The sequence below is a fragment of the Rattus rattus genome, chromosome 18 (assembly GCF_011064425.1).
Source record: "Rattus rattus isolate New Zealand chromosome 18, Rrattus_CSIRO_v1, whole genome shotgun sequence".
In the NCBI taxonomy this organism is placed as follows: Eukaryota; Metazoa; Chordata; class Mammalia; order Rodentia; family Muridae; genus Rattus; species Rattus rattus.
The window spans coordinates 39,401,574-39,467,945 of record NC_046171.1 but is presented as its reverse complement, the minus strand read 5'-3'; the positions used below and the strand labels follow the sequence as shown (position 1 = coordinate 39,467,945).

The window sequence follows — 66,372 nt, the reverse complement described above, 5'->3', positions numbered from 1 at the left end:
CTGTAGATAACAACAGATTGGAGAGGAAAATCGGTGAGTCCTTGAACTCAAGGAACCTTGACAGACAAAATACAAGATACTAACTCAGTCAGATCCTGACTTTACCCAAACACACTTCCCTGGTATAGAGAAAGAAGCCTTTGACCAATGCCAGTATGAGGTTCAGACCATACTGTTGTACCTAGATGAACCCAGAACCAGCAGCTTTCGGCCCAAGGCATTGCCTGGGAGTTGGCAAAGGCCAGTCAGGTACCCGAGGCCAGCTGCCACTCCGGTGAAGCTGGCACCCAGGCCTGTAGCCAGCCGTTTCCAAAGCGGTCCTTTGATAACACTGATTCATCTCCCTAGCTAGAGCCTGGGGCCGATTGAGCATCGGCCAAATACTGTGGGTAACAAAGACGAGGGAAAGTAATCCAAACACAGGTTTTATTACACAATCCAGGGAGTGAGAGAAGTGTGTTTACTCTGTAAGCTAGCACACCTGCTCAGGCCCCGGAGGCTCATTTCCATCAGTTGCCATGGCAAACCCACTATACTTCAGGGCCGCGTGGCTTTGTTTCCTTTTGAAATCTGGTCCTTGTCCTACCTTCTCTAACAACTCCAGCACAATGGCATGGGAGCCGGCAACAGCATAATTGATTTCTCTGTCTCTCTATCAACGGTTCACCGGCCTGAGTCTGCCTTCCCCTTTGAACTCCTTGCTAGCCACGAAGGCATGCTTCGAAAGCTGTCCTCATTAACATTCCAGGTCTCTCTTCCCTGTCAGCAACAACAAAGCCCGCATCAATGGCCTCCTTCCTCCCTGCTTTACCGAGTGGCTCAGTTCCACGTTTTGCTGCTGATCCAGGTGCCCAGGCAAACAACTCTGGGCTAAGAAGCATGCAGGAGAGAGTAAAAATAGAACAGCGGCTTGGACGCACACCAGAGCAGCTACTTCATCTCCACGCGCTTTGCACACTAAGCCTAATGGGATCCATCAGGCAGGAGTCCTCTCTCACTCCTCTCCTCCCTCTCCCTCCTCCCTCCCCCTCCTCCCTCCACAGCTGCCTTCTTCTATCAGCACCTTTCCAGTGAAGGGAGCAAAGGGAGGTCAGGCCTGGGACAAGAAAGATGTGCCCTAGTGGTTTCAGCTTACAAGCCCTGAGAGATCCGGGAGCTGTGATCATGCCTTCCTCACAAGACTTTCTAGAAAAGGGTGAGCAGACCCGACCTTGTTACCTCTGCCCAGCCACACCAGCCCATGCTGCTCCTCAGCACTTCCTAAACCATAAACGTGACCTAGGGCCACACCCAGACGTCCCCTGAGAAGGCAAAAACGAAAGTCAGCCACACTGAGCATTCCTTCCACAGGTCCCACCTGCTTGGCTTGACGCTAAGAACCTGTGAGCAGGCAGATACACAGACACCCTGGAGGGGCGCTGAGGCGGCTCGCCGCTCACCATGTGCTCCGAGTCCAAAACCACTTTTCAAGGAAACAAAAAGGAAGAGTATTAGGAAGTTAGGAACGTTGGCTGCAGGTCTTCCAGAATGCTAACTACACCGATTGGATTCTTCTGTGCCGTTTTATGCCTCGTGTTGGTCTGTACGGTTCCTGCAGCCAGCCCCGCCCCCACACCCTCCCAAGGGCAGTTACCCAGGCATTTCTCATTTCTCCATATTTCTCCATATTTCTCCAAGTAGCACTTTTGTAGCATCAGAAAAATGCAAGAAGCATTTTTAAAAATTACTGATTTTTTTGAGAGCGCACGCGCACGCGCACGCGCACGCGCAGACGCACACGCACAGCTTTCAAAGACAATGATATAATTGCAGATTTTTGTCTTCAAGCCTCAGGAAGGTTTTGAGGAATTTGAAGTTGGCCTGGGGTTCACGTCAAACCACCGCAGACTAAATATGCCAAGGCGTGTCACGAGAGCCACCTCCATATCATCACAGTAATAATTAATCCCTAAAGAGACTCTCCCAGCACAAGTTGTGACATGATCATTTACTCTCGCAGCCGCAGGAGGATGGAGGTCATCTTCCCTCAGTCCTCCCATGCTCAGGAGGCTGTGTTTACCCCAGGGAGGAACTCTGTCACTGTAGATAAGAATACCAGTAAACCCCCAGAAGGTTCCATGGGCTTGCCCGCCTTGAAGCTAGATCACTGGCCAGAGCCCTGGAGTGAACTTGGACAAATCTTTGATTCCTGCATAAAACCAAGCCCAGGGTCCCTTTCAGAATGAAAATCCCACAACAGAAATGTTACTGTAAAGCGTCATTATTCTGCTGCTTCTGTCTTCTTGTCCGTTGTTGGATTGTCCCACACAGAGCTATCTGTTCCGTTTCCGGAAATTCTCAAAGCACAAAATTCTCTGGCAAGAGGTGTGTCTTCTTTGTAGTATTTTCCCACAGTGTAATCTACCTTCTCATTTCATCTGCTATTAGGAGAGGGACTTCCAGACCCTTCTAGGCACATTAAAGAGAAACAGACAGATCCTGCAGTTTAAAAGACTCTCCCTGGGTCATTTCAGCGGTCACAGGACTTGGCAACCCATCTGGCAAAAATGGCGGCATAGTGCTTGATGAAGTGGCAGGGGTTAGGGAAAATGCTCTTGGCAAAACATCCCAAAACAAGGGTGGAAAGTTCAAACCGGAGAACTTGCAGCCCCTGTTGAGATGACTCAGAAAAACTCGGGTCTTTCACGGGGGTGATTTGTTTAAGAGAAAGGAAGAGAAGATAACCACAGCAACGATTCTTCTGATCTGAGCTGAGGAAAACACAGCCCAATACTGTGATTGCAGCCCGATGCTGAGACAACTTTGAACCCTATAGAAGTTAAAGTGGACAGGCAAGTGTTTTGAAGACAGTCACTGAAATTAAAATTAGCCACTAAATGCCAGAAAATAATCTGAGTCTATACCAGTACACCTGACCCAAATCAGTTTATTATGACTAACGTCAGGGGTTACAAGGTTATTTTCACTGTGTCAGTGATATCCAATTTCTACCCTCAAAATATCTACAAATAGATACACAAGGACCAGGGTAATTTTTAAATAAACCAGGTGTTAATCTGAGGATCAGTGCTCTAAAATAATTCCTTTGCTGGTAGTGGTCATCAGATTTCATAGACACTTCAGAGCCAAGCTGTCAGCTCTAGGTGACTATGAGCGTGCGCACACACACACACACACACACACACACACACACACACACACACTCAGATACACTGTGGGTGTTGTTTGGTTTACATTTTTTTGTTTCACACCAACTGCTACCAACCCTTTAAGGACTGTTTGTGGCACAGGAGAGACCTTTTTCTTAGTCCCCTGGGGATGGAAAGAATAGAAGGAACTAGTTGCTGAATGCTCTGGAAAACTCTCTCGAGGGGGTTGGGGTGGGGCGCTGATAACATTTCATTCTAAATCTTTGCAAACTGGGAACCTTTCAAAGAAATAATTGCTGGGCTACTTCTGCAGATGTGGAATCCCCTATAATAGCCTCACCTCGACCAAAACAATAATGAAAAGAGGACAAGACTTGAAGTTTGAAATGCTTTCCCAGAATTCAGAGTTGGAGAAACAAGAAAATCCCACTAGGTCTCAAGTGCCTCAAAAGTAATTATTATTTCCATAAAGTCATGCAAACAAGCACTTAACTTACGCTAGCTTTTTCCTGTTTAAAAGCATCCAGTCAATGTAGATGTTGCTCGATGTAGATGTTGGTCATAAAGTGAATCGAACTGCGTTCTTTTTAACTCACTAGCAACTTTTCTTGTTGTAGTTGAAAGTATTTGTCTTTCTCTACAGTGACATTTGAGGGATGACTACCTCAGAGCAAAGTTGAAACTTGTTTACTAAGTCAGGCAGAGAAAGGAAGCAAGTATCTTTTTATTGACCTATTGGGCTGTAAGGCCATTTTTTCCCTGTGCAATAGTTTATTTAGATCACACACACACACACACACAAACACAAACACACTCACACACACACACACACACACACACACACACACACACACGTTTTCTAAATGTCTGTGTGCTGTTTGTTGGAGATCGAATAAGCCCAAATTATTGATTTGAGGGTACTGTTTAGGACATTTTTAAAAGAAGGAAATATCTCATGAGGCAGTGTACAGAAGACTGGGGGTATGCCTCAGTGTTAGAGCACCCAGGGCCCTAGATTCAGTCTCCAGTACTGGGGCTGGGGAGGAGCAAGTTTTGTCAGATGCATTGGTGCACACTTATAAACCCAACATTCCGGTGCAGAGGCAGCAGGATTACAAATTACACGCCGGCCTGGGCTAAGCAGTTATAGGCAGCCTGAGCTGCACGGAAAGACTTCTCCAAATAAGTCCGTTAAAACCATTGAGGTATATTTTTTGCTATTGTGAATCAGTATGAATCAGTTGGTTTTTTGCTTTTTAAAAACTGGTTAAGTTTAAACTTAAGAACGAGGATATATGGTGGTCGGGGGATTTAGCTCAGTGGTAGAGCACTTGCCTAGCAAGCGCAAGGCCCCGGGTTCGGTCCTCAGCTCCGGGGGAAAAAAAAAACCAAAAAATGAGAATATATCCAGGTGTGGTGGTTTGAACAATAATGACTCCAAATTCATATATTTTTTGGTCCGTTTGTTTCTCAGCTGGTGGACTGTTCAGGAAGGATTAGGAGGAGGTGTGATCTTATTGGAGGAGGTGTGTCACTGCAGGTGGGCTTTGAAGTTTCAAAAGCCAATGCCAGGCTGTCCCCCTCCCTCTCCCTGTCTCCCTCCCTGTCCCCCCTTCCTCTCCCTCTCCCCCCTCCTCCCTCTGCCTCCATCTTTCGGATAAGATATAAGCTCGAAGCTACTACACCAGCACCATGCCTGCCTATCTGTTGCCACGCTCCAGGTCACAATAACCGTGGACTCTGAAACTGTAAGCCAGCCCCCATTAAATGCTTCCTTTTAAACACAGCCTTGGTCATGGTGTCTGCTCACAGTAATGAAATAGTAACCAAGACACTGGTTTGCTGGTATGCACCTGCAATCCCAGCACTGCAAGGCAGGAGGATCGCCATGGGTTCAAGGCCATCTTACTCTATGCATTGAATTCCGGGCCATCCAGAGCTTCATAGTAAGACTCCATCTCCAAAAAAAACAAAAACAGAACGGAACAAAACAGAAGTAAAAAGTAAAATTACATTTATGCCCTGGGAGATGCGATTATAAAAAAAAAATAAACACCCCATTACTTCTCTAAAGAGAATTTAGAGGTTAAGGCCCACATTCCAGACCTTCCAGGTTCATTAGAAATACCCTGCTCCATATGATTTTATAAGTCTTCCAAGTCCCAGAAAAGCAAGAAGACTTGCTTAGTCACAGGGGTACTCAGGAGTGGGACAAAGAAAACTAGACCATAACTCTGGCCTGGATGACACAGCCCCTGTTACTTCATGCATATACTTTATTTTTACATAAATGGCCAGACCTTTTTCTCTTCATGAGGTCTTGTATCCTGGACTTCTACATGCTAAGCAAATGTTCTACCACTGAGCTACACTCCCCACGCAATTACAGTTTTACAATTAACATTGTTTCATTAAAAGCCTCAACGCAAAGAAAGCCTTTCACATTAAAAGGAGACATAACTTTCTAGTTTTGATTCTTCAGTTCAGAACTCTGTCACATTTACCTAATACTATATCTGAGCAGTTTTGTTGATGTCCGGGAGCTGCCCGTTCCAGTATAAAATAATATGCCCACCTCCACTAAGACAAACACATTCTTACAAAGAATAATCACTTTATTAATTGAGCACGATTCAGACTGGTCTAAGGACACAGAGCATCTGGCCAACTCATAAGAGTAGCTGAAGTGATGAGAGTTTTTGTGGCCATAGGCCCGGGCAGTCATCACCTGCAGCATCCACTCCCAGAAGCACTGGAGGCCGGGCGAGGACACCTCAGACTCAGGAGGCCGGGAACTCTGTAGAAGAGGTGTTCCAGGCCTGAGTGCCACCAACCAGCTCGGCTGGACGAATGCTGTGAGAACAGGCTGGCATCACAAGGGTACCACCTGAAGGGTGGGCAGAGGGCCTCGGGGAGGAGCCACGTACTCCTCCTCTCGGAGCAGCCGCAGAAGGATGTTTTTCTTATTCTTGGGCCAGCTGTACACATGAGTGTTCTGCAGCCAGGTCGGCACGTGCTCCTGTGGAAGAGAGGGCAGGAACAAAGGTCACGGGACGGAGAGGAGCCCGGATTCGAGGTCCGGGCCTCAGTTCCCAACAGCTCTGGCTCGCCCTCCGTAGGTGTTCCCGCCGCCGCCGAGCTGTCTTGGGAGCTGCTGTTTTGCTTTTGGAGGGTTTAACGCGTGCGCTCGAAGCTCTTTTGGCTTCGGGTGCAGGCTGTGCATCTCATTATGGAAACCACATGTGTGCAGCGTTTTCTGTCAGTCTCCTGGGCTACCTGCCCTTTGCATGTCAATGTGCTTTTCACCACCTCACATGAAAGGGGTAGGACTGAGGTCACACTGAATGATGCGAATTCCCCTGTGGCTTTGGGGGAAGGATGCCAGCGCTCTGGGCTTAATCTAATTCGTGATTCTTTCACTCCGACCTCAGCTCTGGCCTGAAGAGGAAGGAGCAGAAGGGAGCTCAGAGCTGTGAGGCTGGGGTTCCACGGGCTAATTTCCGTCACCCCCAGGACAGCCCTCAGGACCGTCTGTCCATGTGGAGCACACATTCTGGTGAGGAGAGACCACGATCAGCTCAGCATCGACACAGAAATGAAATGTGAAATGCGCCATCAGAGGAGTTTGCAGTGCCTAGGAAGGTGCGTCAGAAAAGCCACAGAGTGATGGAAGATGGACGTGTGTTCAAAAGCAAGAACGTCAGTGGCCAGAGCAGAGCAGGCAGATGAAGAGGGCCAGAATTCTAGGGGCTGCGTCACACGAGGCCTGGAGGGCACTGTAAGGCCTTTGGTTTGCATTTTGAGATGAGCTGCCTTGAGGATGGTAGCCTGAGTTGAGAGCCAGCACTCATGCTGAGTGCAGAAGATAAGCAATTCAAAGGTCACACTGTCTTGAGGAGTCAAGATCTCACACGGAGGCAAAGTCAGCATAAACTGTTTCCTAGACCATCGTATAGCAAGTAGCCAGCATGTCCCAAGCTCTGGCCATAAGGAGACTGACTGTCAAGTGGAATTTTAAAACAATAGCATATATATATATATATATATATATATATATATATAGCATTATGTATGCATTCCATGCATACACACACACACACACACACACACACAAACACACAGACATATGCATGAGCCAATGACTCTAACCAATTAGTCCCAGTGCCCCTAACATGTACCATTGAATCACGTACTGTAATTAACCAAAGCGCTCAGGAAAGTCACAATGCTTTACATAGGCCTGAGGGGAAAGAAAACCCCACAGCTGGAGAGGTTGCAAGGGTTCAAGGATTAGCAAGAGTTCCCCAGGCTAGCAGGTTGGGAAAGGGCATTTTAAGGAGAGGGAGTAAGGGGCAAAGACCCTAGACAGAGAACACGAGTGAGGTTTGCTGACATGGCCCGGTTATGACCAAAGCTTGGGGCCTCAGGTGATACGACGGGAGAAGGAGAAAGTGGACACAGTGCTGTTCCAAAGAGCCGCATGTGTCGAGCTAAGGAAGTCAGTGGGAAGTCACAGAATTTTGAAACTAGAGAGATAGAGTTGGAGTTCTTGGATGGCGAAGCAGAAGGTGGCTAGAATAGAGTCCAGAGGAGGGGGAGACCGGGTGGGGGCGGGATTTGCCGGTCAATAGCTGCATTTAGCCCCTGGATGAGCAAGGGCCAGCAAGGATGAGGGGTCCCTTCATGTGCCCTGTGCATTGTTCAACCTTATGTGTCCCGTCCACACAGACTGGTGTCTTAGTGAGGGGTTCCGTTGCTATGAAGAGACACCATGACCAAAGCGACTCATAAAGACAAACATCTAATGGGGGCTGGCTCGCGGTTTCACAGACTCAGTCCAGATCACCACAGCAGGACGCATGCAGCCTGCAGGCAGACACGGTGCTGGAGAAGGCGCTGAGAGTTCCGCACCTCGATTTGAAAGCATCCAGGAGAGACTCTTGCAGGCATCCAGGAGGAGGGTCTCAAAAGCCCATCCCCACAGTGACAGGCTTTCTCCCACAAGGCCACACCTAATATTGTCACTCCCATGAGCCTAGCATGCTCAAGCCACAGATCTCTTGTGCGGAGCAGAGGTCCCAGTGCAGTCCTAATATCTAGGAGTCCTCCAGAATGAGGCTGCACCCAAGCTGAATGCTCTGGTCTGAGTCTCAGGCTGTTTCCTTAGCGTCTGTCTTCCCTTGGCCAGGCCTGGAATGTTCTCTGATGGCTTGGCTTGTATTCTCTAGAGCTGTCTAGAGCTGGGACTATGACGAGAACCCTCATGCGAACCCCAGCAAGGTTCACCTAGAGAGCTGTGCGGATTCAGTGCCCGCACTCCACAGGTGCGAGGGTTGAACTGTGTGCAGCAAAGTATTTATGTGGAGCAGAAAGCAGTGTCCATACTTTGGCTCTAATGTGGGATAAGAAGCTTTAGAGGATAAACACCCTCATGTTCTTGGGCCTTTGCATACTTGGTCCCCAGTGGGTGATTCCAGTTGGTGTTTGGAGCGGCCTAGGAGGTACGGGCCTGCTGAAGGAAATACTTACTTGAAGCAGGCTTTGGGGTTGCAGAAGCCACACCCTGTCTGCTTTCTGTTTGTCATCGGGATGTGAGCCCTCAGCTCAGTTTCCAGCTCTGGATGCCACAGGTGCCTGCTCACACACTTCCCTGGGCAATCACAAGCCCCAAACGAGCCCTTCCCCCACCTCACCGCCTCGCCGCCTCGCCCGGGGTGTTCTAGCACAGCGACAGAAAAGTAACTGTGCACAAACCATTCCTTCCTGTACACAGAGAGACCAGGACAGCCATGGTCCTACCCCATAACACTTCAGACCGCTCGGAGCCCAGGGGACATAAACGTGTCCATCTTTCTGGTAACACTGAGGGTTGTCAAGGCGCTGACAAGATTCTTAACGTAAAATCCCAGGTAGTCATCGAACCAGATTTGAAAACAGAGAGAATCCTTGAGGACTGACTGTTTGCTTACCTTCTTGGCATTTGGGAAGAGCACAGGGATGAACCTGAAATTCATGCTTCCCTGATTTATAAACTCGATCTGCATCTAAAACCAAACAAACAGGAAGACTTAATCCAGGATCAAGGATGAGCTGATGTGGCAGCAACACTACCAGTCCGCATGGCAACTTTACTCTGGGCTGCTTGCTTGAGAGCCATGTTACTTATAATTTAAGCTTTCTCCGTGACACACTGTGCTACTTTCCTTGTATGGGCCACTACGATGGCCATCATTGGCTATCAACCTGATGACACCTAGAATTAACTAAAAACTAAAACTGGGTGGGCACACCAGTGAGGGATTTTTGCTCAGTTCAACCATTCAAAGGAGGAAGATCCACTTCTAATCCGGATCTTTCTGAAATGCGGAACCCACCTCTAATGTGGGCCACACCTCGGGCTGGAAGCCTTTGTGGAGGGAAGAAGGAAGCATCTCTCAGCCTGCTTGTTCTCGCTCTCTCTAGCACATCCATCCCTTCACCAGATTAGAGCCGACTTCTTCAGGATTCCAGTACACACTGAAGACCAGAGGAGAAATCTGGCTTCGTGGACTGAATAACCTTGCATTGGTAGACAGCCACTGTTGGCCTGTACGTAAGCCTTTAAGTCATTCTAATAAACTCCCTTTCTCTCACACATACTCTCTCCAAATATATGTGGAGATGTACATGTATGTACATATGTATGTATGTTTGCATTCATGCATGCATGTATATGTGTGTGTGTGTATGCATGCATGTATGTATGGTGAGAGTTTTATCCTTCTACAAAACCCTGAGTAATATGGCCACTTACTGAAGACCTATTAAAAGTCACTTTCTGGAGACCAGAAAGGTGGCATAGCAACTGTTTGCTTGCTGCCATGCCTGACCACCTAAGTTCTATCCTTGGAGCCCATATGATAGAAAGAGAGAAGTGACTCCTTCAAGTTCTTCTCTAATCTCTACTCTGTTTAGTGACAAATGCATTTGCACGTATAAATGTGTGTGCACACACACACAGAGTATACACACACACACACACACACACACACACACACACACACACATATATATATATATATATATATATACATATATAGTTTGTTTTGAGTCAGGATCTCACGTGTAGCCTAGTAGCCTAGACTAGCCTGGAATTGACTGCATAGCCCAGGTTGGGTTTGAACTGACAGCAGCCCTCCTTTGTCAGCCTCTTGAGTGCTGATCTGGGTGGGGCTGGGTCACCTCAGTTCATAAGATCAAGCTCTATGTCTCTCTGCCAATTCTTTAGTTTATGACTTTATATTATTTGTTTCCAATGGCCAGGTATGAGAGCACTCATAATATGGAAACGCGTAAAGGCTAAAGCCTAAGATTGTTTGTTTGTTTAGCAGGGCACTGATACGATGTGGACAGTCCTCCCAAAGCTGTGGATGTAGTGAGCAGGCAGGAAGGAGAATCGCTAACCCAGAGGACAGCACGAAGAGTGTGATGCTCAAGATAGGGGCTGTCTTGGGGTTGGGGATTTAGCTCAGTGGTAGAGCGCTTGCCTAGCAAGCACAAGGCCCTGAGTTCGGGTCCCCAGCTCGGAAAAAAAAAAAAAAAAAAAAAAAAAAAAAAAAAGATAGGGGCTGTCTCTTCTGCTTCGGGGAGACTGGAGGACAGTAACAGGAGAGGGACCCATGGGCATGAAGAAAGTTCTGGATGGGTAGACAAAAGTCGGGGGAAGGGGAGTGCAGAGGGTGTGAGAGCCTGGAGATGAGGATGTGTGTTAGTCTGACTGCAGTCACCTTGCTATCCACTTCTGGGGCACAGATGGGCTTGACAGAGAGGACTGGAGGTCAGCCATGAGGAGCTTACTCTGTTAGGCCTGTGGTTCCCTCACCAAATCAATCAGGCTTCGAACTCTGCTCACCCGAGAGGATTTACCTATAAGAACTCTAACGAAATCAGAACTTCCAATACTGAGAGAGCTAAAGTTTTCCAGATGCCAAGGCCAGCAGAGTTTTCAGCCATCTGATGCCAAGGATGAGAACAAAGAATTCTGTACCAGGAGCAATCTTCATCCTCCTACTGACTTTTAGAACAGAACCTTTTGTCGTGCATGAAGACAAAAACCAGAAGTGAACGTGGAGGCCCGACAACCCCACTCTCACAGATTCACACAATGCAGATCTGCCACCAGGGTCTTCTCAGGGCCAGCTCCCTTCCAAACAGAAGACAACAGCAAAAGCGTACGCCATATATGCAACTCAAGTAGCAGCCATGCCAACGCAAAGTAAGCACCTGCAGGCAGGGGCGTGGGGATCTGCTGAGTTAAAGCAGAGAGGCGGACTTCACTCAGCTTCAAGGGCAGTGTGGCCCACTTGGTTTGTCCAATGGCCCCCACTCTGTCAAGGACTAGCCCTTAGCAGTATGTTTTTATTGTCTCCCCTACTTTCTTTCAGATACTGGCTTTCTAAAGACATCATTGGATTTGTGTAGTAATCACTCACTGGTGCGTGGAGGAGGCCAGGAAGTCAGCCTGGGAATAGGGAGATACTGATGGCACATCCAGTCCCTCCTGTGATGAGGAAAAGCCAAAGACATTAGGGCCAAGGAGCCAAATTTGGGGACCACATGGCTATAGCTGGCACAGTCATTGGGTTGAACTGTGTGTAGTGCTGGCTGGCTTCTCCATATACCAGCACAACTAAACAGGTTTGTCCAGGAACTGGTAGGGACCTGGCGTCCTTCCCAAGTACCAGCTGCTGGTTCCCGAGACTGGCAAGTTCTTAAGATGTAGACAGAACGTCGGTGTTCTGGGAATGTGCAGACACGATACAGACAGCTAGAGGACAGAAGCATCCAGTCAGCCACGACCTTCATGGATCAGTTTATTTCTAGGAATGCTGTTTCTCAGACTCCACAGGCTGGCACTGGGTAAGGCTGGACAGGAGGCAGGCTTAGCCCCTGACCCTGGGCCAGACCCTTAACCTTACCACCTCACCTCAGCTTCCACTCTATGTTGTAACTCAAACAAGTGGCCCACGCGTGGTGGAAGAGGTGACAGAGATCTTAAAGACTCAGGTGGTGAGCGCTGCTTACATTCTGCTTTGACCCTCTACTCACAGGACGGACGGACGGCATCCGACTTTGCTCTCTGGGAGAAAGGTGGCCTGAGGCTTTCTGACTGCTTCCTGCCTTGTGCTGCCGACGTAGTCCTTGCAGTGAGAGAGACATCATGCCTCATCCTCACACAAGCCGAGAACTGAAGTCCGGCTTGAGTTCAAGTCCAGTGATTTCCCTACTCCTTCTCAGGTGTCAGGGCCTTTGGTAAGCAAACAGGCCAGAGAAACCAGCTCTAGTTTGAGAGGTTAGAGGCCACTCCTGCCCTCAGGTATATAGATTCCACAGACAGTTTGAAAGTCACTTCCTAGTTAAAATAGAAATGGTCTCCAAAGTATCTTTTAACCTACAAAGGACAAGATGACAAGTAGGCCATAAAGCAGCTAATTCTGAAGCTGAGTCATATTTTCCCCGAGCCGCTGAGCAACTTCCAAATTCTCCCATGGTTTGAGTTAAGAAGGCCCCACGGCACAGATTTGGCAGTAGAATGTTCCCTGCCTATCACAAACGAACAACAGTCTCTCTGGTTAAGTATTTTCTGTGTGCTGAGTGCCTGGACTATTAGTTCACTTATGTTCATAGCACTGTGTGTGTGAGTGTGTGTGTGTGTATGTGTATGTGTGTATATGTGTGTGTACATGTGTGTATGTGTGTGTGAGTTGTTTGTGTATGTGTGTATGTGTGTGTGAGTGTATGTGTGCCTGTGTGTATATGTGTGTGTATGTGTGTGTATATGTGTGTGTCTGTGCCTGTGTGTGTCTGTGTGTGAGTGTGTGTGTATATGTGTGTGTGTCTGTGTGTATATGTGTGTGTATGTGTGTTATGTGTGTCTGTGTGTGTGTCTGTGTGTGTATGTGTGTGTGTATATGTGTGTGTCTGTATGTGTGTATGTGTGTGTGTGTGTCTGTGTCTGTGTCTCTGTCTATCTGTGTGTGTGTGTGTCTGTGTCTGTATGTGTGTGTGTATGTGTGTATATGTGTGTGTATGTGTGTGTGAGTGTGTGTGTATATGTGTGTGTCTGTGTGTGTATGTGTGTGTGAGTGTGTGTGTATGTGTGTGTCTGTGTGTGTCTGTGTGTATGTGTGTGTGAGTGTGTGTGTATGTGTGTGTGTGTGTGTGTGTTATAATATATACCATATATGTGATCCATTTTGTGAACAGGGTCACAGAAGGGTAAGATTAAGTACCTGGGCCATGGTCATCTAGCCTGTGTTTAGGGAGCTAACATACATGACACATGCTTTTCTGGCATACAGAATTGTCCTTCCCACATTGCACCTCGCCTCTCTGGAAGAGCAAGGAACAGAAGGTAACAGCTATAGTACTCCACTCACCCAGTCGCTCACTCTCTAGCCCCTAAAGACTTCACACTTGGTAAATATCCAAGCGAGCAAAGCCCTACTTTCTAGAGCCTTGATTAACATCTCTTAGTTACTGACAGGACCTGTTTGAGTCCTGGGTGGAGGAGTGGTGCTTCTCCATGGGTCTCAGAGTTCAGAGTATACAGAGCCATCACCGAAATAGCTTCTCCTGGCACGGCAGCTCTGAGAGTCTCCCCCGACATCCGCTCACCCTGAATGAAGAAGCAGCCCCCCTAGGGAGGGTGCCTGTTCCAGAGGAAGAGCCAGGCCCGGTGGTCTCTCACTCACCATCCGATGGATGTACTTAGTATGTAAGCCATGCTCATCCTCGTCCAGCTGCGACCCAGCGCCTTCCACATCCTGTTTGTATTTGGGGCTGATTGCTACGATTATCATCACTGTCTTCTGTAATGAGAAGGAGAAAAGCGTGTTTACGGAAGGGGGAGTGTGGTTCATTTGGTGAACGCCAGCTGGAAACTGGCCAGCAGGACCATACTCGGTCCCTGACCTGCTGGCGGGCACAGGACTAGTCCCTCTCTCTATGAAAGCAAAAGGCACCAGCCCCCACACAGGCCTGCTGTCGCCTCTCCCCCTCCCCACTGCCCAGCACCCTACAAGAATTCTCCCCGTCCTCCACAACCTTCTCTAATAAACATCTGATGAAATCCGAAATCACCACTCTGCACGGAGGCAGAGAAGCATCACCACTGCACGGAAAAAAGTGCCCTTCCTCCCTGCAGCCTGATGTGAGCTGTCAGTCACCGTGCGCCGCCACTGCCCTGCTTCTCCTGTGCACATTAGCACAGTCAGTAGGAGCAGACCCTTCAGCACAAAGCAAACACCAGGCTGCAGACAAAAGGAAAGCAGCAAAGCCCAGCCCGCTGAGACTCACACCCCACCCACTCCTGCCCAGAGAAGTACCCAGACACGGACGTGCTGGCAGCAATCAATTTCTATCTTGTTAAAGCACAGAGTGTCCCAGTGGCTCGTATAGATTCTGTCTGTGGAAAACGAATCACAGGGCTGCAAGTGGGTGCCCTGGGGTGGCACGCTGCTTAGCTTTCAAAGCTCCAGCCCAGTCCTACAAAACGCTTAGAAAGGCCTCGATTCAACTGGGTTCTGCTGCACCCCCCCTCCCGCCCCCGTCATCATTTCCTCCTTTCCCAGTCTGGTCTAGAAATTGTTTGTGCTGATTTTTATCAACCACCTGTGTCTGGTTTGACCGTTACTTCCTGCCTCCTCGTGTCCAGGAGGGTGACCCCATCCTGCCTTTCCAAGTCTTTGCATAGCTTCCAACAACAAGAGTGGCTTTGTCCAGGCTTCCTCGGGCTCAGACTCTGGGAGAGCATCAGTTTTTCTTCTGAGAAATAGCTTCACAGCCTAATTGTGTTTCTCACCAGCACACATCCTCAGAATTTTGGAATATACTTACATCTCGAAGGTAGCGCTCCATCCATTTAATGATATCAATACCCCGGATTCTGTCCTCAAATATGTCAATCTACAAAAAGAGAATAGGCAGAAGGGCTCTTAACAAGACCTTTCTCTGAGTGCAGACCTCAAGAAAAACAGGTTGCTACGTACATTTGCAGCCCTAAAACTAGTGCAAGGAGGAACTTGTGAGTCCAAACAAAGAAGCAAGAGGCTCGTGAAAAATGCCATTTTCAACATTCATAGATATTTGAGTATATAATATTCATAGCTAGAATGTAGCAGTTCACTTCAAAATGTGTCTGCAGCTACACATTAACTACATGTTCAGAAATCGGAAAGACACAGTATGTCACTAAATCGGATATGTCCGCAAAGACAAAAATAGTACATTTATGTGTCTGCAACAGGAAACATGGAAAGGCAGATTCTGAAACCTTCGTGCACATGTAGTGCATAAACGCTGAGACACAACACAACTGTGGTGTTGGGGGATGAGTACGGTTATGTCCGGCTTCAATTATACATCTCAACAGGATTGCATGAAAGTTGGGCGAAATCCAAGGAATAGTCACAAAAACAATCACTGAGCTGGTGGGGCGGGGTTAAGGATGAGAGTGGAGAACTCTGGGGCTTTGATAAGACTCAGTAGTCTTCTCTCCTAGAAGAGAGAGAGAGAGAGAGAGAGAGAGAGAGAGAGAGAGAGAGAGAGAGAGAGAGAGAGGAGAACATATGTGTCTGTGTGTGTATGCGTGTGTGTAGTATGTGAGCATGTGTGTAGCGTGTGAGCATGTGTGCAGTGTGTGTATGCATGTGTGTGGTGTATGTATCTCTACGTGTGCATGTGTGTCTGTGTGTCTGCATGTGTGTAGTGTGTGTTTAGAGTGTGTCTGTGTGTGTCTGTGTGTGTCTGCATGTGTGTAGAGTGTGTGTGTGTGTATGTGTATCTGTGTGTGTATGCATGTGTGGTGTGAGCATGTATGTAGTATGTGAGCATGTGTGTAGTGTGTGTGAGCATGTGTGTAGTGTGTGTATCTCTGTGTGTGCATGTGTGTCTGTGTGTCTGCATGTGTGTAGTGTGTGTGTGTGTGTGTGTGTGTGTGATATTTACAAGGCACTCCTGGTTGGAAGAAGAGGGAATATATTATGTACTAGAGTAGATGAGTTCAGAAGGTCTTTGGGGAAGCATTATTTGATTAGACTCAGTGTACACATATTAATCACCCTAGCATTATCCTGCTGTTTAGAATAGACCCAACCAAGACTCCGGTCTTCATCAAGCATCCTGAGGCAGCTACTATCTTCCCCCCACATTAGTTCCCTTGTAGCACAGCATAAGCCCTTGTGCTCTGTAAGTCACACTGACCCCCCCCCCCATCCCCTAACCCTCACACATTATGGCCACTCATAGCTAACACTCCATTATCGAATTCCTTCCTTGACTCAATGTCTCACTTATGACCTCCTCCTCCTCCTCCTCCCTGGCTTCTAAGCTCCCTACAGAAAGAGACTATGATAAGGTATGTGCTGGTCAAAGACTGCACTAATCAGTGATGTGTCAGCATTTCAGATCTCAATGGGCGGCTTGGGTTCTACTCCTGGCTGTGCTGCTTTCCACCCTCATGACTGCAGTGATGAGAATTCAATGGCAATACAAAAGAGACAAATAGCATAATGCCATAAATGACACTAACCCACCATAAATGGTCATTATTATTCAGGAAGTTGTTCCTGTGCTTCAGATACAGACATTCGGGGAGGTGTCTGCTTCTCTAGATTTCCATCAGAAATCTGGACCTGTCTATGACAAGTTTCCCACACTGCTGGTGTGTTGTGAGCTATTGTGCCCCTCAAACGCATGTTAGCTGGAGGTGACAGCTTGCACGTGTACTGTCTCCACTTGGGAGGCTGACATAGGGGGAAATGTTGGTTTAGGCAAGAAAGTGAGATCCTGTCTCAAAAAATAAAATGAAAATTAATCTATTGAAACTTTGCCATTACCTCATAATGTGACTGGATTTGGGATGGGGCCTCTCGTGATAATTCAGGTAAAGTGAGGTGCTAGGTGAGCCCCGCTCCCGTAGGATGGGTGTTCATTGGAAGAAGAGAGAATCAATGAACAGCTCTGTGCACAGACAAGGGAGGGACCATGTGAAGACCGGGAGAGGATGGCCATCTCCAGCCAAGGAGAGAGGATCCACAATGAAACCAACTATGTTCTTGGCTCTCCAGCCTTTGGCTGACTTACACAGCCACCGTCTTCAGGTTTCAGGCACCACCTCCCTGTCCCTTTGGTAACAGTGTCCTGCCGGTGGCAGGACAAGACAGTCTTCCCTAAGGACTTCCGAGAAACCTACCCAAACCTTTATTCTGTTGCTGTTGCTGTTTTAATTAAACTCTCCTTAAGTGACTCTTTGTTTCAGTTCACTAAGGGGATCCCAGTGTGTCAGATGTAACACATAGCTGGTCACAAACACAGTCTTCTACAGAGTGAAGGGTACATTTAAATCCCCCCACCCTGAACTGCCCTGATTAGAGGCTTTTAGAGGTTAAAAACCGTGGCTGTTCTCCAGGGGCAGTCAGAACCCGTATGTTTATGTTTGGAGAAGAGAAAAAGTAAGCTCTTATGTGCTGCCTCATGCCTCATGGTTTGGCTTTTAGTCACAGTTGCCCCAGCACCGTCTTATTCTGGAAATGAGCGAGCAAAATGTTAATCTAGAGAGTCGTGAAGTTGGATTACATAAATTGAGGCATCTTTTTTCAAAATTTAAAAAAAAAATTGCTTTTTAGTGTGTTACAGGAAAAAAACAAACTTCGAATAAAAACTATTAAACAGCCAGGCAGTGGTAGCACATGCCTTTAATTCCAACGCTTTGGGAGCAAAGTCACAGGACCTCTGTGAGTTTGAGACCAGCCTGGTCTACAGAGTGAATTCCAGGACAGCCAGGGCTACACAAAGAAACCCTGTGTTGAAAAACAAACCAACCAAAAGATATCCCAAAGTACGAAGCAGCATTAAGCCACCTCTTTATCTGGTAGCACCCCTACTCTGCCGATCTTCCGCTCTTCTCTGGAATCCACTGCTGCTGAATGCCTACGAGAGGCTTCTGGGAAGGAAGGAAGCTCGGTGCTTGAGGAAAGCCAGTCCCCAGAGTAACAACCCATGGTATTTTGTTTATCCTAAGGAAGAATATACACAGCCTTAAGCTGTGCTACCTCAGGGGTTAGCAGGGAGACAGAAAGATTATGTGCCTGAGAATTTTTGGACCAAGATTACAATGGACCCACAGGAGAGATTTAGAGTCATCTCCCAGACCTAGACTAGGCCATGTTTTCCCTGAGCAGAATCTTCACTCCTGAAGGAAGGTGTAGCAGGGCAGCCCTGTGCAGTGGAGTACCCAGCCCTGTGCAGTGGAGTACCCGGCCCTGTGCAGTGGAGTACCCTGTGCAGTGGAGTACCCGGCCCTGTGCAGTGGAGTACCCGGCCCTGTGCAGTGGAGTACCCGGCCCTGTGCAGTGGAGTACCCGGCCCTGTGCAGTGGAGTACCCGGCCCTGTGCAGTGGAGTACCCAGCCCTGTGCAGTGGAGTACCCAGCCCTGTGCAGTGGAGTACCCAGCCCTGTGCAGTGGAGTACCCAGCCCTGTGCAGTGGAGTACCCAGGCTTCTACCTTAAACCTCACAACCCAGTACAGAGCAGAGGAGTCTGGTTTAGTACAGCTACCTTGGTGACCTTGCAGCGTCCTACACTACAGGAGGGACACTGGTGGGGACTGCTGGGGAGGAAGAGTGCAGGTAAAGCCAGGCCTTTCCTTTAGCTAGGACCAGCAGGACCCACGGTGGGAATTACCACTATTATGGGTTTGGGGAGGAGAAATGTTGGAGACTTTGAATAGTTTACAGTGCGGTGAAATCCTTGTCTAGTATGAATGAAGCCCTGGCCTTGACTTCCAGCGTTAAAAAGATAAATAGATACCTAGAAAACAAGTATCTAAATTCATAAACATTTAATTCCCAATCACCTAAATAATAAAACACTGTCTAAGACAACTCTTCATCCTTTTTCATTATCGTTACTGTGAACTGTTCTCTCAGAACCAAGTACTCACAGCGGTTTGGAAGCCATTCACCAGCAGGAAGTTCACACACTTCACCACCTCCATGGCTGTGTCCATAGAATAAGTGATAAAGACCTTCCCTAGGAGAAAAATTGTCACTGTTGTTGAAAGTAATCGAATTATTCTCCTCTACACGGCCGTTCTAAGTCGTGGTCATTGCCTTTTGTGTTGGAGGGTGGTCCAAGGGCTTATGCCTGTGGTGGTGTGGATCGCGCTGTCCCCTGTGACAAGGGCTGGGAGCTATCCAAGAAAGAACATACTGTCCAGAGAAAACAGAAGACAGGAGGGACAGAGGACAGTAAGGGCAGGCTCAGACAAGCCTTAGAGGTCTCATGGAATGCCACGGGAGATGCTACAAAAGCTACCACCCACAGCCAGCCTGTCCTTTCAGCTCAAGCCACTGCCTTGTTTCTTAGAGACACTTGGCCCTGTGCCCAAGGAAAATGCTCTCCCAGCAGGCTAAGAAGCTAAGGCTTGCTAAGGGGCCACCCGGCAGCGTCTGCTTTTGATCTCGAGATGCTCTCTGCTGCCCTGAACCCTTCGGCTCATTTTGGAGAGAGGTCAGGAAGCAGGAGGAGTCTGATGTCCAGATCAGCCGTTTAAGGGGGGAGGCAGTGCCTCAGGGCAGCTCAGTGTTGCAGTGTCCTCTTCCCCCACAAGCCAGCAAGAAGCCACGGACAGAACTGTTCAGACAAGCTTGCCCTACCCAGCCAGAACCGCTGTTTTCTCAGACAGCAGAGAGATTTCTTCACGAGCAGTTTGCCGTGGTAGATGCCTTTTAGTGTGGAATGAACCTGTTAAATCTCAAGAAACCCCGAGGCAGAGGATTAAGAGATGTTGAGAAGATGACTCTGTGTGCATTTATCTGTGCTTAGACTGCTCCAGATGGGAACAGAGCTCTCAAATGAAAGCACCCTGTGTGTTGGTGGAAGAAACCAGCAGGCAGGCATCTGGGCCGGGCTTGATCCTTTTCCACCTCCGTGCATGATAATTTTAGGACTCCCTTCCCAGATAAGACAGAATATTGGGACCAAACACCATGTTAGCCTGTCCACTCAGATATTTTGTGTAATTGAAGTGTATATGATTGTAAGATGCTCAGAAACAGTGGTTGGGGATTTAGCTCAGTGGTAGAGCGCTTGCCTAGCAAGTGCAAGGCCCTGGGTTCGGTCCCCAGCTCCGGAAAAAAAAAAAAAAGAAAAAAAAAAAAAAAAGATGCTCAGAAACAGAATTTTGGCAGGAAACCCATAGCCATCATGGTCACAGAAGTCTTTCAGAGCCGGAAGTGACTTTGAGTGGAGAGTCAACAAAAGCAATTAGCAAAGCAAAGGCCTGAGGCTTGGTTCTGAGTGTCCCAGTTCCGGGAAGAGTGAGCCTCTCTAGCAGATAATAATTCATAAGTAGTGACTGATTGCTTAAGATTTCTGGAACTGAGAATCCTAGCTGGCCTCACTCTCGGAACAGTCTGGTGATATTTCAACACTGCTGGTTCTTGAAGCAAAATGTAGGAGACAAAGCCCTCCCTGCCAGACACTGAGTGGGGTATTTCTTTAAATAAAACTAAATTTCTTTAGTTTGCATCGAGGTGTGAAGCAGTATGGGCAATGTGAGACAGTTTTTGTTTCTTCAAACCAGACTGCTCACTGCTGCAGAAAACGACCTTGTTCTTGAGAGCTGCTGCTAATTTACAGCGAGACACTGGGTTCCCACCCAGTGCCACATGAGCGACCAATCCATCTACCCAGGGGCACGTCACGGAAGAGCCTCACTGAGGAGGGAAGAAGTATGGGTGTCGTTTGTAGTTTCCTGTGCGTTAAGGAAAATCTGGTGGTAAGCAGTTTGGGAGCATCGCTTCTGAGCTCGAGGTCACTGAAAAGGGGGAAAGGTAAATCTTACCGTATATGTAAAACATGGCTGAGAGTTTAGATGATTGACTAAGACAAACTCACTGGGCATGAAACCCGAGGAGAAGAAAACCACGATGCAAACAACTTACGTAATTCCTCTGGCAAATTGCTGGTTTTCAGAGTTCCTCGGGCTAAGGGGTTGCTAGGGGGTCTAGGCACGGCAGCTGGGGACAGAGCCTGGGGGCCATGTGGTCTCAGCTCTGCAGGACGGTCCAAGGACTCCTCGGGAGCTCCAGCTCCATTAGATGATGGGCGGTAGAGCTGGTCCCTGCGAGGGAATATGTTTACACAAAATTTTTATCTTCATCACAAAGGCAGAGTTTGGGGAGACAGAAAAACTTTACATAAACTGTGGGACCATTCTGATGCACGATCTCCCCTCTGCTTCTGTTTCTTATCTGACACAGATGGGGGGAGGGGGTGTCCCGTGGAGTTTCCTTTATAAAAAAACAAGCCAGCTGGCTCCCATATGTGAGGACCTGTGCTGGGGTCAAAAGAGGGACGCGGGGGTTTGATTTCTCTATCCAAGGTCTGTCTAATTGGGAAAATAAATCCCAGGTACAGGTCAGACGAGGTCACCAGCAAAACAAAATAGCATGATGGGTGACACGGAAAGCTAAAATTAAAGGCATTCAGATAAAAAAAGGACACTTTTAGCTCACGATAGATAACGTTTGATTATGTTTCAAAAGTTTTTTGTTTGTTTTTTCTTTCTTTCTTTTGCCATGTAGGTTTATAAGCGTTTCTTCTGGTAACAAGTAGGGCTCAAGGGAGGGCTACATGGATCTCACCTAGAAGGGGAAACAGAAGAGACACCTCGAGTAGATGGGGAGAGGGGACTGGACAGGGGTGGGGATAGGTACAGGGCAGATCTGGTGGGAGGACAGAAGGAGCTCATCTCTGGGATGAGCTAGGGCAGCAGAAACTCCCAGGAATCTATGAGGCTGACCCTAGTTAAGTCTCTTAGCAATGGGGGATCCTGGCCATCTCCCATAACCAGGCAACATTTCCAGTGGAGGGGTTGGGACACCGGCCCAGCCGTAAAACCTGCAAGGTACAATTTGTCCTGCCTACAAGTTATGCTGGGACAAAGGTGGCACAGAAATTGTGGGAGTGGCCAACCAAGGACTGGTCCAGATTGAGAACCATGCCATGAAAGGAAGCCCACCCCTGACATTGCCCAGAGGGCAGTAGGCTGGATAGTCCAGAGACCCACGTCAGACCCAAACATGAATGGCAAAAATAAAGAGTCCAAGAAATGATTCCTCGTCATACTCTGCTATACTCATAGATGGTGTCTAGCTCGGTGATCATCAGAGAGGCCTCACCTAGCAACTGATGGAAACAGATGCAGAGACCCACAGCCAAACATTAGATGGGGTTGGGGGAATCTGGGAAAGAGGGGAAGGAAGGATTGTGGGGAACAGAGGGATCAAGGACATCACAAACCCCTACAGAATCGATTAACCTGGGCCCACAGGGGCTCACGGAGATTGGACCACAAACCGGGGAGCCTGCACGGGACTGACCCAGACCCTTCACACATAAGTTAACAGTTGCATAACTTGGTTTTCTTGGGACCCCTAACAGTGGGAGCAGGGGCTGTCTCTCTCGGGCTCTGTTGCCTGCCTTTGGGACCTTCCCCCTCTACTTGTCTAGCCTCAGTAGGAGAGGGCGCGTCTTTCTGCAACTTGACATGGCATAGAAGGTTAGGTTGATATCCACAGAGGCTGGCCGGCCTTTTTCTGAAGAGAAGTGAGAGGAGGAGTGGATTGGGGGAGGGGAGAGGTGGGGGAAAGGGAGAGGCGGGAGGAGGAGGAGTTGGGAGGAGAAACTGCTGGCGGGAAGTAAAATTAATAAAGTCAAAAATTTTAAAAAGTATTTCTTTTGTTACTCTATAGGTGAAAAATCTGACTGGCGACATGGGATCTCCATTATTTCTTTGCCTGCTGACATTCCTGGGAGTGTTGAGGGGAAAAACAACCGCAGGCCCTCGGGTGTGAGCTTTAGAAAACAACAGAAATGTATTGCTTCTGCTGCTTCTCTAATTTCCACTGGCAAACAATAGCAGGTATGTGGGGTTTGGTTGGGTTTTTTTTTTTTTTTTTTTTTTTTTCAGGAAATCCAGCGTCCCTGGATATTGAGGACAGGGGTAGCATCTCTCTTTTGCCACTGCAGCTCTAGCAGGGGCAGAGGGCCCCGCCCTCTGCGTCAGTTGCAGCGGTGCGGGGTGCGGGAGGAGGAGGCTCCATTCCCTGGACCGTTTTCTGACCCTCCCCTAGCCTCCACTTCTATGAGCATCCGATTCCCCACATTAAATTCCGTCTGCCCAAATCAGCTGCAGGTGAGCAGGTCAGATGGCGGGGCTCCGAGGGCAGGTGCTGTCAAGGCCGACGCCCTGACGCCCTGCGCTGGATCCCTGGGACCCATGTGGAGGAAGGAGAGAGCCAGCTCCACGAGTGCTCTGTCCTCACGTGCGCTATAGCACGCAGGTATACAGACACACACAGAAAAATAAGTGAGAAGCGTTATGTTTGCTTTGTCTTTCTTTCTCTTCCCATGGAGGTTTACAAGCCTTTCTTCTGGTAACAAGTAGGGCTCAAGGGAGGGCTGCATGGATCTCACTTAGAAGGGGAAACAGAATAGACATCTGGAGTAGATGGGGAGAGGGGACTAGAATGATGTCTCTTTCCTGTAACTTACCTCTCACACTGAAATTAAAACTATACCTATAATGTTTTGTTCCTTTTTAAAAACCGGAGGCAAATTTGGAAGCGTGTTAAAGTCAGGATAGCGAGACCATGATTGTCATTTGTTTTATATTTCCAATAGTTTCATATTGTAAAATTTTAATGTTATGATTATAAGACTGTGAATGTCTGATTTTAATATAGGTTTTTGCTTATGTTTTTACCCCAAAGTAATTTAAAAGTTCTTAAAGTTTTACATAATATTAGAACTTTAAAAAAATCATGAAATCTCAGCTATCAGAGAAAGTTTAGGGAAGTTACTTATCTCATGTTTTCATAAATACTGAGAAAATGAGCCTCTAAAATATACTTTCAGCTACTAGAGGATTCATTTCCGTATCATTCATACTGAATCTTTTTATACACAAAGTTGCTTTATTGTTACAAAAGATGATTACCGGTTTGATAAAGAAATGTTAAGGCCTTGATAATTAATACTGGTTAGTTTTATGTCAACTTGACACAAACTATAGCTACCTGAAAGTAGGGGACCTCAAGTAAGAAAATGCTTTCATAAGATCTGACTGGGGGGCATTTTCTTAATTAGTGTTTGATGGGGAGGGCCCAGGTCATTGTGGGCGGTACTGTCCCTAGGTTGGTGGTCCTGGGTTCATAAGAAAGCAGGCTGAGCAAGCCAGTAAGCAGCATCCCTCCATGGCCTCTGCACCAGCTCCTGCCTCCAGGTTCCTGCCCTGCTTGAGTTCCTGTCCTGACTTTCTTCAGTGATAGAAATATAAGCCAAATGAATCCTTTCCTCCCCAACTTGCTTTGGTTATGGTGTTTTTATTGCAGCAATAGTAATCAATAATGTTCAAAACCGTTCACATACAATTAGTATCACGAGATTAGTGAGAGTAAACGTCTGCTATTGAAGCTCCCCTTCCAGTCTGTGGTCAGAGAATTAGCTCCTTAGCTGAACATTCTTTGTTGGACTAAAATGAGAACTCAGGGGTACCAGAACGGGCTTAAATCAATGCTATAGAAACATCTGCTACGTAGCACCTTTCAACCCCCCTATAAATCTAAATGTTTTTTTTTTTTCAAAAGAAAGGTTAATTTAAAACTGGGTAAGGCAACTCATATCTGATCCCAGCACTCAGGGTTAGAGGCAAATGCAGGGCCAGCCTGGTCTACAAAGAGAATTCTAGGACAGCCAGGGCTACACAGAAACCCGAGCTCAACAAAAACGAACAAAAAAACACACACACACACACACACACACACACACACACACACACACACACACACACACACACACTAAAACAAAACAAGAGAAAATAAATCCAAAGTGGCATATGATATTTGTGAGGGTGACTCAGGAGGGTAATGACCTTGAAACCAGCAAATGCCCCCCAGTCATCAACCCTCATCATCAACCATCCTTCCCTCTACCTCATACTCCTGCCATGATGCTATCCACCATGATGGTGACTGAGCCATAATGTGCCTTTGGAACTTTGAACTAATGAAATAAACTTTTATTGAGTCCTCAGCTTCAAATGCCTTGTTATAGCAATGGATAACAGACCAAAGCAAAGGGTTGGACAGCATTTTGAAAACCAGCATCATTTTTCTGGAAGTGGCAGAAGAGAGATCAGCTCGTATGGATGGTCTTGTTACCAAACAAAATAAGGAGAAGTCAGACGTGGTAGTGCAGAAGGAGAGCCCTGTCAACCTCTTTTTACCGGGCTCTGACCTGAACAGTCCGTACTGGGCGTTTCACTGTGTGGCTGCACTGACCTGGGACGGGCCTACAGAGACCCTACTATGTGCTCGTCTTGTAACAGCCACATCCTTTTCGCATCAGGATGTGGGGGTGGGGGTGGGTCTTGCCATCCTCATACCTTGGGAGCCTTGGGAAAGAGAAGTCCCTCTGTGCAGGCCGCTCTTCTTGGTCCTGGGGGCTGGAGTCATTCAGGATGACCTTCTGCATAGGGTGCAGGCCTCTCACCCTTGCCCCGAGAAGGGCCTGCTCAGGCAGAGCAGGCTGGATGACTTGCTGGTAGGCTGCTGCTGGAGGGTAGCCATGACCATCTGTGAACACAGCAGTAGCAGAGGTTGATTCCAGCTCCTTCAAGCGAAGGACCACGTAAGTTCATTTCTTCTGATAGCAACTGAGGGGGGCCAGAGAGCAACTACCTCCACACTATTTGTCATATTTCTGTACCACTAATCACTTTATAATAGTCACAGAACTGAACTTTCTTCTATGTAAAAACATCTGCGAAATCACATGTTTGACATTCTAACTAGAAAACTCAAAAAAATATTTTTAAGTCATGTTTTAAAAAAATGCTTAGGCTAATCCAACCATGAAGAGCCTCTCTCGCACCACTGCTCCTAACATCTAGAACCTAGGGCTTAATGTGGTAGGCTTAAGATTATGGGCTGGGCTGGATGTGGTACCACATGCCCTGGGAGCAGATCTCTGTGAGTTCAAGGCCAGCCTGATCTACATACTGACATCACGTCTCAAAACCAACCAAACAGCAACAAAATTACTATGTTCCCTACCACTACTAAGTATGTATGTGTGCACATGCACACACACACACACACACACACACACACACACACACACACACCTCCTTCTTGCAAGACATACATGAGTAACACCTTGGCTTGTCCTCTGGAAAGGAGTCAGTGAGATCCTATAACTTGACATTTTCTCCTACCACAGTCTATGTGCACTTGGTTCGAGGAAAATAGAGAAGGAGCAGGGAGAAGGCTTGGTCAACTAGATAGTTGCCATGAAAGTGTGAAGACCTGAGTTCAAACCTCCAGTACCCACATACAAGTAGTTGGGCTTGGGCAACACAGGCCCAGGGCTGGGGAGACAGAGGCAGGAGAATCCCTGGGGTTCACTGCCTAGTCAGACCGAGTTAGTGAGCTACGGACTCAGTGACAGACCGTCTCTCCAAAGATAAGGTAGAGACTGATTGAGGAAAACATTTGACATGTCCCTCTAGCCTCTACATGCACACACACACACACATACACCCCCCCACACACACATACACACACACGAACACACACATAAACATAAAAATATCAATCAATTAATTATTTTTAAAGAGCAACGATTAGAGTAATGTGAAGGTGTGACCTGGGAGAAAGTTGGTCCTAGGAAGCCCCCAGAGCAACAGGGTCCCAAGAGAAGGCCAGCTCAGCCAACTCTGTTGGAGAAATAAAGAAAAACTCAAGGCTGGGCGATTTGCCTCAGCAGTTGAGAGGACTTGCTGTTCTAGAGGATTTGAGTTTGGTTCCCAGCACCCAGGTCAGGCAGCTCACCATGACTGTAACGCCAGCTCCTGGGGACCCAGCAGCCTCCTGCGGCCTTTGGTGCATTGTGGTAGATACTCGTGCAGACTTATAACGGAAATTTGAAATGAGAGTCAGAGGAGAGACATGCGGCCTGGGGGGAGGGTGTGGGGGGTGGTGGTGGTGGTAAGAGGGCATTACACAGGCCCAGAGGGCCGAAGTTGGGAAACCTGAGAGGTGCAGGCACATGGAGATTGGAGAGAAGCAAGTGTTAAGTTTCTCATGACCCAAGCTCTCACCTCTAATCTGGACATAACCCATAAGGTCACACAAAGCATTTTTGTTTAAGAAACTGGCATTGATTTTAAATCCGCGCCCAACTTACGGTAGTAGTTCTGTTTGCCTGCCAGGGTAATGTGAAGGAAACCGAGAAATAAACTGGCAAAGAGGTGTGGCACAGTTAGGTTTCACTCTGCAGGGTCAGGCTGATGAGGTCAGGCCCTGGCCCTCATCTCCCAGGTGAAGTATGGGAGGGTGGCGCTGTCCTGTGTCTGGTATGCAGTGAGAGCCCTTGGACACTTTTAAGGGATCATTCGAGGGAGTGGCAACTTCCAGCTCAGAAGAGCAAACACAAATGTGTGTCTACTAGTGTGGCTGCTTCAACGTCCCCACTGTCTGGACTCGGGGACTTGGTGGGATGGCCCTGGCAGTTTACACAGGCTAGACTCTCTACTCTAGGCCAACCCCCCCGGAGCCATTTCATTGTTTGCTTTGGTCCTCATATCAGCTGGGTCCTTCCTACCGTTCTTCCTCTTGCAGAAAGTGACCATGACCCTCCAACCTAGACTGTCTACTGGCTTTGACACATGACCCTTGTCCTGCTATTGTTAAGCCCTAACTATTGCAAACAGAAGGTTTGAAGAAAGGGAGAAGAAAGGGAATTGCCCAGGCTTGCCCCAGCACAGGGCTGACAAAAGAAACCAGGACTTAGAGGGGGGCTCTAAGAATGGGGAGAAAGGACCATGGAGACTGCTGTCTTCTCCCTTTCCTCAAAGTCTGTCACTAAAGTTTTGCTTTGACGGCCTTCGTAGAGCAGATCAGATAGATTCCAGGAGGTCTAGATGGTCAGGGGGAGTTTGGGGCAGCCAGGCAGGTCACTACTGCTGCTCAGGCTAAAAAGGACAGAATGTCCTGTGGTCATGTCCCCAGCAGGAGCCCCGGTCTCCCTTAGGTTAGCTTTGCATGGATTTAGAGACAGTTCTAACTGTAATTTTGCAGGACTCTATAGCACTTAGGATTCAGCCTTCCTGACCAGGTCCCTCTCATCAACCTTGTCTCCCACAACACCGTCACAGGCTTACCATCTTGAATACCCAACCCAAGCTGGTCACCACCTCTGGGATCCTCGCTACTCAGAAAGATCTTGCCTTTGATCTTCACAGATCAACTTCTTCATGGCCCTTATCACCTACCTGTTCGAGGGGACCCACCCTCACCACATTAGCTTCTGCCTCCCTTGTTTTATTTTGCTCATCACTGGGAAGGGTTTGTAAGAGCAGGGCGGGGGATGGACTTTTTGAAATCATTCACCAGGCAACGTACAGCTGCATGGGCAGCGTTCAATAAGCAGTTAGTAATAGAGTCAGCTTACACATGGAAGAGGAACCATTTTGAACTGTGCAGCCTGCTTGCTAAGTCTTGGTTTGCTGTACCGCCTGCTTCTTGTCTGCTGCTCGCTCTTTTAGAAATCAGCTTTGCCCTCCAGAGATGAGAAAGACAAGGTCAGAGAGGAGAAACTGGCAGGGCCCTGAAAGCTTTTCCGAGGGAGATGCTGAAAGTGAACTCAAGTGAAGTTTTTTTTACTATTTGCAGCCATTTTTTTGCTCCCCGTATCCATTAATGAGTACCTAATAACATTTTATTCGCTTTAAAGGGACTCGAAAGCTCTAATCACAGGGTGTGCTCCCCTTCCAGAAGGCGGATGTTAGTGCTGTTAATCAAAAGCCTTTGAATTGAGGTCAGATGATTTCTAGCAGATTACTTCCCCCGCACAACATGTTTTTGTCTCATAGCAACAAATCGTATCATTAAAATCACTAAGCACGTGGGCCGAGTACTTGACGAGCTGTAACTCATTTCTGAAATAGCCACCTGTGGTAAGAAGTTACCACTATATATGAGCAGACAAAAGTGGCCCACCTTGTTGGTTTTTAAATTAGAGGACCAACAATGTAAGCCTCTGTGTCATCCGCTTGTTTAAAACAAAGGCTGATTATCAGAGGGTCGACCAAAAGGAACCCCTTCCTTCTATATGTGGAACTTGGACCGTTTCTGCCTGGACATTTGGTTAGTTGTTAATTTAAAAAGTATGTTTATTAGGTAAATAACCATCTCTTCATTTCGTGAGTTTATGATGGCTTTTGTTTGTTTGTTTGTTTGTTTGTCTGTTTTATGTTTCCATTCACTGGGTCTCTGTGCACAAGTGTGTACACACATGCACACTTGCAGGCCAGAGGAGAACTTGAGAGAGTTGGTCCTCTCCACCCTGCGGGTCCGGGGGTCCAGCAGGGATCAGGCTCACTGACAGGCGCCCTTACCCACTGAGCCACACTGCCCGACCTCACTGCTCAAACCCTAACCCTTCTGCTCCACTAGCATGATCAGGCCTTTCTAGCTCCGTGCTCCATGCTGAGTACTGGTCTCGGTGTTCTTCTCAAGACTGTACAGTTCAAGGCTGTGTTTCCCAGAGAGAGTTTAGCTCAGAGTGGGTACAGATCCCTTCCATGGCTTCCTATCCTTCCTGCTCTGGGATATCGCTCTCCCTGCCCTGATGGCCTCTGTTCTTGGCCCCATAGCAACAGCAGTCTCCTTGCTTCTTTGACCTTCTCATTCCTTAGCTTGTGGTTCAACTGTCTGTCACATGAGGCCCGCTCTGCCTGCCTGCCTGCCTATTAACATCCTTTTCGGACCCCTGGCATTTTCGTTATCGCATACATGCTTTGTCATGTTACATGCAAATTTTTGTCGATTTCCTGTCTCCTCTGCTTGTGGACCGTGTTCGACATTATAGAGTGCCCAGTGCACAGCATGGCAAATCTTACTAAATAAATTGATAAATGAATGGGCGTGTTCTATTTACAAGTTCATTCTCCTTCCTTCTTTCTCTCCCTGCTACACAATTAAAGATGGCTTTCGAAGTCCTGATATCACAAAGACTCCACCAATAGTTAGAGAGAGGTCTCTTCCTTTCCCCAGAAGGTAGAGCCTTCTTTTCATTCATTCAGCAAATATTTATAGAACCCATACTCCCAGGCACACATCGAGCAGAGATAAAAATGAGACAGCTCCCTTGCGCAGCGCAAGATAAACAGAGACAGAGAGAAATCTGTGTGTCGGAGGTGTCTGTTTTTCAACACAAACCCACACGAGCCGGTGTGTGAGGAGAGGCGTATAAATCAGCAGCCACCTACTTGAGGAGCGCTGCTCGAAAATAGCTTCCCACAGACTTGCCTCTTGTGCCTAAAATTCCATCAGGAGGGCTCTCTCTGCAGGAGACGGAAGGTGGGTGACGTGACAGACAAGTGACTTGTGAGCAGAGTCACTCCTCGGCTGCGAGGCAGTGTTGAGCACAACATGAAAACAGTCTCCATGCACGGGCCGCCACGAGCGCCTGTCGTTCGTCAGCCTCGTGAGCCACTTGGCTCCAGTACACACGGTCTTCGTGTCACTGGGCTCTGACCACTTGGAACGGTAAACCAAGCCTTAAATGAGGTTTTTCCGTGTGTCAGGGGAAAGCGTCAGCATTTTTCTTCCTTATTAAGAATGGTAGTAAAGAGTTTATGAGGGAGGAAATAAAAGTCTGATTTTCCCAGTTGTCAAAAACCATCAGGATGAAATGCGATCAGTTTAGCCGGGAAGCAGAGTGGCCCACATAAACTGTGAGATGAACTCCCCCAGCTGCAAGCAGCTGGGACTCCCGCAAGGCAGCCCCTTCCTCCCTCCTTCCTCCCATCTGGCGTAGTGGTCCTTGCCTTAATTGTACATGCATTTTCCCGTCAGACAATCACACAAAGTGTCTGTGTGTGCGAGCAGCGGGGTGTGCATGTGTCGGGGCATGTGTGTGCATGTGTGTGTGGTATGTGTGTATGTGATGGAGTGAGTGTGTGTACGTGTGTGTATGTGTATATGGTGTGTGTGTGTTCTCGAGGTGTGTGTGTATGTGTGTGTGGTATGTGTGCGCATGTGGTATGTATATGCATGTGATGTGTGTGTATGTGTGCAGTGTATGTGTGTGTATATGTGTGTGGTGTGCATCTGTGGTGGTGTGTGAGTATGTGTATGTGTGTGTATATGTGGGTGGTGTGTATGTGTGTATATGTGTGTGTGGTGTGTGTGTATGTGTATATGATGTGTGTGTGTGTGTATACAGTGTGTGTGTATGTGTGTATGGTATGCATCTCTGGTGGTGTGTGTAAATGTAGGTGTATGTATGTGTGTGTGGTGTGTGTATGTGTGGTATGGTGTATGTATGCACATTGGTGTTTATGTGTGTATATGTGTGTGTGTATATGTGTGTGTGGTGTGTGTGTGTGTATATGTGTGGTGTGTGTGTGTATGTGTGTGTGTGATATGTGTGTGTGTATATATGTGTGGTGTGTGTATATATGTGTGTGTGTATGTGTGTATGTGTGTGTGGTGTGTGTATATATGTGTGTGTATGTGTGTGTGTGTGCATACGTGTCCATACCCACCATGATATCTTATTCTGCCACCTTAATAAAGAAAGCAAAAGTTACATAAAACACAAGGGCTGGAGCCGCATCTGGTGACCCTCAGGTGAAGGCTCTCAGACGGCAGAGACTGGCTTCTCCTGGAGCTTTAGTGAGGAAAACATGTCTTGTTCTCTTCTGCTTCGGATCTTTTTATTTTATATATATGAAAAGGGTGACCAGCAATGTTATTTTTGCTTTAACTTGCAAAGCGTGAATACACACCATTTGCATGGCGAACATTATTTATTTATATATTCATTAACAGGCAGAAAGCAGTGCTTTACTAAGGAGGAGTAGAAACCCGTAGCCCCGGTTTCCACGGCACAGCCTCCCTCCAGTGAGCAGCTCTTCTGAAGTGGTTTTGGTGGCAACTAAGAGCAGCTTTAGTTCTGACAGGAGACTAAGCTTTCGTATACCTGTCCTGAATGTTTAAAACCCGTGCCAGCACAGGGGGGCCTGAAAGTGAAGGCTGCCTCCACAGGGCTGGGGTGCGCCATCCATTTCCGGATACCGGCCATGCTAAGAGCCGATCGTGCTGAGGGCTTGCTGTCAGCCAGCCTCTTTGCTAGAGCCTTTCGTGCATTATCTCATTTAGCCCTCACAGCAACCTCCTGGGAGTCCTTGCTGGTGGGCACTTCATTAATATTCCAGAGCCACCATAGCCTGCAGAAAACCTCAAGCACTGGGCCACCTGACAGCTTCCCTCTGATTAGGACTCTCAGGGGCGAGGGCAAGGGTATGCAGCATGAAGCGCAGTTTTTAGGCACATTTGCTCCTTTTGGCTTTTTTTTTTCTTTTTTTCCGGAGCTGGGGACCGAACCCAGGGCCTTGTGCTTCCCAGGCAAGCGCTCTACCACTGAGCTAAATCCCCAACCCCTCCTTTTGGCTTTTATTTATGTTTTAATCATAGGAACAATGTTATGAAAAATTAACACAAGTATATTAAGATTGCAAGGAAAAGCAAGTTCTTCCTTGTCCCTCTTAATTCCCCACTTCCTCTCATGTTAGTGCAATCCTTTAGGGCCTTTAAAGGTGTAAGTAGGGGTTGGGGATTTGGCTCAGTGGTGAGCGCTTGCCTAGGCGCAAGGCCCTGGGTTCAGTCCCCAGCTCGAAAAAAAAAAAAAAAAAAAAAAAAAGGTGTAAGTAAACACAGGTAGTTTCTTTTTCCATAAGCATATATGGGATCAACGCTCTATCTTGTTTTCCCCCTGCATCCTAATTACGTCAGAACATATACACTGTTTATGTCACACAATAGGGGCCCAGGAGGCCATGGTATAAATAAGTCACTGCACACAGGTACTCTTCAACCTACGCTGAGCCATGGCCCCACTATAAACGGAAACTGTCAAGTCGACACGCATGTACTGTCCGACCCCACAGCGTTGTTACCTGCGGAGGAGAGCAGCCTGAAATGGCGGGGCTGTTTACCTGAGACCTGAGGCTGGCCAGGCACTGTGGCTCTCTCCAGCCTCTGTCCAGGCCATCATTCTACACCGCCCTGAAGTTAAACTCTCACATCAGAGACGTCTCTACCACTCCTGCCCGTTATAAATCGGCAGTAGCTTGCTTTCACACAGTGTTTTAAGATATTATTTTATCCGTGCATATACACACGTGCACACACACCCTAGAGGGACGGGAGTGTGGGAAGCGAGCAGAAAAGAGCACCAGACCCCTTGGAGCTAGAATTACAGGCATTTGCAGGATCCCCAGTTTGTTACTTTGGGTACTGGATCCAAACACTGATGCTCTCGATGGAGCACAAAGTATTCTTAATCGCAGAGCCATCATCTCTCCAGTCACCACAAAGTGGTTTTTTTGGTTTTTCTTTTAATAAATTACATGTGAGCCAGCATGTGGGTTGGCAGACTTGAGGGCAGGTGCCTGAAGAAGCCAGAGGCATCAGAACCCCCCGGAGCCAGACACGTAGGCAATTGTGAACTTCCCGATAGGGACGGTGGGACTTGAACTCAGGTCCTCCGGAAGAGCAGAGCACTCCCGTGAGCCCCTAAGCCATCTCTCCAGCCCACTGCCCCCAGTGTTTTAATAACGCTGTTTGGGTTTATTTTTGACTCTTTGATGCTTCTATTGGATACATTACTAAAATTAAGGCTGCTGGCCAAAGGGAGGGGGGAATTCATAAGATTTTGATAAATAGTGAGATTGCCTTCCAGAATTGCACCCAATTCTTCTCTTACCAAGAGTGTACGAAAGTATTCATTATCTTATCCCCTAAGTCTGTGCAAGGTTTTTATTTTTGCATCCATTTTTACATAAAATGTATCATTGAATTTTTTTGCATTTCTTTTTTTAATTGATGTGTGTGTGTGTGTGTGTGTGTGTGTGTGTGTGTGTACACCTGTATGTACATGTATGTGAATGCAGGTGTCCTTGGAGGACAGAAGAGGACGCTTGATCCCCTGGAGCTGGAGTTACTGGCCACTGTGAGCTGAGAACTGAAGGGTTCTCTCCGGAAGCAGCAAGTGCTCCTAACTGCCGAGCCATTTCCCCAGCACCGTTTGCGGCATTTCTTAAGCCAGGTCTCACGCGCAGTTGGCTGTTTGTACTCCGCGTGTGAATTATTCCCATGTCCAGCCCTATTTCTCTCCTGCCTGCCCTTCGTCTCTCTGCACTTCGGATCAAACACTCTCCTCCAGCCCTGTCGATAGAAGAGAGGACACGGAGGGCACGGGGAAGGCACGCTGGCTCAAAGTGTCCGCATTTGGATATGTCTGTCTCAAAAGGAGGCTGCCCAAGGGGGCAGTGCTGACCCCCAAAGGCTCAACAGGAGAATACTTTCCAGGGGGAAGGTCTTCCTGAGACACTCGTTATCAGAGCCAACGCCTGCTTTGCTATCAAGATGTAGCAATCGCCTGCGACAGATAAAGGCAACTGCTTGCAACTCACAAGGCTTCTGACTAGAATTCACACTTCTGCACCTTTATCTAAGGAGTTAATCAGAAATGCAGATAAAAATGTCTGTTGTAGTATTGACTATTGGGCCAGAAAACTGGAAGAACTCTCAATGGCTGACAAGGAGAACCAGGTAACTCAGTAATATTTCTAATGCTAATATTTCAGTTCAGCATTGAAACAGTTTAGTGTATGTGCGTGTGTGTGTGTGTGTTTATATGTGTGTGTGTTTGTGTGTGTGTGTTTGTGTGTGTTTGTGTGTATGTGTTTGTGTGTGTTTGTGTGTGCGTGCATGTTCATGTGTATGTGTGCATGTGTGTGTGTGTATGTGTGTGTGCATGTGTGTGTGTTTGTGTGTGTGTTTGTGTGTATGTTTGTGTGTGTGTTTGTGTATGTGTGTTTGTGTGTGTTTGGGTGTGTATGTGTTTGTATGTGTATGTGTTTTGTGTGTTTTGTGTGTGTGTGTGTGTGTGTGTGTGTGTGTGTGTGTGTGTGTGTGTGTGTTCCGGTGCCACAGTGCCCACATAGAAGCCAGAGAACAATGCAAAATGGTTGTCCTTCCATTCTGTGGCATATCAGCCTTGGCAGCACGTGCCCTTAATCACCAAGCCATCTCACTAGCACAATTCAACATTTCAAAGCGATGCAGGGTGAAGTGCATTCAATATCACTGCAAAGTATTTTACATTAGGTATGCAAAGAATTAAAAAAAAAAGCCCACTGGAAGTAAATATATCAAAAATCCTATAATAGGGAATTCTACTTGGGTAAAGGAAATAGCCCCCTTTCAACTCCTGGGCATATGTCATTTGGAGCAAACTGCTGCTCTGACTAGAAAAGGTATCTTTAAGTAAGGAGAGGTAGAATTCCCAAAGCCTTTTAAACTAACCCGGAAACGTTGGAGAACTAAACCCAACATCTGCCTTGCCAAAGTTCAGTTCTCAGTGACTCATAGGTAAGAAATCCACCACACCTGTGCTGTGATTGGCACTCGGCAGGCACGAGGTCCCGCCCACGTTCTCTGCCAGCTGTGACAGGGAACGAACAGGAAAAGGAAGAACCCAAAAAGAAGCCCCAAGATCTAAGACAGACGGATTTTCTAGAACTCACTAGGGTCTTCTCTGTCTAGAGTCATGTTTCAATTGCTCATCGGGGGGATCCACTTTGTCCTAAGCCTCCTGGAGATTGAAGTGAGGCTGGCCTTGGCTAACAAAATGCACTTGTAAGGCCCCCTCACAAGCCAACTGCCCATTCAAACGCCTGCACCAGAGAATGCTCCCTGACTGCTAGTCTTTGGACGTTGGCAGCGTTGCTCGGTCTCCTTTCCTCGGTCCCTAGTCCAGAATGTCCAGAAGCAGTAACGATCACTTACATGGCGCCTGGTGGTGATAGGGCCCTCCGGGACGACAGTACTGATAACTCCATGGAACCTGTGGGGAAGGATCGAGAGGCAGCATCGGCGCATTCGCCGGATACCTCTGGAGTTCAAACTGGGGAAATTCCTTGGACCTGAGAGGCCCAGGGAGGTCCTGCAGGTAACATGAGGAGGTGAGGGGCAAGGGCTTTTCCAGCTGCCTGATGCCCAGGACATCTTGGGGCTGGGAATCATACCCAGTGTCTATCGTGGGCACATCTGGGGCTGCCCTGTTCCTGTGGTGCCGGGGCCAGGGCCGGGGCCGGGACCCGGGCCGGGGCCTTATCTCTTGGCCACTACTGGAGGAGTCTGCCAAAGCCATAGGCAAACTTGGGTCTGATTTGTCTGAGTCATGGCCAGTGTCAGGAGAAGCTGCTGAAAGCTGAGATCCCAGCCATCTATCGCGTTTTTCCATATGTGTAAACCGATGCTCTGGAGAGAGGGCTCCAAGCTCAGACCCAGGCTCACTGACAGAGGAGCAGGAGGAAACATCTTTGCCGAGATCAGGGTGCCTTCTAAGGAAACTGGCTTCACTCTCCTCCAGGACTTTAGCTCGCAAGCAGGTGACGTGTTGCGACACAGGCTGGTGATTCGCGAGTTTCAGGGGAGAGCGTTGGAGTACAGACAAGCTGCTGGGTGCCGTGTTCCTTGTATTTGGGGCAGGTGGTTCCAATTCCTCTTCTGGAGAAGATTCTGGGATCGGATTCAGCAACTGACTCGGGAAGGGCTCTGATTCGTCAACCTCCACGGGAATGCTTCGATTCATTCTAGTTTCTGGAACAAGAGAAAACATGCCCGTCTCAGAAGATAGATCAGTTGTTTGGAGTCTCCATTTTATGACCTTAAAGGACCTGGTTCAGGATGTGGTTTAAATTAACAGCAGCGTGACAGCATTGTGCTCTCAGGGCCCCAATCACAGAAAGTTGTTTACTTACCCTGCAGGCAAAGGCATTCTGCTTATTAAGATATTTTCTCTGGAAGGCAGTTGAAGAAACACGACCAGAAGTCGGTCTGTGGTAGGAATTGCTTACCAGCAAGGGGGAAACATGGGTGAAAATCAACTGCCGCACACCAAGGACAGAGAGAGATTGTCATAAACTGGGCTGCTTTGTGAGCTTGGAATGCGTGATGAAAAAAAAATCCCAGGGGCTGATGCAGGACAACCGTCCAGGGCACACTGCTGGTTGCTTCTTGTGGTTTTAGCGTGAGAAGCAGGACAGCGTATGGTGGTGGTGTAGCCTCCTCTGTGCCCGGAGGATGCAGGATGTACACAGTCCCCACACTCAGGCAGGAGAGGAGCGGGAGGGAGGAAGACTTTTACCTTTTGAACTTAATTTTTTTTTTTTTACTCCGTTTGGCGATTGCTTAATTGAAAACCAAATAAGTTTCTTTAAAAAAGAAAGAAAGAAAAGAAAGAAAGAACAAGCTTAAAACGCATTGAAACAGGTCACGGTGACATTTCCACTTAACAGCTTGGGTCATTTGGAGGATGTATGTACCTCTGGGCATTGAGCCTGCAAGGAAGGTAGCGAGACCAAAGGCTTGTTAAACTATCCCTCAGCCCCCAGAGCCGCCTTCCATCCAAGCAAAACTGCCTTTATCTCTGAAAATCAACTTAACACAAGGGAGGGCTTCCTTTGTCTAATCATTAGCGAGTTGCCATGATGCCCCTCGGTAGGGCAAATAGAGGAAAGTCTGGGAAACGGGGTGCTGTAGGGACACTGGGGGTTCACAGGAAGTTTCAGAGCAAGCATGTGTGGGGAAGAAATCCCAGTGGGTTCCTCTACAGAGGGCCTTTGTACACAGCACACTTCAAACACTGGAGAGAAAAAGGCGGTGCGTGGCGCGTTAAATTCTAACTTTGGATGTACGCAGCCTTTCAACCACCACCGTCGACCGAGCGCACACTGCGCCTGAAGTCCCAGGGTACGCAGCTTTTGGAGAACGGGGACTTACTGTCTCTCGCACCCTGCGCCCACTCCCATGGAAGGAGACGGCCTGCACCACACCCTCTTGCCTTTCAGGTAGGCCAGCAGTTTACTTCTGGATAGAGCCCAGGGCTTCTCACACGGCAGGCAAACACGTACTGAACTAGAGCGATGTCTCTATCCAGTGGGCTCAACTGTCTACCGAAAGCCACGCATGTCAGCGCAGGCCTATAATTGCAGTTATTAAGAAGGCTGAGGCAGGAGACTCACTTGAGCCCGGGAGCAAAACACTTCTCTCACTCACTCGCGGCCACAACCCTTGAGCCCCTTTTTGGGCACACAGGGCACATCTCCAGCTTGTAGCTGCTCTTAGCCTCCCTCCTCGGAAGAGACCCCACCGTCTAAACTCCTTAGAACTTTTGAAAACGACTAAGAACCTCCCAAAATGTATAAAACGCTCCAACATTTTATTATTTTTAAATGCACACCACCGTTTCCCGTTATCCTAACAGTTCTGCCTACAGCTACAAAATGGGGTGCACTATGCAGCGTGTTCGCCAACCCAGCCAGTTAGGAAAACAGCAGCCTCTCCAGGGCGGGGAGTGCCGTGTGATCTGTATGCATCTGTGAGCCTCGCATGACGCATGACAGAGAAGGTGAAGAGAGGCGACCCGGGAGAGGAGAGGATGACATTCTCCAGCTCCTGTCATGCGACTTGCATCCATTGCTCAAATTCCAAACACTTCAGGTGTGAATGTTTCTGCCCCACCCCACCCCACCCCACCCCCCACCCCCCCACCTCCACGCTCCAGGTTTTCCAATGTGGCAAGTACTTCCTACTGAAAGACCTACTGAAGTTGCAGATTGGGCTCTTTTAGCTCAGGGGCTACCGGGAAGCTAAAAATCACAGGTTCAGATGAAGTGTGACCATCTCAGGTGACTTAAAACTGGCACGTAAAGGGGCTCATGGCCCCGCAGGTGACAGTAAATAAACCTGTCCCAGCAGCAAAAACCCTCCCAGTAAGACAATAGCAACAGGAATGACTGACTACAAAGCTACACGGGCGGGCGAGCGTGAGAGTTTAAGTGAGTCACTACACAGTGGACCCTTACTCCAAGTTAGCAGCCCCGCCCCCAAGCATACGCTCAACTCCAATTGTTTGGCTTCCTATCTCCAAGTAGTGCCGAATGAAAGAAGATGGAAGGCTAGACAGTGAATGCTTATTGAAATGGTTCCTAAGGACACAGACAGCACCGTCCTGTCTGTCATCCCCTGGATCCGACTCAGAGCGAGTACACACAGGAAGGCACAGGGAGCCTACCCCAGGGCCTTTGCACTTGCTGCTGCCTCTTAGAATGCTCTTCCCTCCAAAAACCTGCATGGCTCCCTTCCTTTCTCCCCAGAGGTCCTTCCCAGTGAGGTCTCCCTGAGCCCTCCCCACCTCATAAAGTGCTTATACTCTCCCCTCACCTCCACCCACTCTTCTCTAGCAATCGTTACCACCCTACGAATACATAGTGGAAATATTTAATCCGGCTTGTTTCCAAAGTTTAACTTCCTGACCACATGACTTCTCATCTTCTAGGTGCACCAAGACTCAACACCTAGAAATCATAATAGTAGGTGCTCAGTGAAGATTTGTTGACTGAATACATGATTGCGTCTATGTACAGCAGTACTTTGTAGCTGGACGGGTCCCTGGAAGAGTCAGTAGGGCCCTGGTTTGTAGACATGGAACCTCCCAGCCCGAGCCCTGCTCAGACCTGGCAGAACATGGGGAACCCTTCCTGGCTGGCCCCGGGGAGCAGCCGCACTGGGGGTTATCAGAGACTCGCTTTTAGCTGTAGTAAAACGTTGTAAAAAATATGATTCTTTTAAAAACAACCCAGCGCCCCCCCACTGCTAACCATTTCCACTTTCCTCGTTTTCTTCTAGGCTAGCTCCATGTCCTGTTCCCGTGACGCTCACCCTGGTGTGGCCTGCACTCCCGTCAAGGCAAGTCCTGACTGACAGAGAAAATCCCTGCTCACCAGCCTTGACCTTGGGAGAGAGCCCCTGGCCTCTGAGCAGACAGAGACCTGGTCGTCAGCCCCTGGGAGCCCTGGAGTGTGCACTGCTGGGACGGCTCAGAAAAACCGGGAAGCCAAGACTTGTCAGGCCTGGAGTACTAAAGCATGCCTGCTAACCTGTGGCCCGCTCTGAGGAAACGGAGGGGCCTCAGGGAAACCTGGTGGGTGGGGTTCTGGCTGGGAGTCCGGGATGGGGCAGGGCTGCTACGTCTGATTCTTAAGTGCCTCAGGTAAACAGAGTCTCCCTTGCTTTGCCAAAAGGAATGCAAAAGCTATCGAAATTGTAAAAGTCCTGTGCCCTTTGACGGAGCAATCTCACTTGTAAGACTCTCCTCCACGGAGAAGTGCGCACGTCATTCCAAGTGGGGTCTATAAAGATGGTAACAGACTTAAAACAAATGGCTCTGGGCTTTAAACGTGTTGGGCATCTGGACAACCAAAAGTCTGTCTTTAAATAACCTGCACGTGGAAGGCAGTGGGGGCAGGTCCAAACGCATTAAGTTTAAAACAATAAAAAAACAGGACAGTGTGCCACACGGCCCTGGGTGACGTAAGATTGCATGGGCGCATGCCATCCCGAAAGGGGAATGCTGGTTCTCTCTGGTGAGGGGGCGGGGCGGGGCGGGGCGGGGCTCACGCTTCAGAACAGCCTGCACCTCTTCTAATCTGTACTGAGTGTGTCTCTATCTCTGTTAAAAACGTAAAGGGAAGATTCCACCGCTGACCGGATGCTCACAAAGGTTAAGGACTAACGTCAACCATGAGGAGAGGGCGAGCTCCTTAGAACACAAAACCCCAAACAACCAAAAATGTCGTAGCCGCTGGGGCTGGGCATGAGCTGCAAACAGAGGCCAGGCACCGAATGACTGTCTCAGTGAACCGCCAGTCAGGCGAGCGGTGGGCTCACACGCCCTCCGCCTGACTCTAAAGACAGCAGCCCTCGTCTTGGCACAGCTTCCCTCGCCCACTGTGGACCGAGAGCTGCACTTGCTGTGTTTCCAGCTCTTGTGTTTGGACTCTTCTCTGTTCTCGAGGGTCTCAATGTATTCGGGGCTGCCCTGTAACTTCCTAGACCTGGCTGACTTCGATGTAGGCCTCTGCCTCCTGAGTGCTGGTTAAAATTATGTTTTATGTGTGAGTGAGTGTTTGTCCACATAATTGTCTGTGCCTGGCACCCTCGGGGGTCGGAAGAGGACACTGGATCCTCTAGAGTTACAGATAGGGTAAGCCAACATGGAGGTGCTGGGAGCTGACCCGGGTCCTCTACAAGAGCAGGAGCCTCTTAGTCTCTCCAGCCCTCTTCATTCTCCTCAGCTCTGTTGGTTTCTTCATTGCTCTCAGCCTCTGGCTTTCCTTTCCCCCTCCTAGGTCTGAGGCGGACATCCTCTGCCCTCCCCCAACACGCAGGATTGGGTTTGCAGACAAGATCTTATCCTACAGTCGGAAGCGTTGACACTCCACAGACAACATGTGCCCCGGTCTCCCTTTCACAGAATTATTCAAGCTCCCCTCTCCAGCCTTTCTCTGTACACTGCTCAGCCAGGATCCCTGAGCTGCATCAACTCTGCTCAGATCTCTCCCACCACACTGAGCTCACATTAGCTCATCTGGACTTGGCCCACAGGCAGGAAGCGTCCTGCCATTCCTTAATGAGACACATAAAGGAGCTTTTCCAGAGCCACACAAGAGCTTGGTGAAGGCAGGTCTACCTCTGGATTCCGAGCGATTGCCACAAGCAATTGAGTTCCAGGGCTAGCAAGTTTTTCCTAAAAAGGGCCAAATAGCATACCCTTTCTGATTTATGGGTCATATGTTGTCTCTTTCTTGTATTTCACTGTGTGGTACATGCCCAGATGGGTACACATTTGTATGCACGTGCTTGCACATGTGCCTGTGTGTGTGTCTGTGTGAGAGAATGTGTGTGAGTATGTGAGTGTGAGAGTATTGTATGTGTGAGTATGTTGTGTATATAGGTATGTGTGTATATAGGTGTGCGTATGTGTGTGTATGAGTGTGTATGTATGTGAGTGAGTGTGAGTATGTGTATGTGTGAGTATGTGTGTGTATATAGGTATGTGTGTATATAGGTGTGTGTATGTGTGTGTGTGTCTGTGTGTATGTATGTGAGTGAGTATGTGAGAGTATGTGTATGTGTATGTGTGTGTATACAGGTATGTGTGTATATAGGTAGGTGTGTATGTGTGTGTGTATGTATGTGTGTGTGTGTATGTGAGTGAGTGTGTGTGAGTATGTGTATGTGTGAGTATGTGTGTGTATATAGGTAGGTGTGTGTATATAGGTAGGTGTGTGTATATAGGTAGGTGTGTGTGTGTGTATGTGTGTGCACCCACAGAGGATAGAGAAGTTGCTTTTACTTTATCCCTGAGCCAGGGTCTCTCCCTGACCCTAGCCTGACTCACAAGTGAGGTCCTAGGATCCGCCTGCCCCTGCCCCCCAGCACTGGGCCACAGGTGTGCACAGTCGTACACATCCTTTCCATGTGCACTGGGGATTTGAGCTCAGGTCCTCATGTTGGCGCAGTAAGTGCCCTTACCCCCTGAACCATCTCTCAATGCCTCACTCCTTCCTTCTTTTCTTCCTTTCTTTTTTAGGCAGCCCTTTAACTACATAAAGATGGGGGCTGGAGAGAGACGGCTCAATGGTTAAGAATGTCTCCTGCCTTCCCGTGGACCTGCATTCTGCTCCCAGCGCCCGCATTGGATAGCTCACGACAACCTGTAATTGTAGCTCCAGAGGGATCTGCTACCTCTGGCCACCACAGGCAACCGCACTCATATGTATACTACACACCTCAACAAACAAACACACACACACACACACACACACACACACACACACAATCACTAAAAACCAAAAAAATTAAATTAACATAAAAGTGATTCTTAGCACTAGGCTAAGAATAGAGAGAGACCTCTAGGCTACCCTTGACCCAAGGGCTACAGGTTACCAAGTGCTCCAAAAGGTTATGCAGATGTGGCAAATAGTAAGCCAGATAACATGGGTCTGGTTAAGAAGGGTTGCCCTCTTTGACCTATCTTTCGTTAATCTTCACTGAATGGTGGTTATTCCTGAAACACAATAACTCATTTAATTCTCACTGTGACCTGAGTTGACGGGTACTGCTGTTGGTTCTGTTTTATAATGGGGAAACTGAGGTACAGGAAGGCTAAAGAACTTTCTCAAGTTCCTATGGCCAGTAACAGTTCAGCCCTAGAACCTGTGGGATGAACAGCCTGCGCGGAGGCTGTTTATCTGGGTGGGCAGGCAGCCAACAAGGATTCCGAACTTTCACCTTGACCTGAAGGGGCGTGGACACACCCCTCCAATGGACACACCCCTCCAGCGCCCTGTAAAGCTGCAAGGAGGCGGCCAGCGTTTCCTTCCCTCAAGCAGTCACAAAGGAGGGTGCCAGCAGACTGCAGAGGCATCTTGATTTGGGGAAAAAAAAAAAAAAAAGCACTTGATTGGATCTCATTAATTTTTAATCACAAACTGAATTCAAAATAAATTGAAACCTGGTTGACAGAGCACCAAGGACGATGATAAATGGCGATGGTGCCCAAAAGGGGATCGCTTCCAGGAGACGTCTCTGAGGCAAAGACTGGTGGGTTGTGTCCCTGGAAGAAGACTAACGTACAGCCAGAAGGAGGGCAGGAGTGAACAGCCCGCGTAATTAATACGAGGCACAACAGTTCCCAAGTAATCAAGACGAGCTGATCACCAGCCGATTGGATTTGTGGATTGTATTTTGAGATGGATTCATGGATCCTGGCGTTGAAATCCTGATCCTCCTGCCTCCACCTCCTACATGCCGAGATTATAGGCACGTGCCACTATATAGGTTGAATTAAAAAAAATGTCCGCGTGTTTGTTTGTATGGGGTACGGTGTGATATGCACTCGCTCGATCCATATCGTGTCCTCCCTAATTGCAGGTCCGTACATGTAGAGGACCGAGTTCCACGCTGTATTTCTTGATTTTTTTTTTTTTTTTTTGTTTTTTTTTTTTTTTTTTTTTTTTTTTTTTTTTTTTCGGAGCTGGGGACCGAACCCAGGGCCTTGCGCTTCCTCGGCAAGCGCTCTACCACTGAGCTAAATCCCCAACCCCCGTATTTCTTCGATTTACACTCCACCGTATATACTGAGGCAAGGTGTCTCCCACCTCGATGTTGTGGGTAGCCATTTTGCTCATTAGATTCCCTGGCTCTGTCTCCCAAACACTGGAGAGTCCAGGAGGGCTGCCACACATGCTTGGCTCTTAGGTGGATTCCGTGGGTCTGAACTCCAGCCCTGAAACTTGGGCAACGAGCAATCTACCCCACAGAGACATCTCCCTAGTCCTGAATTTTTCTTTTTCTTTTTCTTTTTTTTTTTTTTTTTTGGAACTGGGGACCGAACCCAGGGCCTTGCGCTTGTTAGGCAAGCGGTCTACCCCTGAGCTAAATCCCCAACCCCATCCTGAATTTTTTTAAAAAACAAAAATACTGTTTAAGTTACCAAAAGGGCTATAGAGTCCTAAAGGCATACAACGGCACGAATATTTCAGGTGGCAGTAAGAAATGACTATAGATCCATTAATAATAATTCGGAGGATCCTAAACTCTAACTCAGATCAGATCTTTTCTTTTAGTTTTTTCAAGACGGGATTTCTTTTGTGTAGCCCTGGCTGTCCTGGAATTCACCCTGTAGACCAGGCTGGCCTCTAATTCAGAGATCTGCCTGCTTCTGCCTCCCTACTGCTGGAACTAAAGGCATGCGTCACCACCACCCGACCTGGATCAGATATTTTCAATCACAGATCCTCAAGGTATTTTTTATTCCCCAGAGAATAATTTAGATTTTCTTTTTTCCATTTATTTATTGTTTATATAATGCACTGGGATACCATGGTACCCAGGTTTAGGTTCTTTACACCTTGATTCCTAGGATCAAGCTCAGGTTGTCAGGATTGGTGACAAGTATCTCTCTCTACAAGCCAGGTCATCTTGCTGGTCACAAAGAGTAACTTTTTTTAGTGTTTCTAATCACAGATTTTTTAAAAATATCTGTGAACTCGTTAATTTCCTTGCCTACTGCCCAAATGTATGCAAATTATCCTGATTGGTTTAGCTAGTAGAAGACTAGTCCAGCTCACCCGAGTGACCCAAACCCCAGGGAGCAAACTTCCAAGCTTACTTGCAGAATTTCCCTGAGAGAGAAGCTGTTCAAGTACGATTTGCCAGAGTCTCTGAGGCGGCGTGAGCCGTGTTGACACGGGAACATTTGCTGCACCTTACGAGGTAGACTCACAACAAGCCCAGGGCGGTCATAGTGCTCTGCTCTGTAAAGTGGACTTGGGACTTCGTGCCGAACTTGAAAGGGGGAAGGGAGACTTCTGGGATCAGACCGCCTACCACACTGAGAGCTGGTAATAAAAACATTTAGAGAAACAATCTCAAGCCGGGTCAGGAGTTTTTGTTGCCACTGTCTGTCTGTCTGTCTGTCTGTCTGTGTGCTTGCTTCACATAAGGCGCTCTTTCTAGTGTACCTAATTCAGCTCAGGCCACAGAATGAAGTGGAAGGGACAGGAAGGGTATGGAGGAGAGGGAAAGGCCTGGGAATCCGTAGGGCTACGGGAGGGAATAAGACCTTGTAATCTAGGCGGGTTACAGGTATAGAAAGGGTCTGGGGCGAGGCACGCATGCGCCGAGTGGGCCAGGGGCCAGGATGACTAGGCAGATGACTCAGGATAGAAAAAGTTCAGAGACGAGCATGAGACCGGAGAGGAGCGGCAGAGAGGGCTGGGCACAGGATTCCAATGCGGCAAAGGAGCCAGGTTTCCTTCATCGCTGAGGGAGTTGCCAAGACCCCATTCGGACTGGGTCTGCCGGGCGTTAAAGGGGAGCAGGCTGCGTGAGGTTCTCCCATCTACCCAAACATCTTGCTTTCAGCAGTGCCATCAGGGAACCGAGCCAAAGTGGCAGCAAGCTAAGGGCTGACACATGGACCGAAGGCCACCCTTCCATGGCTGCTTTAAAGCTGATGGTCCCTGAGAAGGCCTGAGTGCACACCTGTACACAAGGAGAGTGAGCAGAGCGCCAAGTTTGGAGGACTTGTGGGCTCTAGGAGGCATGCTGGGCCGGAGACAAGGAATGTGGGATGGGAGGGAGGGAGCTGTGTTTCCGGAACTAAAACAGGAGAAGCCTGGGGGACAGCTTCTAGATTCCAGCCATCAGATGCTTCTTAAGGAAGGCCAGTTGGATTACTTTGATAAAGAAATAGGATCCAGGTTTAAGGGCCATTTAGTTGGCTATGGAAGGACCTGGAAGTTGGCCACACCTCCACCTGTGCTCCTTCCTACAGCAGCTGCCTGTAGTTCATATGGACGTGAACTAATCTAAAATCGCCTGCTGCAGAAAATGACTTGAATTCAGGATCTATCTGAGATTTCCATTCTGCAATGTGTAAGACATTGATTTCCTTTAGACAAACTCCGCCACCGTAATCTACCTAGGACTTTCTCCTCTTTAATTTTCAGTGTGTCTGAAAGTCACTAACCCTTCATCCAGGGAGGTACAGGCTTGAACACTGTGTGTCTTTGGGCTCTCTGAGAATCGCTAGGCTAGGAACATACCCCACCCCACCCCCTGGGTCCTGCCACGTTGTCTGGCCCCTCGCCCTGCTCAAGGCAGCCCCACGAAGTGAACACATCAGAATGGCTGCATCGCCCACCTCCTCACACTTGTCCTGTGTGGAATGACTTGGAAGAACACCAGTTCCAAGTTAAGAGTGGCTGTAGTGGACCGTCTACGATCAACGTGGGTCTGGCAGAAATACAGCCGCTACCCCGGTTTCAGATGGTAACGCTTTGGGATTTGAAATAAGAAGCAAGAAGTCGCCACAAGCAAATGTGTTGGGAGTCTGGTGCCCTTATTCTGGAATACATAGAGGTGTCTGGTATAGACCTCATGGACACCCTACAGAGAGTTTAACAATACCCAAAGTTCCAAACCAGTCCCCTCAGCCAGAACCTGCTGGAACTGTACTGACTGTCAGGAATTGCTCAAAAGAAACAATAATAATGTTCCTTAAAGCAGTGGTTTGGAAGAGGTTAAGGATCCAGTGCGTCTGCCAGCCAGTAATGACTCCAATCAGTCGCCAGCCTTACATGGGGCTGATGGGTTTCTGTTCCCTTTCCCCTCCCATTAAAGGCCCACACACGGACTGTTTGCGGCCTGGAGTGCCTCCTGATCCAGCTCCTGGCCTCTGCCACGGGATCATCTGCCAGCTCTGGAGCCTGCCTTGCCTCTCAGCAAACACATGGGACATGAGCTAAATTCAAGAAATCCCATTTCCCCCTATGTGGTTAAAGCCAGAAATGATGGCTGGATTCTAGGCAGCTCTCCTGCAGAGCTGGTCTGATACCCCACGCCCACCCCACCCCATCACTCCCCACCCCCCATTCCGGCCCTCCACCCCATCACTCCCCCACCCCCGACTCCCCCCCACACACACACCGCCACAGGCTGCCTGCCCTGACAGCTGCTTTACCTTTGGCCGGGAAAGCAGATGAGGGAAATTGAAAAACATTTTTTTTTTTTTTAAGTTTACGTGCAAGATTGAGTGCCTCTACAGCGTTTGATGGCATGCCAGGTTCTGGGGGCTGGAAAAATATAAGAAGCAAAGCCTTCCTAATGCACTAGTAGCAGAGGTAAATTTTATATGTGTAATAATCAGCAAACAAAACATGCTTTAGAGACCACCCATCATGGTACCCTTCTGGGACTGCCCTGGCCTTGTTTCCTTAGAAAGGAATTTAGACATAAGCATGTTAGTGCCTGCGCGCCCACATGCACACACATACACGCACACGCTCTGCAGATGAAGAAATCCAGGCTTCTGGGAGCCAACGAGAATTGCTCAAGAGATGGACCCACGCAAAGTGGAGGGAGAACTTGGACGGCAAGTTTTCTGTCCTCTTCTTCAATTATTAATTTGGTTTCTTTCCACTGACTCCCTTAAAAAAAAAAAGTCTCTGTCTGTGTCCAAGAGGCCACTGTGAACTAGGAAGTCGCAGAGAAGGCGGCGGCTTCTAAGATCCAATGTTTCTCCCCTGGCATTCCCAGCAACATCCAGACCCAGCAAATGACTGGCTAAGGGGAATGGAGGCCTGCCGGGGTGTGCGGGTGGGGGGGTCGAGCACTTTCTGACCCGAGAATGTGCTGTTGGTATTTTCTCCCAGCGTAAAATAGGGAAAAACTGGGAGTTGGCCTTCCTGCCAGTGTCTTGGGCTGAAAGCCAAGTACTTAATCCTTTCTATCATGGCTCCCTCCTTGGAGAAACAGTTTTGATTCGTTTTAAAGACAGGTTCTCGCTACGTCACCCAGGCTGTCCTTGAACTCACTACGTACCTGGATTTCTTGACAGCTAACTATGAGTACTGAAAACTCCAAGCAGGCAGCTTGTGGCGGTGTGACCCTCCCCTTAAAGAGTTAATTGAGCAGCCCCACGGCCTGCCCGAGAGAAACCCTAAAGAGGCGCCACATTCTTGCAGGCACTCAGTCTGTCCCAGCTCAAACTGCCCTCCAGATGAACAAGGTAAAGGTGGGGACGTGGGGACGTGAGGGCGGAGGGAAGTGAGATCAGGACCTTCTGGCAACCGGGAAGGCAGTGGACTGGAAAGCCGGTCAGTGGTTAAAGAGGTCAGAGCAGGCAGGGACCAATGAGCTCGCTTACCTAAGATCGCCACCGATCGGGCCCAGGGGGTGGTCGCGGGCTCTGCTCTCCGGGATCCACCTCGGGCCGCTCAGACCTCCCTCGCCCTCTCCAGGTCCAGGTAAGTGGTGGAGCAGGCTCTCGAGCAGGAAGTGGATGCTGTATGCAAATCTCTACGGAGAGGAAGCCTCTGCTCAGCAGTCTCCCCGTGGGGCAGTGAATCAACCGCTGAGAACTGACTTTACTTCTTAAAACAGAAACCTCCCGCGTTTACCAGAGAGAACCAGCAGCCAATTAGGCTGCATCCTGCTTTTACCACACAGATAAGAAAACTGTGAGGAATGCCCCGGGCTTCTGGGTTACTGCGGGCGGGCGCCTGAGAAGGCGTCTCGTGGAGACTGAACTTGAGTATTCAGACTGCTGATTCTTGAGCGGCTTCAAACGAAGAAACCTGGGCCTGGTAATGGGAGGGAATGGGAAGCAAGAGCTTAAAGCTGAGTCTTTTAACTCACTAAAACAGATTTGCTGCCCGTAACTAAGGGGCAAAGGGTTCACTGCTATATCCCTGTGCTGGACTGTATTCACACTCACTCACACACACACACACACACACACACACACACACACACACACACACAGCCCTCCGGCTTCTCATTTCACAATCTTAAGTTTATTTCTTTCTTTTTCCCTTTGTTTATTCAGTGCTCTACAGAATTTATTGCACAGACGGGGATCCTGGGGGCAGAAGGATGCCACGGTGGGTTTGTGGGTAATGGAAATCCAGGTTACTTCCAAGGCCTTGGAGGGTGATGGGAGCCAGCCCCGGGTGTGAACTCCTTCCGGCCACCAGCCAGCATCGCAGCCCCTGCACTCCCCCCTCCCCCACAGAAGGTGTCTCAGACTGAGCCAGTCCTGTCTTCCCCATTCGCACACACAGGGGACACCGCCCAGAATGCCCTCAATCAGGTTGCCCCAGGTCTGCCCAAGTATTACACGTAAAGTTGTGCCACACGTAATGAGCAAAGGGAACGTGGCTTGTTTTTAAAACTTTATAATAAAGGTGGTACAGGTTGTTGGTGTGTTTTTACAATGAAGTACTATTTAGCTGTTAAAAAAATAATGGATATTTGTATTAACTATTTGTACAAAATGACATGGAGAAGTGGCTTTGAGAAAATATTTGGGAAAAAAAACATTTTTCACAATATATATGGTCACAGAGAGAGAGAGAGAGAGAGAGAGACAGAGAGACAGAGAGACAGAGAGACAGAGAGACAGAGACAGAGAGATATTAGATTTAGTGTCCCCAGCATCTGGGACACTGCCCATGACATTATAGACAATCACTGTATACCTGTTGAATCATCTAGTCAGAAATGTGTGAGCTGAGCCTGGACGCCTTCTGCCTCAAAATTATTATTAGATCTTAGTGGTTGGGGGAAACCAGCATTCTGTGTGGAATGACTGGAACCAGGATAATGGGGCGGGGGACTCTATCAGCACTGGGATGAGAACAGGAAAGGGGGACAAATGGGAGGGGAGGGCAGCGGGAGGGGGAGTAGGAGAGAAGAAGACAAAGTCATTTCTCATAGCTGTCCTTAAATGGGCTGAGTAGAGCCTCAGAGGTGTTTCTGGAAACCCCTGCCTTTGGAACCCTTTCCGTGAGGAGTCAGGACAGCCTTTTCTTTCAGTCTCCGCCCCATGAGAGCTGTGATATGGGGGCCTGTGAGAAAGGCAGCAAGCCTGAGGCCTGTCTGAGGTTGCTGTGTACCCCTCCTCTCTGAGTCCATCCTAGCTCCGGGAATGGGATAACAGCTCCTTGCTCAAAGCCTCTGCTAGGCCCCTCCTGGAAAGCAGCCCAAGGATGTAAACTGTTTATAGAGAATCTCCTGCACCGAGAAACGTCTGTCTGCACATGCCTGGCGAGCTTAGACTGAAAGAGGAATGGCAGAGGCCATGCCTGAGGACTGGGACATAAACACCTCAGGTTCCCAGATGCTTCCCACTGCTGTCTGGATGCTCACATGTAGCCTCCCAGGGAGCAGCTTGCCCCTGGGGACCTTTGCATACCTTTAACCCTTCAAGCAGACATGGGAGGTGCAGAAGCCGCCATTCCCACAACACAAGGCTCAGAGATGCCCACTAGCTTCTTGAAGGGCACATAGCTAATTTGTGGATCAGCCAAACTCCGAGCTGTCTCGCTTGCTTGTAGGTATCTTTCTTCCCTTGGCTGCTCAGCTCTGGACTGTTTCCTACAAGTCTGAGTGCAGCTGAGGTCGTTCCCTTTCTTTACACAACTCTTGATAACTCTCAAAAGGGGATGGACGGAAGCAATGAAAAGGCCAGTCTGTGACTGCCAGTCACTCTGAGTCTGTGTTTACACATGAGTCTCTGCTCTCAGAGTCAAAAGTCGAGGAGTCAAGAGACGGGCCAACCATCTCACTCTGAGTTAAAAAGTCCAGAAGTAAAGCTTGCCAAGTTCTAGGGGTTCCAGTGTCTTTCGTCAGTTAGGGCTTGTCTTGGTTGCTTTTCTGTTGCTGTGAGAAGATACCATCACCACGGCAACTCAGAAAAGGAAGTGTGTAATTAGGCATTACTCTTCCAGAGAATTAGACTATATGATGGTTTGAATGCTTAGCCATCGGAAGTGCCACTATTAAGAGATATGGCCTTATTGGAGGAAGTGTGTCATACGTCACCGCCTCCTATGCTCATGCTCTGCCCAGTATGGAAGACACCTTCTTCCTGGCTCTCTTCAGATCAAGATGTAGAACCTTTTGGCTCTCCAGCCCCAAGTCTACTTGTGGGATGCCATGCTTCCCACCATGATGGTAATGTACTGAAACTCTGAACTATAAGCCAGCCCCAATTAAATTCCATGGTTATAATGTTTCTTCACAGCAAGAAAACCCCAAGACAGAAGCTGGTACCAGGGACTAGGGTATTGCTGTGGCAGGTCTGACCGTGCTTTTGTTTGGGAGAATATGGATTTGGGGGCTTTGGATTTGGAATGCGATGGAGCACTTTAAGTGGGACTTCATGGGCCATCACGGTGGGAATATGAAAGACTTTAGTGCTGATAGTTCTGCATCTTGTTCCAAAGGCAGACAGGAGAAGGGTCCTAAAGCTCACACCACAGTGATACACTTCCTCCAATGAGGCCACACCAACTTCCTAACAGTGTCACTCTCTGGGCCAAGCATGTTCAAACCACCACAGAACTGTAATCCAGAAAAATGGAGGGTACGCCTATGAGAGACTGAGAGATTTTTTTTTTCTTTGTTGGAAATAGGTGAGAGAGACTACTTCTAGTCCAGACCTTTGAGGTAGGAAGATAAGCCTCTGATTCAGACTTTTGAGATGGAAAGACACAGGTTTTTGATCTGGACCTGAGGTGGGGAGACATTTTTAATCTGGGCCACACCTTCTGCTGGAAGCCAATAGAAAGGCATGGAAGAGGGAAGGTTTTTGCTTTCTGCTTGCTTTGCCTTGCCTGGCCCACATATCCATTCCTTCACTGCCATTGGAGCATCCTTCTTCAGAATGGTAGCATATACAGAAGACCAGCAGACGTACCTGGCCTTGTGGACTGAGCCACTACTAGATTCTTGGACTTCCCATTCACAGTTGGCCATTGTTGGGTTAGCTGGACTGCAGCCTGTGAGTCAGATGTGTGTGTGTGTGTGTGTGTGTGTGTGTGTGTGTGTGTGTGTGTGTGTGTGTCTTAGAGTTTTATTTGCTGTGAAGAAACACCGTGACTGAGCTAAGTATCATAAATGACAATATTTAATTGGGGCTGGCTCACAGGTTCAGAGGTTCAGATCATTATCATCATGGCAGGAAGCATGGCAGCGTCCAGGTAGACACGGTGCTGGAGAAGGAGCTGAGAGTTCTACATCTTGATCCAAAGGTAGCAAGAAGGAAACACTGTCTTCCACGGGCAGCCAGGAAGAAGCTCTCAAAGCCCACTTCCACAGTGACATATTTCCTCCAACACTCCTCCAGTTATTAGGCCATACCTCTTCATAATGCTAGTTCCCCTGGGCCGAGTATATTCAAATCACGACATTCCACTCCCTGGGACCCACAGGCTATGGAAGTTATACCTAGCCATAGCATAATGCAAGCTACATTTAGTCTAATTTCAAAAGTCCCAATAGTCAATCACAGTATCAACAAGTCTCTTCTGATATTCACTCTCTTAACTATAATCCCCTATAAAATCTAAATAAAAAAGCAGATCACATACTTCCAATATATCATGACACAAGATGTACATTACCATTCCAAAACATCACAGTGAGGAAATACTGGACCAAAGCAAGATCACAAACTCTGCATCTCCATTTCTGATGTCCAACTCCCTTCAGTTTTGATGACTACAGCAAACTTACTTCTCTTGGGCTGGTTCTACTCCCTGTTAGCAGCTTTCCTAGACAGAGATTCCACAGCTCTGGCATCTCTAACATCTTGGGGTCTCCAAGGCAACTTCAACTTCACAGCTTCTTTCAATGTCTGGGATCTGCACATCATCTTCTGGGCTCCTCCAAAGCGCTTGGGTTACTTCTCCAGCTCTGCCCTCTGTAGCACTCTAAGTTCTGACGGATGCCCCTCCATTGCTGCTTCTGTTTGTGGTGGTCAACCCATTGGCCCTGGCATCTCTGGTACACTGGGATTTTCTACTGCAACTGGGCTTCATTGAGAGATTCCATTCATGATGCCAAGCCTCAACTTCATTTCTGGACTGTGAACTCAAACTGAGGCTACACTTTCACCAATGGCCTTTCCTAGCATCTTACAGTGCTAAGACTCAGCTGCTCTCCATGTCCCCTTCATGCCTTCATAACTAGTACCACTTGGGTAACTCGACATGTTACCAAGTCCAGCTGCAGCTCGAAGTACAACATTGGTTATTTCTGAAACAGAGCTTCTTTGTGGTCTTAGAAAACATGTCTCAGAAGATTTCACCTCTGTGATGCTAATTTCTTAGCTCCAGCTAACCAGAATCAATTGTTCCAGTAGTCCCTTCTATTCTTGACTTTAAAGCCAGAGCCACATGGCTGAAGCTGCCAAATTTTCCTGATTGCTGCAAATTGAACATGCCCCTCTTGTTCTATTACATCACCGCCAGCTTTCCGTTTTCCAACTCTTTCACTGCCTAAGTTTGGTTTTCCTGGGACTTGCTCTGTAGACTGACCTTGAACTCAGAGATCTGCATACCACTGTCTCCTGAGTTCTGGGATTAAAAGCATGTACCATCATTCCTGGAACTAAGGTTTTCTCTACTTGAAACTTGCTCTGTCCCAGGTTGGCCTTGAACTCAGAGATCTGCTTGCTTCTGTCTCCTGGGAATAAAGAGGTGTGCCACCGCCATGCCTGAGCCTAAGTTTTTCATAGCCACTATGCCTCAAGCTCTGAATCAAAAGCCTATGTCTTCCAGGCTCAAGATCTGGTTCACAGGTGTGCCTTCCATTTCTGGATTGTAGTTCGTTCCAGATTAAAAGTCCAAATGAAAACTGGCAAGTTGTGCTTGGCCATGTAGAAGGGACAATGTGACCATTTCCTGCCCCTGGAACAGAGCCAGTGGAATTCCACAAGTGTTGATGATGGTTGATGGGGCTTGTTTGTAATACACACACACACACACACACACACACACACACACACACACACACACAAAATTCATGTTCCTCTATCAGGAATTATTCTCCCTGCCAAGGTTAATGACTCCATGACAATCAGAGATAGCATGAATCTGGAGGCAAGAGTGTGTCTCTGTCCTTAGCAAAAATAGTAAATTCTGAGACCTTCGGGTCAGCCCCTAAGGCTGTAGGAAAGAACTCTAAAAACATGAATTCAAAAATATATAATTTCTCAACTATGTAAACTGTAAAGATGCAATATGAATTATAGAAGGAGCTTCCTGGACCTAAAAGAACAAAGGCAGCTGCACTATGAGCCAGCTTGTCAGAAGGATAAAGACAGGCAGATTCCTAAGTTCAAGGTCAGCCTGGGACAGAGCGACATTGGGCTTTGGTGTGTTGGGATCCTACCCAGCTAAGTTTATTGTCTGTGCTTACAAAGGCAAGCAGATTTCTGAATTCATTTGCAATGTTTTAAAAAAAAAAACACAAACTATGTGCTTGCTGCCTTTTTCTAAGAATGAGGGGACTGGAGTCACAGGATGCTGATTCATGGGATAATCAAGAGGGAACCTGGGGTAATGACTGAATTAATATATAAATAAAAGACTGGGCTTTTGGTGTGTAGGAGATGAGCTATCCAGAGATTTTTTATAATTTTTTTGAGCAAGAGAGATCTGTCTTGAGCAGAGGGCTGTTTGGAAAGCTGTCTTGAGCAGAACACAGGCCATCAATTGTACCCCATGATTTGACTTCCAGTTACTGGTTTGTTTGTTTTTTTTTTTTTTTTACCACCCTCAAACTCTCCTTCTCTCAGGAACACCTCTCCACGCTGAGGTGAATCCTTGGCTGAAAAAAATAATCAGTTTATAATAACACCTAGCGTGATATAACTATCTCTTGTTTGATGGCAAAGGCATACACAATAAGCTTAGATCTGTGGGATCTTGCCCCGAGATCACGACTCCCTTAATTCCATTTAGTATCCTTGAACACAGGATTTAGTTCCAGTTCACTTCCTGGTTCTTCTTTATAACTTGAACCATACAGTTTGTATTTTTCCTTTCTAAGTTTGCTCTGCTTGATCAAAATGCTCTTCATGAGAGTAAAGCAGAGGATGAAGTCTGTACTGGGCTTTTCTGAGACTTCCTTTGTCAATGCAATTAACCTGAATCTCTTCACCTTAGCCTCAGGCAGACTCTAAACACAAGGGCAAAAAGCAGTCATATTCTTCATGAAAACATCACAAGAACAATTTCTGGGCAACATACTAAACTCTGAAACCTCTTGAGCCAGCGGGCCTCTACAGTTCAAATCACCCTAAGTACCACCCTCTTCCATATTACTCCTAGAATGTCCCATTAAGCCCCGGGTAAAGCATACCACTGCTTTCCAGAGTCCTCAAGTCCATATTTCCTCAAAAACATGGTCAGGCCTAGCACAGCAATACCTCAGTCCCTGGTACCAACTTCTGTCTTAGTTAAAGTTTTATTGCTGTGAAGAGACACCATGACCAAGGCAACTTTTAAAAAGGACAATATTTAATTGGGGCTGGCTTACAGTTTCAGAGGTTCAGCACATTTTCATCATAGTGGGAAGTGTGGCAGTGTTTAGGCTGACATGGTGCTAAAGAAGGAGCTGAGAGTTCTATATCTTGATCTGAAGATAGCAAAAGGAGACTCTGTCTTCCTCAGGCAGCCAGGAGGAGGCTCTCAAAGCTCACTTCCTTAGTGACACATTTCCTCCAATAAAGCCACACATATTCCAACAAGGCCATGTCTCCTAATAGTGCCATTTACCATAGGCTAAGCATATTCAAACCAATATATATATACAAATACATATATACATATATATAACAAATACATATGCATATATCCTATACGTATACATGTATGAGAGAGAAATTCATTCCATAAGTTTTATAACTCTAGAGGAGAACCTTGACTAATACTGTACAACTCTTTGGCTCGCCCCTAGTGACAAACTTTCTCCTATGCATTCCCAAACACTTCATGACTGGGCACCAAGTATTCAAATATATGATGAACCCATGGGGCTATTCTCACTTAAACATCAACAGGGTTGCTGTAACATAATACCAGAGAGTAGATAGCTTAAATTATAAGCTTTTATTTCTTAGAGGTTAGCAGGCTACAAGTCCAAGACACTAGAAGATTGTGTATTGGCAGAAAGCCTGCTTCCTGGTTCATGAGTGGCCTTCTTGCTCTGTCTCATTCAGTAGAGGAGCCTGGGATGCTCTCTGGTCCCTTTTACGGGGCTGCCAATCCTATCCATGAGATCTTGTTGCCACAGTGTAGTTGCCTTTCAAAGGCCCTATACCCTAGTGCAATTATATAAAGTAGGTATGAGATTTCAGCATATGAATTTGAGGGATAATTGTCTTAAGAGTGTAGTTTATAACACCTTGCAATTTCGCACATGTCAAATAAAGGCAGTTTCCTCCACTCCCATAAACCTAATCAAACTGTGAGTTGATACTCAGCATTAATCCATGGAATAAAAGAAAGGATTTCTTTTTGACCAACCATGTCTTTTCATTTTTAAAGCTCTAATTACAATCATGAGAAGGCAGAGCAAACTATAGTAGCCTACCACGTAAAAAGGGAGATAACCACCCTCATGTGGTCCTCTGAGAATGGCTCTTGTTCAAAGGCTTCTGAGCATCAACCATAGGCTGCCTGAATCCCCAGAGAGGAGGGATCACCCCTCCACTGTCTCTGTCCTGACCTGGTACTGACCTTGGTCCTGACACACACTGGGTGTTGGACATAGAAGCAAAAACTTCTCACCACTTGCTTGGGTCTCCCTCAGATGGACAGGCAGTGGCGAGGCAGAGGTCCGTGGCACACTGAGTCTCTCCTGCTCTGCTCAGCTGCTTCAGTTCAGAGTGGAAACCAGGACAGCCAGGTGCACAGACTCAGCCTCACCTCTGCCCTCCCCACCAAGCCCTGGTTCCTCTTGCTGTCTGTCCAGGTGGCCCTTCCCTTCTGGCGACATCCTCCCTGGGCATGTCTCCTGTCCTGTTGGAACACTGGATCAGGACCTCCAGAACCTAACAGAGGTCTTGGAATCGAAGACTCAAAGCAGAAGGGTGAGTCTCAGCCACTCTTCCTACTCGGCCTGCATGGTGTGACGTGCACTATGCTGAGACTAAATTGTCAATGAGACGGTCTTAGGAAGACAAAGTTCTTGAGGGCAGAGGTCTGAGGAGTGATATTGGTCAAGTATTCCTCCTTTTGCTTTGTCACCATGTGAGGAGACAGAGAAGGTCGTACCCATGAGGAAGAGGCTCTTGGCAGACATGAGATCTACTGGTATCTTATTTTTGGATTTCCAAGCCTCCTGAACTCTGATAAAGAATAATTTATCCAGTCTAGAATAGTCTCCTTTAGCCCACAGAAGATACATCCCAAACACCTCAATCCTGAAACTCAGCATACCAAATCCTGTATATACTGATTTTTTTCCTATGCATACATATTTATGATCATTTAATTTACAAGTTAGACACAGTAAGAGATTAACAATGGCTAGCAATGAAGCACAGGTTATAACCCTATAGAATAACCAATACTTACTTTTGTCCTTTGATGTCATCATTAAGTAATACAAAGACGGGTGGATGTGATGGTGGGAATGTGAAAATGTCCCTCATGGCCTCCTGAACGTCAACATTTGGTTTAGAACTTGCGATGCTGTTTGGGGAAGTTGTGGGACCTTTGGAGTGGGCTGTGTGGCTTTTGCATGTGGGCCACTGTGGTCAGGAACTTTGAGAGTTACAACCTTTCCCATTCCCCTCCCCGCCTCTGTGCTTCCTGACCCGCCACAAAACTTGGGCATCTGTTGACCCTTCATCACCATGATATCCTAAATAATCCCGTCCTCTTTCAAGCAACTCTTTCAAGTTGTTTCTGTTGGGTGTTTTGTCACAGTGTCAAGAGAAGTAACACACACACTTGTCCCATTATATATCACAGGAATCTGATAACCGGGCTACTAAGTGACTGACAGGGGTGGGCATATTCAGCAAGGGATGCTGGACGAATAGATGAGTCCCAGGCAGATAGCACAGGCAGACCAACATCTCACCACACTTTTCAAATGAGGTACAGTTGTGATTCTTAAAATTACATTTGTTTATTTTGTTCATGTGTGTTCTGGGGGGTACACATGCACCATAGCATGTACGTGGAGGTCAGAGGACAACGTTTGGGGGTTGGTTCTCTCCTTTCGCCACGTAGACCCTGGGGATCCAACTCGGATCAGCAAGCTCCTTTACCCACTGAGCCATCTTTCCCGCCCCTGATGTACCATTTAAAAATGGAAGAACTGCTTGTTTCTGGAAATTTCCATTTCATATTTTCAGGCTCTATTGGATGCACATAACTGTAGGTGACTGAAGCTCAGGTAAGGGGGGGTTACTGTAATTTGTTACAGATGCAGGATCACATGAAGATAAGCCTCCCTCTCCTACAAATTCAGATTATTCATCTCCTACTAAAGGGGATACTGGGAACAGCAGATCTGTCAAGCTGCAAAATAGCCTGTTAGACCATCACCCACGCAATGGGCGCCTTTTATCAAACATTTGCATACTTGAAGGGGAGCATTCTAAAGTTCTGGGGAAAAGTCAAAGGTTACCTATTCCTGCGTGGCTTCCTGTGGTTAGATGGATCTGAAGTTTGGGGGCAGTGTCTCTAGAGTAAAGCCCTGTACACTGGCTTCCTGTTAAAACCACCACTTTACCAGTAGCTAACCTTCAGGATGCACTCGGAGGGCTACAGCCTTGCTCAGTGGTGCAGCACTCTCCTGGCTCCAGTAAGGTTCCTATCCAATTCCACCACCAAGAACAGAATGAGAGGCTTTGGGAGATGCGTAAGTACCAGCTCTAACACATGTTGCCTGCCTTACACATGGCTTGTTGGGGCCTCCGTGTGAGGTGGGTTCTAGGGGAGGATACTCTAAAATGGAATTGAGAAATATGTTCCAAAGAGCAACTCTCCAAAAGGAAAATTAGCATTGAGGTCCCAGGTTCACAGCTGGGAAGATCAGACAAGGGAAGAATGTCAAAAAGGGGGCAGAAAGATGTAGTGAGAGTTCTGGAATTTGGGTTAAGAATGCTTTCGTTTTAACCCCAAGTGTAGGGGTGTCCTAGTATGTCCAGTGCTTCGGACCGTCCACAGCAGCTGACTATGATTTGCCTCATGCTCTAGCAGAGGCGTGGTTTTGCCAGCTGCAGATAGTTTCTGGTATTGTGTGACCTTTGGAATTCTGGGAACTTTTCAGAGGGTATAGAAATGCTAGGGCCCCCAAGAGGTGGAGATGGTTGTGGCTTGTTTGTAGTCATGTCCAAAGAAGGAATAAAAGGAAAGAAATTAGATTCAGGGACTTTCCTAATTCCTCTCTCCGCTCTATCCTTGTTTCTCTCCTATCTAGAGATAGAGGGTGAAACTGGGGGGGATGAAAGGTGGGAAAAGAAGAACCCACGCCAACTGTCATGGAGCCCAGCAGAGAAGACGACATCGAGGTAGCAAGAGCTTTTGTGAGATGCTTGGCCATAAGAGAGCAAGGGGGCAATGAGAATCCCCAACACGGGTTGGTGTGTGACCTGTTGTGTCGATCCTGGTGTCCAGTCCTATAATTCCCCAGTCTTCCTTAGTTGGATTCACACAATTCCTTGACTTCTGGATGCACCCACGGGCAGCTTTATTTAGTTCACATAAGAAGTTAGGGTAAAGCCTGGCATAGTGACATAAGCCTGCAACTCTAGCACCTGGGATGTGGAGGCAGGAGGATCAGGAATTCGAGGCTAGCCTCGGTTCCCTGGTGAGCTCAAAGCCAGCCTGGGCTACATGAGACATTGCCCCGCCAGAACAAACAATAACAATCATATCAATAGCAAAAAACCCCACAATTAAAATAACAGATATTACTGTGGTTATTTGTGGAAACTTGGAATTCTTGTACGCTGTTGGTGGGGATGTAAAAGGGTGAAGTGCTATGGATTACAGCATACTCGTTTCTAAGGTTACCGTGTGACCCAGCAATTGTGTGTGTGTGTGTGTGTGTGTGTGTGTGTGTATGTATGTGTGTATGTGTATGTGTGTGTATATGTGTATGTGTGTATGTGTGTGTGTGTGTGTGTCCAAAGGAATTGGAAGTTAAGGCTTGAGCAGGTATTCATAATAACATCCTCATAATTACTAAGCAGATAAATGGGTAACAAAATGTGGTGCACACACAGAGTAGAATATTGTTGAGACGTAAAAATAATGGGAATATGACATGTGCTACAACACGCGTGAACCTGAGGACCTGACACATGCTCCAACACACATGAACCTGAGGACCTGACACGTGCTACAATATGCATGGACCTGAGGGTCTGAAACATGCTCCAACACACATGAACCCGAGGACCTGACACATGCTCCAACACACATGAACCCGAGGACCTGACACATGCTCCAACACACATGAACCTGAGGACCTGACACATGCTGCAACATGCAGGAACCCGAGAACACCTTCTCAGTAATATAAGCCAGTCACAGAAGGGCAAATGTTGTATGAACTACTCACATGAGGTGCCTAGAGTAGTCTTTTCAGATGAAAAGAATTTTGGATATATTACAGTAATGATGGTCCCAGAACTATAAAATGACCCCCATGGTACTTTGCAGAGCAGGGTTCCTTCCACAGAGATGTGAAGTGTAAGGCAGGGAGCTAAGTGGCCAGGCAGTTTACACCCCTAAATGTGGCCAGATAGAGAATTTCCTGGTGTTTACCACAATTAAAGAAGAAATCGTGAAGCAGCCTGCGAGGTAGGCTCCGTATTAAGATACGAGGAGTTCAGCGGCTTACTGGCATTATACATTAAAACCCAGCCCCACTCCCTGTGAGCCACAGTCGCCTCCGCCATCTGGCTGTCCAGTCCCAGTCGGGGAGGAGCTCGGGACACTGGTCAGATGCCAGTGCCACAGAGATCGGTCTTCGTAAGCCCTGGCCTCTCTTTTCTGGGCCCTTCCTCCAACGCTTGATTTTTCTGGCGCTCATGTTTCCTCCTTGCCCTTCCTGCTTCAAAATCTGCTGGGTTGGGGAGGCGGGGCATCCGCCCGATCTCTCATTTATACCTGAAGCACATGGTGTGCATTTGAATCAACGCGCTGCCTCTCCAAGGGGTGCTTGCGTTTTAAGCCTCATCGCCTTCTATGAAATGAAAGGCTTTGTTTCACACTGAAGGACTTTCTGGCATCAGGGAGCAAGAGGGGGAGGGAATCAGAGAGGCGCGGTAGCAGGTAGGGCAACCATAACCCAAGAAATGCATTGACTGGAAGCAGCTTCAGGCTCCCTTAGAGGGAGGTGTATTTAATGGATGGGCAGATCTGTGGGGCTCCACAAAGATGCGAAGCATAAGCCAGGGGAGCTAAGTGGCCAGGCAGTTTATAAACCTTCCCCTTTGAGCAAGCCTTGGCTTCTGATTGCCACGCTCCAGACTCTGGCTTGTCATCAGAACTATTCACACCCAGGGAAAAGAATGCAGGGGGCTGATTTATTCAGGGTATCATTTTTTTCCTGACCGCTCTCCACCCCTGTTCTCTGCTTGTTGCATTGTAAAATTCCAAACAGCTAGGCTTGGCAGCCAAACGTCTCTGTCCACGGAGCCTCAGTAACGTTCCTTTTAATGCATGGCTGGCATAGAATGCCATACAATGTGGAAGGCGATCATTTGTACGTGTGTGCATTTCTTTCTGGGGCTTCTGACTCGAGACAGCATCGTAAGGAGTAGGAAAGATTCTATGCAAACAGTGTACAGGGTAAGAGCTTGTCTGACATCGGCTTCCTGGTTTAAGACCTTACACTACCTCCTATCTGCTGCACGTGACCTTGGGAAGTTTAACATTTTCATACCTCTGTTTCTTACTCCATGCAATGAGTAGGAAATGAGGTGTTCGAGTCTTGGGTCACCAAGGCTATAAATGCACCAGTCTGACTGTCCCCTTTGTGGGGTATAGGAGGAGGACTTCTTCCCCCTCACATCTTACAGACTAGAAGCGAGGTAGCCTGAAGCCCCACCAAATCTCTCACACCTTCCTTGACAGCATTGTACATGTGTACCCAGAATCCCACGAGGCTGTTTTGAGAATAAACGAATTGCCCTCTATGCTTTGTCTGGTGTTTCACTCAATAAAGACTAGCTACTACCACCCTAATAAATATTAAATAAGTGCACAATTCAACTAGCATACCAGAATCAGATCTGAGCTGATACTACAAGAGAAGCAACTCTACTCAAAACAGTAGATAATACTAAAATATTCATGCATAACAATGAGATGAATTTTTATGCTAATCACTGACTAAGGATTTCTTGAATGTCAGGGAATTTAATACCAATCAGAGACTCCTATGTGGATGAGGCTACAACAGAGGAGAAGTCAATTGAAGAAGTGTTAGGTAGCTTTGTTGAGGCCCATGAAGGGGAGTTACTTCATTCTAGAGCAAAGAATTGAATCTGAGTTCTATCTCTGGCTTGGGGTGGGAAACTGACAATCTAAACTGTACAATACATCACTATTGTCTTCTCGTTTGAGAACGAATCCAGTTGGACCTGTCAATCACCTAGCCAGGAGACGACCCCCTCAGGAAAACTGATTCACCTCAAGATGCTACAGAGATGGGGGAAATAATTACTCTCTTAAAGATGTAACATGTGTATACCTCCCCCCAGAAGTCCCTCCCTCAATCCAGCTGTTTGCAGATCTTTCCTGCTAAGGCAGCCCGCTTTCCCCGGTTCTAACTCCAAAAATGTAACTTCTCCTTTCCCCCTCGTCCCCTCTTTGGCTGCTGGCCCAAACCCCATCCTGCTTGCTTCCATCCTCTGGGCATTCTTTCTTTAACCCCCTCCAAGCCACAGCTGCGTGGCATCCTTCCTCCCTGAACCTGCCGACTCCCTTGAACCCGACCTCCGAAGGCTTGTCGTTTTCTCTCCTCCGCCCCATCTGCCTCTTTGAGGTTAAGGTTTGTAGCTTGCTGACCTTGTGGTTTACTCTCGAGCTCCCATAAAATAGTCCACGAGCTTCCCTCTGAGTCTGTCTGAAATAATTTTGTCAATGAGACCAGGAACCCACAGAAGGAAACCCCAGTTTCCTTATAACAGGAGCTGAGCCTCCCGAGGGCCTTTGGCCTCTCCTGGGCTCTGTCCTGCCTTGCCTGGTGGTCCCTCTGGGGACAAACTGATTGCAGAGCTCAGAACAGGCAAACCTGAGCTTTGGCAGAGCCATCCTCATCTGTAAGGGGCGCCTGGAGACCAATGCCTTCCTAGAAGAAGAAAAATTGTGTATTCCATCAGTTGAAGAGATTTTCCTCCTCTAGGCTCTGCCTACTTTTGGCAGACTGCATGGAGAAGAAGGAGTAAACACAGCTAGTAATGTGATTTATAAAAGAGGCATTCTTAGAATCGCAGCTTACAAACAGAAGGCCAAGAAGATGACTCTAAGGCAGAGAGGGACAGAGACACACAGAGAGAACTTGCACTTTATCCATACCCTCCCCAAAGTCCCCCCCCACCAAAGCTCCTACACCCCCTCCACAACACTGGACTGTGAGGAAAGGACCCATGCTCTGTGTGAGAATTAACCCAGGAGCTCAGGGGATAACTCTGTGGCTGCCTTGTGGGCATGCGGATCTTACTTTGATCTCCAGGACATCCCCAAAATGAGCCAGGCATGGGGGTTCATGGTTGCAATGGTTTCCAATACCAGGGAGATGGAGACAGCAGTTCTCCAAGGCATTCTGGCCTGTCAGCCTGACTAACTTGGCAATTTTCAGATTAGTAAGACTCAGACTCAAAAGGGTGGTAGACAGCACCCAAGGAATGACACTTGAAGTTGTTCTTGGACCTCTATAATAGGTACCATATGCACAATACACACCTGCACACAAGTATGTGCATGCTTGTACACACACACACACACACACACACACACACACACACACACACACACACGAGTAACTCAAGCTCTTTTTGTTCAGTCCAGTAGTAGTTTGGTCCTTCCAGGACACAAGACAAGCCTCTGTAGTACTCTTACTTGTTTAGTGAGAACAAGTCCTAATCTAAGGTCCACACCAGGCTTTCCTGATGTCTTCACAGGCCTGCTGTTTCTTGACGATGTGCCAACCAACCCCTACACTCACCTGAGTCCTCCTGGGATGTAGGATGTCTGGCTCTTCTCCAGGAGGCTAGCGGATGAAGCCCAGTACCTACTCCTTCCTCCCACCACAGGAATCTAATAGTCAGGTAAATGGCTACCCAGAGGGAAGGAAGACAGCCTTCCTTGTGGCTAGGCACGGTCCCGTGTTCTGATCAAGAAGCTCTGAGACATAGTGTGTGGGCTCTGGAACCACACTGACCTCTTTTCCTTCCTCCCTCATAGGCTAGAACATAAATGGAATGCTGGTGGGAACTGTTAGACACCACGTGCTTGACAGCAGCAGCCTAGGAACGATGAAACAAGAAGGAAAGCAACTGGGTCACCCATAGTACCAGAACCTGCATCCTCTGTGCCCGAGCTCTGATTTCCTTGTCTGATGGGGGGTTTCCCAACAAGATGACCTCATGGTCTCTCTCCTCCTTCACCCCATTCCAGGGTATAGTCTCTCTTCCCTCAGTCCTTCAGTCGTCACAAGCCAAGGCCAGTGAGGGCTAAGGAAATGCTGTTACTAAGGACGGGGTATTTGATGCTAACAGAGAGTTACCATCCACAACAGGACCCAGGAAAGAGCTGGAAATTCAAACTCGGGTATGATGCAGGCTCAATCCTGTATCTGCAGAGGGTTCGAATGGAGGCTCTGTGTCTTGCCTTCTTCCTCCCTCACTTCATAACTCAGCTTCACCCTGCACATTCGAATCTTCCTGTGTGAATACACTGGCTCATTTTACTTTCTCGTTTTTTTTTGAGACAGTGCCTCACCGTTTAGTCCTTGATGGCTTGTCACTCCCTCTTGTAGGCTGTCCCAAACTCACAGAGACCCACCTGCCTCTGCTTCCATAGTGATGGAGAAAGATCTGAGCCTCATAGTGCTACCCTCCCAGCCTTGGCCAGCGTTTAAACTCCATCCTGCCTGCTCTTGGAAGAGCCTTGCGCAGAATCAAGGAATCCCCACGGTCTTACCAGGGGAAGGAGAAGGGGAAGCCCACTGTAGAGAGTTCTCAGAGGCCCCTGGCTGTGCTTTTGGCTGGTTACAAGATCTTGAAAGCCCATTCTGCACACATTTTGCTTCTTTTTGATTGGTCAAAGGCTAGACATTTGTTATTTAGATAGGTTCTTGTTATACAGCTTTGGCTGGCACAGATCTTGCTATGTAGACCACGCTGGTCTGAAACTCACAGAGATCCTCCTGTCTCTGCCTCCCTAGTGCTGGACTTAAAGGCACTTGGCACCACACCTGAAGGGGTTTTGTTTTGCCACCGCCAAACAAATCTCACTCTGTCGCAGAGAACAACCTTGACTTCCGGGTTCTCCTGCTGTGACCTCCCGAGTGTAGGGATTACAGGTGAGCGCCACCACACTGTTTGAACCATGCACATCTTTAAACCTCTCTCACTGGTCATCTGAAATGAGCCACGGTAGAAATGCTTACACTGTGGAAAGCTGGCAAACGCAGAAAATTAGACATTTTCCCTCTGAGGAGCCAGTGTACAAGGCCAGCCCTGCTGTCTACCGGTGTCTCACCCCATGGCCGGAGAAAGGCAGATCAGCCAGAATGTGGGGTCCGGGTGTCTCTGCAACCTTCACAGGCAGCAGAGTGACAAGCCCAGAGAGGCAAGAAG

The 66,372-nt window shown here is 47.9% G+C and overlaps 1 protein-coding gene across 1 annotated transcript; it reads right to left on the bottom strand.

Moving 5' to 3' along the window:
• Positions 1 to 5,746: 5,746 nt before the first annotated feature.
• Traf3ip2 (TRAF3 interacting protein 2) lies at positions 5,747 to 48,998 on the bottom strand. Its single transcript, XM_032888672.1, has 9 exons — positions 48,895 to 48,998; positions 36,120 to 36,935; positions 25,643 to 25,832; positions 21,138 to 21,316; positions 19,133 to 19,221; positions 15,027 to 15,095; positions 13,883 to 13,999; positions 9,119 to 9,193; positions 5,747 to 6,168 (listed from the first exon to the last, which is right to left on the bottom strand). The coding sequence occupies exons 2-9, from the start codon at positions 36,925 to 36,927 to the stop codon at positions 6,022 to 6,024; spliced, it is 1,674 nt and encodes a 557-aa protein (XP_032744563.1). The 5' UTR covers positions 36,928 to 36,935; positions 48,895 to 48,998; the 3' UTR covers positions 5,747 to 6,021.
• Positions 48,999 to 66,372: the final 17,374 nt, after the last annotated feature.

Coding starts and splice junctions, on each gene's coding strand:
- Traf3ip2 (XM_032888672.1), bottom strand. CDS start 36,927: ATGAATCGAAGCATTCCCGTGGAGGTTGACGAATCAGAGCCCTTCCCG. Junction 25,833..36,119: donor CTATCACCACCAGGCGCCAT/GTAAGTGATCGT, acceptor CTGTGTTCACAG/ATGGTCATGGCTACCCTCCA. Junction 14,000..15,026: donor TGGAGCGCTACCTTCGAGAT/GTAAGTATATTC, acceptor TTCTCATTACAG/AAGACAGTGATGATAATCGT.